We start from the raw sequence: 70,819 nt of genomic DNA, 5'->3' as shown, positions 1-70,819 counted from the left end.
GGAAGCAGACATGATGCAAAGAGAGCACAGCTCATCCTTAAAAGGAAGAGCAGGTGATGCTGCATTAGGAATGGGATGAACTTTGACCATGTTAGTATAGCTTAGAAAAACTAGAGAGAAACCAAAACCTACCAACTAAAACCCCTATTAAATATGAACTGATGATAACAGGTGTTACATTGTCAGTGGTATTCAGAAGACAAGCAGTTTATTGCTGCATAGAAACATCCAGTCATCAGTTTCCACATGGCATCCTTGAGCTCCTGGTTCCTCATGCTGTAGATGAGGGGGTTCACTGCTGGTGGAAACACTGTGTAAAGAAATGCCAATACCAGGTCCAAAGATAGGGAGGAGATGGAGGGGGGCTTCAGGTGGGCAAACACACCAGTGATAATAAACAGGGAGACCACCACCAGGTGAGGGAGGCAGGTGGAAAAGGCTTTGTGCCGTCCCTGCTCCGAGGGGATCCTCAGCACGGCCCTGAAGATCTGAACATAGGACACCACAATGAACACAAAACACCCAAAACCTAAACAGGAACTGAACACAAGGACTGCAGTTTCCCTGAGGTAGACATCTGAGCAGGAGAGCTTGAGGATCTGGGGGATTTCACAGAAGAACTGGTCAAGGGTATTGCCATGGCAGAGGGGCAGTGAAAATGTACTGGCTGTGTGCAGCACAGCATTGAGAAACCCACTGCCCCAGGCAGCTGCTGCCATGTGGACACAAGCTCTGCTGCCCAGGAGGGTCCCGTAGTGCAGGGGGTGGCAGATGGCAACGTAGCGGTCATAGGCCATGACAGTGAGAAGACAGAGCTCTGTAGAGATCAAAAATAAAAAGAAAAAGAGTTGAGCCAGACATCCTGTGTAGGAAATGGCCCTGGTGTCCCACAAGGAATTGGCCATGGATTTGGGAACAGTGGTGGAGATGTAGCTAAAGTCAAGTACAGAGAGATTGAGGAGGAAGAAGTACATGGGGGTGTGGAGGTGGTGGTCACAGGCTATGGTGATGATGATGAGGCCATTGCTCAGGAGAGCAGCCAGGTAGATGCCCAGGAAGAGGCAGAAGTGCAGGAGCTGCAGCTCCCGTGTGTCTGCAAAGGGCAGGAGGAGGAACTGGCTGATGGAGCTGCTGTTGGACATCTGCTGCTGTCAAGTGTGGAGACCTGTCCAAGGAGGAAAAGGCAAAGAGATATTAGGGAATCTTTCCTTGAGGAAAATCCCTTCCACTACTATGGACTGCCCTCAGGTTGACTCTCTGTATTCAGAGATTTGTCTGGTCCCTTTTGGGAGGTCTGCTTTGTGCTGGCTTGAGTCTACCACTGCTGGAAAGAGGGAAGTTCTACATATTGGGGTCCTGAAGTGAGGGTCATCTCAAGGTCAGCCCCACCAATGGACATGCCCAGAGCCCCAGGTAACCAGTGGACAAAGTCAGCAAGTACAGGAGAGGAAACAGGGAGAAATGCTCCAGCCCAGGCGGGAAGTACAGGGACAGACAGACAGGTACTTGGGGGTTTTTCCTCTCTGTGGGTTGGGCTGCCAAGGAGAAGGCTCAGCCTGAAACCATGGCACTCTGTGTGCAGAGTCTGTGCTGGGTGACAGAAACCAGGGGGTCGGTGAAGGAAGGGGTCTGCACTGTCGGGGATGTCAGGGAGGTACCAAATTGCCACTGCCAGGGCATTTATGGGAGCAGCTTCTTCTCCCTCCCTGACAATGTCTCTGCTGCCTGGAGATGACCCTGCAGCTGCTTCTCTTTGCCCATGTCACCTCCTGCTCTGTGCTCACAGACCTCATCCAAACTGCCCTATGCTCCGCTCTGCTCTGCAGACCCCTCCTGGCATCAGGGCACTGCCGCGGGGAACCTCTGTGTGTGCAGGGCTCAGGAGATGCTCTGACAAATCCTAATGACCAATGAGCTTGCACTGCCTTCTGCAAACTTATCAATAAATGCTCAGCTCCCACTTCCCATCCAGACACCAAGAGCAGAAAATTCAAAGCAAAGTCTCTTTACCTTTCTCCTCCAGTGAGCTCTCAGCTTCCATCAGCTCTCAGCTTCACAGGTCTCCCCTCGGTGCCTACAGGCAGTGTCCCCAGCCCTGTGTGCTTGGCAGAGGAGCTGCTCCTGGCCAGAGCTGTCTCTCTGCAGCGCTGCCAGGTTGCCATGAGCTCTTTCCATCCCAGGAGCCTGGCCCAGCTCAGCAGAAGACCAGTTCTTGTAGGCTCCCTCCTGGTGTCTCAGGCCTCATGGGGATCATTCTATGACCTCATCTCTGAGATCATTCTGCCTGGGAGCAGAATGATCAGGACAGGGAGAAATCATGCAGGGAGAAAGCACAGTGGGAGGTCATGCAGCTGTTACTCGCACTGGCAATACAGACTTGACACCAACAATAAAATCAATCTAATTCATTACCCAATCCAAAGAGAGCAGAGAAATGAGAACAAAACCTAAAGAAATGAAATTTTTAAACACCCACCTACGACCCTCCCTTCATATCCCAGGGTCCACTTCACTCTTTAACTCTCTACTCTCTACTCTCTCTGACTGAGAGGCACTGGGGGACAGGGAATGGGGGTTGGGGTCTGTTCATCGCACATCGTCTCAGCTGCTCCTTCCTTCTCAGGGGGAGGACTCCTCACAGTCTCCCCTTGCTCCAGCATTGGGTCCCACCCACAGGAGACAGTCCTCCATGAACCCCTCCAATGTGAGTCCTTCACACATGGCTTCAAAACAGCACCTACTGCTCCAGGGTGGGTCACTTAAATGGGGTTTCGTCCTTCAGCAACAGACTGCTCCAGCCTGGGTCCTCCACAGCCCTACCAGCAAACCTGCTCCAGCACAGGCTTCCTATGAGGTCACAGCCTCCTTCTGTGTCCTCACATGCTCAACCTTGGGGACCTCTATCGACTGCATGTAGAATCACTGTTCCACATCATCCAACATGGGCTGCAGTGTACAGCCCCATTCACCATGGGCTTCTCTACAGGCTGCAGGGGAATCTCTGCAATGAGGCTTGGAGGATGTTCTTCCCCTACTTCACCGATCTTGTTGTCTGCAATGTCCCTTACACTTTCTCACTCCTTTGTCTGGTGGCAAAAAGCAGCTGCTGACTTTTATTTCCCTTCTTAAAAACACTGTCACAGTGTTGTGATTCACAGTGCTCTGCTCCCCACAGCCAATACATTGTCACTGCCCCTCTGCAAGGGCAATGCCTGTGACCCGTTCTTCTGAGAAATCTCCCAGATCCTCAAGCTCTCTCACTCATGATCCTACCTCAGTGAAATTGTTATCAGAGCATGTCTAGCTTTTGGGTGTTTTGTGTTCATTGTGGTGTCCTATGTGCAGATCTTCAGGGCTGTGCTGAGGATCCCCTCGCAGCAGGGACGGCACAAAGCCTTTTCCACCTGCCTCCCTCACCTGGCCGCGGTCTCCGTGTTCCTCATCACTGCTGTGTTATCTTACCTGAAGCTTCTCTCCATCATTTGCACCTGGTAGTGACAATATTTAGTCAGTGGTTCCTCCAGAATTAAAATTTCCCATCTACAGCATGAGGAACCAGGAGCTCAATGATGCCGTTTGGAAAGTGATGACTGGATGTCTCGAAGCAGCAACAAACTGCTCACTCTGCGTATCACTGGCCATGTAACTCACGTTAGAACCAGTCTGTATTTAGTAGGGTTTTTAGCTGTTGGGTTTGGTTTTGTTTTCCCCCTCCCAGTTTGTCTAAGCTTTAATAACACGGACCACCTTCATCCCATTGCTAATGCAGTATCTCCTGGTCTTGTGTGACCCAGACACTGTGTAATGATGAGCTGTGCTCTCTTTCCATCCTGTCTGCCTGTAAAGGGGCACAACTTTTTATTCCTTTTTTTCCCCCCCGATATTTATAAAGTTTTACAAGCACGTTTCCCTACCCTCCTAGGTAGCCCACTAGCAGCTATATTAACCTTGGGGGTCAGGGCTTTTCTAACCACTGGAATGGTCTGAAGAGTCCCTGGTGTCATTTTTTGGCTCTACTATGTTATAAATGGCAGTGACAAATTTGTAAATTTCCAAACACAACTTATTTAAGCAAGATGTGAGCCGGCAAAACAGCGCTGGGCTTCCGGAGAGACCCTTGCTCCTGCAAACGGCAAGAGCAAGGGTCTTTTCACAGCTGTTTCTTAGTTTTCGGGAGAGGTAACTCAACTAAAGTTGAGTTCAAGCCCCATGTCCTCAGTCACGATTTAACCCCTTATCTCATTGTCAAGGATCATCTGTATCTTTTAGCAGAGCTATGTACTCAAATTGAACCCTAATTTGAGAACAGTATTCCCCCTTATTTTATGTGCTATCCTAAATTCCCTACACAGGATCTCTAATGAGGCAGCCTGAGTCCTTTAAGTCAGTAAAGAATACAACAACATTTTTTCATTTGCAAAAGCAAAATTTCTTAGCACTTTCCACAGCTCACAATCATCATACCTCACAATCCCTTTACCTCCTAATCCCGTTACCTCACAATCCCCTTAACTCACAATCCCCTTACCTCACACTCTGTCTGTCAATCAATTCTGTGAATTCATAATCCCCTTAACTCATAATCATCATACCTCACAATACCTTTACCTCACAATCCTCTTAACTCTCAATCCCCTTAACTCAAAATCCCTTTACCTCACAATGCCTTTACCTCACAATCCCCTTTACATGTCAATCCCTTTACCTCATAATCCCTTTACCTCATAATCCCTTTTCCTCATAATCCCTTTACCTCACAATACCCTTACCTCACAATCCCTTTACCTCACAATCCCATTACCTCAAAATCCCCTTACCTCACAATCCCTTTACCTCACAGTCTCCTTACCTCACAATCCCCTCACCTGAATATCCCTTTACCTCACAATGCCTTTACCTCACAATCCCCTTTACCTCTCAATCCCTTTACTTCACAATCCCCTTACCTCACAATCCCTATACCTCAATATCCATTTACCTCCCATTCCCTTTACCACACAATCCCCTTACCTCAGAATCACCTTACCTCAAAATCCCCTTACCTCACAATCCCATTACCTCATGATCCCTTTATCTCACAATCCCCATATCTCACAATCCCTTTACCTCACAGTCTCCTTACCTCACAATCCCCTCACCTGAATATCCCTTTACCTCACAATGCCTTTACCTCACAATCCCCTTTACCTCTCAATCCCTTTACTTCACAATCCCCTTACCTCAGAATCCCTATACCTCAATATCCATTTACCTCCCATTCCCTTTACCACACAATCCCCTTACCTCAGAATCACCTTACCTCAAAATCCCCTTACCTCACAATCCCATTACCTCATGATCCCTTTATCTCACAATCCCCATATCTCACAATCCCCTTACCTCACAATCCATTTACATCACAATCCCCTTACATCACAATCCCTTTACCTCAAAATCCCCTTACCTGAAAATCCCGTTACCTCACAATGCGTTTACCTCACAATCCCCTTACCTCACACTCTATCTGTCAATCAATTCTGTGATTCATAATTCCCTTAACTCACAATCATCATACCTCACAATCCCTTTACCTCACAATCCCCTAAACTCTCAATCCCCTCACCTCACAATCGCTTTACCTCACAATCCCCATACCTCAATATCCCCTTACTTCAAAATCCCTTTACCTCACAATCCCTTTACATCACAATCCCCTTCCCTCACAATCTCTCTGTAAATCAATTCTGTGACTTCATAATCCCCTGAAATCTCAATCATCATACCTCACAATCCCTTTACCTCACAATCCCCTTACCTCACACTCTATGTGTCAATCAATTCTGTGACTTCATAATCCCCTTTAATTTACAGTCATCATATCTCACAATCCTCTCACCTCACAATATCTTTACTTCACAACCCCCTTACCTCACAATCCCCTTGCCTCACAATCGCTTTACCTCACAATCCGTTTACCTCACAAACCCCTTACCTCATAATCTATCAGTCAATCTCATTACCTTTCATCTATCTGTCAGTCCATGTTCTTACCTTACAATCTATCATTGCCTTACCTCACAATATCCTTACCTCACAGTCCCCTTATGTCACAATCTCTCTATCAATATCCTTCCCTCACAATCTGTTTATCAGTCAATCCCCTTACCACACAATCTATCAGTCAATCTCATACCTCACATCTATCTATCAGTCCATGTTCTTACCTCACAATCTATAGATCTGTCTATCGTCTTACCTCACGATCTGTGTATCAACCAATCTCTTTACCTCACATCTATCTATCAGTCAGTCCCCTTAGCTCACCCTTCAATGTATCAGTCAATCCCCTTGCCTCACAATCTATCTACTAGTCACAGAGTCACAGAATTGTAGGGGTTGGAAGGGACCTCACGAGATCATCAGGTCCAACCCCCTGTCAAAATAGCTTCCCTAGGACAGGTGGCACAGGTCAGTGTCCAGAGGGGTCTTGAATATCTCCAGAGAGGGACACTTCACAGCCCCCCTGGGAAGCCTGTCCCGGGCTCTGTCACCCTCACTGTGAAAAAGTCTTTCCACATGTTGGTGTGGAACTTCCTGTGCTCCAACTTGCATCCATTGCCCCTTGTTCTGCCCCCACAGACCATTGATAAGAGTCTGGCCATTTCACCCTGTGTCCAACACTTCAGATACTTATAAACATTAATAGGATCATCTCTTAACCTTCTTTTCTCAAGGCTGAATAGTCCCAGCTCACTCAGCCTTTCCTCATAGGGGAGATGCTCCAGACCCTTAATCATCTTTGTAGCCCTTCTCTGGACTCTCTCCAGGAGATCCCTGGCTTTTTTGTCCTGGGGAGCCTAGAACTGGACACAATACTCCAGGTGGGGCCTGACCAGGGCAGAGTAGAGGGGGAGGATCACCTCACTTGACCTGCTGGCCACGCTCCTCTTGATGCCCCGCAGGATCCCATTGGCTCTCTTAGCCCCCAGGACACACTGCTGGCTCATGGCCAACCTGTCACCCACCAGGACCCCCAGGTCCTTCTCCACAGAGCTGTTCTCCAATGGGTCATCCCCCAGCTTGTACTGATTCCAGCGGTTATTCCTTCCCAGGTGATGATGTCAGGCAGTGTTACGAACGATCCCTTGGTAGGGACAAAAATGAATCCCAAGTGTACTGGGGCTGCTACTGGGCTACCTGGGATGGTTTCAGGACAGGAACATACTTCTGTCCACAGTCTTCTTGCTTGGGAGCTACTGCTGGACAGTTATCAGTTTGAAATATGGACACTGTTAACACACAGAATGACATAGGCATCGTTAGGACCATTCCCTTGCCAAGGAAAGACCTGAGCTCAGAGGTTACTGGGGCTGCTAGTGGCTTCCTTGGGAGGTTTCAGACCAGAAACATCGTTCAGCACTTAAACCTGTTGTTTTGGAGCTGTACCTGGGCATTTAGCAGTTTCTAAGGTGGACACAGGTAGAGCCTGAAAATGACATCAGGAGCTATTAGGATCATTCCATTGGGTAGGAATCACAGAATCAGAGAATCACAGAACGTTAGGAGTTGGCAGGGACCTCAAAAGATCATCTAGTCCAAACTCCCCTGCCAGAGCAGGATTACCCAGACTAAATCACACAGGAACATGTGAAGGACACTCCACAACCACTCTGGGCAGTCTGTCCCAGGGATCTATCAACTTTACAGGGAAATAGTTTCTTCTTATATTCACATGGAACTTCCTCTGCTCCATCTGGCACCCATTGTCCCTTGTCCTATCGCTGGCCATCACTGAGAAGAGCCTGGCTCCATTGTTGGTAGATAGGGCTTTGCGGTCGGAAGATATCGCGCTGTACGGAAAGGTAGGACCCCTCCCCTCCACAGGTAACCAATAGCAAGTAGCCGGTAAGGTGAAAGGATGGGAGTGGCATCACAGCCCTAGGGTATAAAGCCCCGCGCCCCTCGCTAATAAACGCCATTTGCCATCCACCACATTGGTGTCTGTGAGCTGATGGACTGTGCTGCCAGAGTGTGGCGCCGTTGCCGTTCCTGAACCAGGTCGCCGTGCCTAACAAAGGCAACAATTGGTGCCGGAAACCTGGGAAACTCACCTGGATTTGGGTGAACGGCGACCGGAGCGGCGGGACCAGCCTGGCTGAGGGGACGCCCTCGGACCCGCTAGGAGGATGGAAGCCCTTGTGAAGGTCGTATTGGGATTGTGTACGCAGTGGGGTATTGAGTGTAAGGCTAAAGATTTTACTCTCGTCGTTGCAAGACTTTTAGAAATAGGGGTCATTGACCAGCTGGTTGATATTCTCCATCCTAAGGTGTGGAGGAAGTGTACTAATGCTTTGGCTGAGGAAACTATATCCTCAGGTAGTGGGAAAAATCTGAAATCGTGCGGGAGAATCGTACAGGTCCTCCGGAAGGCTATACAAGAGCAGGACACTTGGAGGGCGGCTACACAAACTTTGCAGCCCCCAGACTTTGATAAGCCTGCTGAGCCCAAAGATCAAAAGGGCGATAAGCCTCCTCCATCCCCGAACCCCGATCCGCTTATGGAGGGGCAGGAGTGAGCAAAATCGCTTACGGAGGGACAGGAGCGAGCAAAATCTCTCTGGGGTGGGCTAGCCGAGGAGGCCAGGGCTGCCGCTAAAAGATCAGAATCTCAGGAAAAATGGCCGCCACCACGTGCTTCCCAAGAAGGCGCCAGCGGAGAAGAAGGGCGGGACAAAAATACTTTCAGCACGAAAAGGGAGGAAATTCCAGAGCTGGTGAGCTCCTGTGAAAAGGAAGGGGAGGAGAAGGGCAGTAGAAATAGGGAAGGAAGGGACAAGAGCGTGAGTGTCAGGCGAAGAGCCAAACAGAACCCGCCGAGGAGGAAGGGCGGGTCGAGGGGGTGGGAACAAAGACCCACCCACAAAGCTGGTGGGCAGGGTCAGAGCCCGACAAAAAGGAGGGGAAAACAGGAAGTGGCCGGTCAGTGGAGTTCTGGCTCTGAGTTGGATACTAGTCAGGGCGAGCGGCTCGTAACCGATTCCAGCTCAGAAGAGGAGGAGGAAATCAGAATAGGCAAAATCAAAAGCAAAAATATTCCCATCCAAATTAATAAAGAATCATTAGGGGAAAACATGCCTCTTACGGATTGCAAAAAGATACAAAATGCGTGTGCCGACTGGGCACCATCTGCCGCGTCAGCGTTCCCGGTCCGGGTGATGCCCGGGAGACAGAGGGCTCACTCGCCAATAAACCCAGCCATGATCTCCACTCTCATAGATGGGTTTTTGGAGGAGATGACCTACTTCCCTTTGACATAAAGCAAACTTGTAGACTGATTTTTGACTGGGCAGGAATGATCGTTTTTAAACAAGAATGGGAGGATAACTGTGCGAGGCTACTGGCCCAAGCAGTTGGGAACGATCATGCTCTGCGTAACTCTAGCCTGCAGCGGCTAACGGGTACAGATCCAGCAATGCTTACCACTCAGGCACAAGCACAGGGCCTACGGGCCCCTGAGGTCATGGCAACAACTCGCACGGCCAGAGAAGCTATTCGCGCAGTCTCTAGAACCATCGCTAAGCCATCACCATGGGCCACAATAAAGCAGAGTGAAAGCGAAAGCTTCACACAATTTGTGGATCGCCTCCAAGCAGCAGTAGACTCGTCAGCGCTGCCCCTGGAAGCAAAAGGCCCGGTCGTAGCAGAATGCTTACGTCAGCAGTGTAATTCGGCAACCAAAGAAATTCTCCGATCACTACCAGCAGGGTCAAATATTGCAGACATGATTAAGCATGTCTCAAGGGAAGAACATTTAGTTCCAACCCAGGCAGCTGTTCACGCCCTAGTAGCCAATGCAGTGGTGTGTTTTAAATGTGGTCAGACAGGCCACATTGGGAGAAATTGCCCTCAGTCTGGAAATCTGCCAATAGCGCTCCCCCCACGCCAAACTCGGCCCAAGGGACCGTGTTGGGCTTGTGGGAGGAGGGGACATTTTGCCAAGTATTGCGCAGGTAACAATCAGGGAAAATTCAAATGGAGGGGACTTTCGGGCCGCATCCAGTTCTCTCCCGAGTGGGATACGAGGCGGCCCAATTATATCAGCCACAAATGGGGCAAGGCGATTCCAAACTCATTGCCCCCTCAAGAAGCGACCAATTATATAGTCCAACCAACACTGCAGGCAGACCTACCTTTGCCTGAGGGACAGCAGGGACTACTCTCCGGGGACGGGACCCCAGGGTGGCCCTAGCTGTAAAATGTGATGACCCGCCAGTGGTGTGGAGAGTTTGCTCCCTTTACAATACTTTAAATGACCCCACCATCAGTGTTCCCTTTTTAATTGATACCGGAGCAGACATCACTGTCATCCCCGAAATGGAATGGCCCCCACATTGGAAACTGGAAAATGCCCCCATGGTGGGCGGGGTTGGGGGAGTAACCCAAGCCAGAAAGAGCGCTCAGTTGATAGCAATCACACTCCATACTGAAAAGGGACCAGAAAAAACCATCACCCTCTTTCCATATGTCAAATCAGGAGTCCCACCCTTGCTGGGAAGGGAGGCTTTAGCCCTATTGAAAGCCAGGGTAACAAATTTATTGTAAGGGCCACTGCAGTATACCCACTCCCACCAATTAAGCTAACATGGAAATCATCCGACCCTGTGTGGGTCGAGCAGTGGCCCCTGCCAAAGCCTCGAATGGATGCGCTTCTCGAGCTAGTCGACCGCGAGCTACAACGAGGTCACATAGAACCATCTACTAACTCCAGTTTTTTGGCGGAGAAATCGGGTACGCTGCAAAGCCCCCATGGACTCAGATGCTGACGGTTATCGACATCGACCTTCCACAAAAGGTCCTGGACCGACCCCAACAAGGACCAACAGTCTTTACAGATGCATCCTCAGCAACATCAACAGCGGCTGCAGTATGGCAAGCAGAAGAAAAATGGCACTGTGTTGAAATGACTGACTGTTGGCTTTCAGTGCAGCAGCTAGAAGCAATGGCCATCGTGCTGGTGTGTGAGCTGTTTCCAACAGAGCACCTCAACATAGTGACTGACTCAATGTTTGCAGCCAGGCCTTGCTTAGCCATGTCAGGGCCTGGTGTGTCAACATCTGCAATAGCCTTAATGCTAGAAGAAGCGCTTTCTTCTCGAAAGGGCACCGTATCAGTCATCCACATCAACAGCCACAGCCCGGTAAAAGGGTTTTTCCAAACAGGCAATGACAAAGCGAACACCGCTGCAAAAGGGTTGTGGACGCTAAGAGACGCTCAGCAGCTACATGAGTCTCTCCATATAGGAGCTAAAGCGCTAGCAAGGAGATGCGGGATCTCAGTCATGGATGCGAAACACGTAGTTGCCACGTGCCCTCACTGGCAGAAATCACCACTGTGGTGCAGTGGAGTCAGTCCCAGAGGCCTCAAGGCCTCCGAGGTGTGGCAGATAGATTTTACGCTCTGTCAGCTGCTGAAACCTCGAGCATGGCTAGCGGTAACTGTAGACACATATAGCAGAGTGATTGTAGCTATGCAACACCTTAAGGCAGACTCTAAAGCGACCATTCAGCACTGGTTGACTGCCATGGCATGGCTTGGCATCCCTAATCAGATTAAAACACACAATGGCTCAAACTTTGTCTCCAAAACAGTCAAGGCATTTGCTCAGAAATGGGCTAATACCTTAACATACAGCATCCCATATAATAGCACAGGGCAAGCGATAGTCGAGGGAGCGAATCAAAGAGTAAAATCTAAATTAGAAGTGTTAGCAAAGGCAGAGGGTTTCACCAATGCCATTCCTACAGGAGACCAAGCACGCCTGTTGGCAACTGCTCTGTTAGCACTGAATCAGTTCCCCAGAGGAAAGAAGGTAAACAGTCCTACCCAAAAACATTGGGCCACTCAGGCACTTGAAGAAGGCCCACCGGTTGCAGTCAGGAATGAGCTGGGAGAATGGGAACAGGGGTGGAGGTTGGTCCTTACGGGATGAGGGTATGCTGCTGTTAAAAAAGACAGCAGAATTAACTGGTGTCCACTTAAGTCCATTAAGCCAGACCTATGGAATAAAACTAGTGGAAAATGTGAGTTTTTATCCACAGGACCAGATCATCGGGCGCCCCCGTGACCGATACACCCAGGTGGCTGAGGAGGACGACAAGTCAGCAAGCATCCTGTCTGCATCCGAGACTCCCAAACTGGCAGAATCCAAACAACGGCAAAACAGCTCCCGTGGCAAAGGGCCACAATGTCTCTGTGTGATTTTACTTTTAGGGTTTGTTGTGCCGTCTACGGGTTTGTATGAACATTGACCGCGGGAATGGGTGTTAGGGAGATAGCAGGATCAGAAAATACTCCAAAGAATCGTCGTAAATATTGTTGTTAAATGCTACTTTCTGATTACTAGATCAATCCAACCAAAATCTTACTCGCACTGTAAGTAGTTTTAGTAGGCATAGGGAGGAGGGAAATGTCGGTAGATAGGGCTTTGCAGTCGGAAGATGTCGCACTGTACGGAAAGGTAGGACCCCTCCCCTCCACAGGTAACCAATAGCAAGTAGCCAGTAAGGTGAGAGGGTGGGAGTGGCATCACAGCCCTGGGGTATAAAGCCCCGTGCCCCTCGCTAATAAACGCCATTTTACATCCACCACATTGGTGTCTGTGAGCTGATGGACCGTGCTGCCAGAGTGTGGCGCCATTGCCGCTCCTGAACCAGGTCGCCGTGCCTAAACAAAAGGCAACAGGGGAAGACAGCAGGCCTGCTAGTGGCCTAGCGTTCTTCTCCCAAGACTTAGGCTCTGATAATATCCTCCTGTTCCCATGAAACAGGAAAAGTTGCTCATGCTGAGAGGAACTTAATAATTACAGTCTCAACACACAGTGGCCTTGATGACAGGGGTACAGACTGCCCTAAACCAAGAAGAAGTTATGGGAAGAACTTGGGAGTAACGGAACATGTTCAGAACCAGCCATAATAAGATGGTCAAAACAGCCGCTGTGCAGATGTTTTTAGGCACCAAAGGTAAACTAATGATATTCAGCTATAAGATATGTTTATCAGAACTCGTTATAATCTCTAACCAATCAGTAGGGGGTAAACAGGGTATGTAACCAATCAGCAGTTTTTCAGCTTCCCACGTTTGCAGCAACAAAAGTCTCCTATCTGTGTGATTTCACCCAATAAACGGCTTCACCTAAAATTCGTATCGAATTGCGTGTTGCTTACTGCCGGTCTCCACAGAGAAGAGTTTGGAGCACAAGTCCTTTGAGGATCAGCTGATGGAACTGGGGCTTTTTAGTCTGAAGAAAGGGAGGTTGAGTGGAGACCCTACTGCTCTCTACAACTTCCTGCAAGGAGGGTGTATGTTGGTGGGGGTTGGTTTTCACTCAGGTATCAAGTGATGAGAGGAGATGTTTCCAAACTGAACCAGGGGAAATTTATTTTTGATATCAGCAAGAACTTCTGTACTGAAATGGTAGTGAAGCGTTGGAACAGGCTGCCCAGGGAAGTGGTGGACTCACCATCCCTGGAGGTACTGAAATGTGTGATGATGTTTTTCTTGAGGTAATGGACTAGAAGTGGACTAGGCCGGGTTAGGTTGTAGTTGGACTCGATGACCTTAAAGGTCTTTTCCAACCCAAGTGATTGGATGATTCCATGGTACAGAGGGCACAGGAAATTCCTGTTCTGTCATGGTGGGAAAGCATTGCCATTTCAGACAATTAGTGGAGTGGGTCTGGTGATGACAATGTGTTTGTAAATTTTTATAAATGCCAGGAGAAACATAACTAAAGAAAAAAATGTGCACCTTTCAAGTGAAACATGATGCAAAGGAAGCACAGCTTGTCATTACACAGTGTCTGGGTCACAAGAGACACCTCGATACTGGATTAGGAATGGGATGAATGTGCACCATGTTATTAAATTTTAAACAAAATAGAAAGAAAAAAACACTACTAAATACAGTCTGATCCTAACGTGAGTTACATGGCCAGTGATATGCAGAAGAAAATGAGCAGTTCTTTACTGCTTAGATACATCCAGTGCTCAGTTTCCACATGGCATCCTTGAGCTCCTAGTTCCTCATGCTGTAGATGAGGGGGTTCACTACTGGTGGAAACACCGAGTAAAGAAATGACACTACCAGGTCCAGAAATAGGGAGGACATGGAGGGGGGCTTCAGGTTGGCAAACACAGCAGTGCTGAGAAACAGGGAGACCACGGCCAGGTGAGGGAGGCAGGTGAAAAAGGCTTTGTGCCGTCCCTGCTGAGAGGGGATCCTCAGCACAGCCCTGAATATTTGCACATAGGACACCACAATGAACACAAAACAGACAAAACCTGAACAAGCACCAACCAAAATGACTGCAATCTCCCTGAGGTAGGCATCTGAGCAGGAGAGCTTGAGGATCTGGGGGATTTCACAGAAGAACTGGTCAACAGCATTGCCCTTGCAGAGGGGGAAGGAAAATGTATTGGCTGTCTGCAGCAGAGCATGGAGAAACCCACTGGCCCAGGCAGCTGCTGCCATGTGGACACAAGCTCTGCTGCCCAGGAGGGTCCCGTAGTGCAGGGGGTGGCAGATGGCAACGTAGCGGTCATAGGCCATGACAGTGAGAATATAGTACTCTGTGAAGATCAAAAATAAAAAGAAAAAGATTTGAGCCACACATCCTGTGTAGGAGATGGCCCTGGTGTCCCACAGGAAATTGGCCATGGATTTGGGAACAGTGGTGGAGATGCAGCCAAGGTCAGTAACAGCGAGGTTGAGGAGGAAGAAGTACATAGGGGTGTGGAGGTGGTGGTCACAGGCTATGGTGATGATGATGAGGCCATTGCCCAGGAGGGCAGCCAGGTAGATGCCCAGGAAGAGGCAGAAGTGCAGGAGCTGCAGCTCCCGTGTGTCTGCAAAGGGCAGGAGGAGGAACTGGCTGATGGAGCTGCTGCTGTTGGACATCTGCTGCCATCAAGTGTGGAGACCTGTCCAAGGAGGAAAAAGTGCAGTGATAATTTACTGATCTCATCGTTTAGGATAGCCTCTTTCAATTCACACTTACTTTCTGTATTCAGGAGGATTTCTGACAGGTGCCTTTTGGGAGCTCTGCTTTCTGCTGGTTGGAGCGTGCCTCTGCTGGGAGGATGGTTGGCTGTGGTCTCTTGAGAACTCAGTCCTGCCTTGCAGCAGTGAGTCGATATAAGGATGGTGTGATCTCACAGTAAATCCCCTGTGGATAGGAATGAGCTTTTCAGCACTGTCACTCCAGTTTCACCTGACAGCAGAGCAGAGCTTTGGAGCTTTGGTTTTCTCCTGACTGATACTGAGCAGTGTTTCTTCTGTCAGAACTGCCTGACATTGCTGCTGCAGTGCCAGTGAAACCTTCCCCTGAGTGCAGAGTGGGGAGAACTGCTCTGTCCATCAGCCCTGCTCTCAGCTGCCCTGTGCTGCACGCTCTGTGATCACACCCTGCTGTTCCCCATAGAAGAAACTGGACCCCACAGAGAGCTGAGGAATCCAGTCTCACAGGAGAGAGCTGCAAAGCCCTCCTTCAGTCTCATCCCACCCAAGGAGGATCTCAGCTCCCCGCTCCCAGCCAGGGACACACAGGGCTCAGTGCAGCTGCCCACACACAGGTGATGAGTGGCATTGCCACAGCCTCTGTGCCGAGATGTCTCCTGCATGGGGCTCCTCTCTAGGGCACAAGAGTCCGTGGGAGAGTGGTGCCATTGTGGGAGGCAGCTGCAGCCCAGTAGAAGCCCCCAGGAAGTCCTCATTCCTACAGATGGGGGTCCTGAATTAAGGGTCAGCTGAGTGCAAGCCCTAAGGATGGATGGGCCCAGAGCCCCAGGGTGTGACAAAGGGAGCAATGTCATGAGGGGAAACAGCGAGGAATGTTCCAGCCAAGGCTGGAAGCACAGGGACAGGCAGAGGCACACGTATTTCTCCCCAATGGGCATCAGGCTAACAAAGAGAAGACTCAGCTTGAAACCCTGAAACTCTGGCTGACGAGTCTCTTCCGGGTGACAGAAACGAGGGGGTTGCTGTGGGAAAGTGTCTGCAGTGTGACGGATGTCAGGGAGGTCTCAAATCCCCACTGCCAGGGCATTACTGGGAGTAACTCCTTCTCCCTCCCTGACAGTGTCTCTGCTCCCTGGAGCTGTCCCTGCAGCTGCTTCTCTCTGCCTATCTCACCTCCCGCTCTGTGCTTACAGACCTCATCCAACCTGCCCTGTGCTCAGCTCTGCTCTGCAGACCCCTCCTGTCATCAGGGCACTGCCCTGGGAACCTCTGTGTGTGCAGACTCAGCCCAAGCTCCAACATCTTCATGAGAATCAAGGTTTCACTGCATATTCTCAAGGGGAGAAATAAGTTCTCATCTACCACACTCAGCACAGCCCAAAGGAGAGGAAAAGTCAAAGCAAAGACTCTGCCTTTGCAGAAATATTCCCTTTGGAATTTCTCAAGGATCAGCTCTGGCTGGGAGCAAAGCTGACCCATGCAGCACTTTCTTACAGCAGAAGGACCTTACGTTGCCCTTCCCTGGGTCACTGCTTTAACCCAGAGGTGCTGTCTATATCCCTGTGGAAAGCCCAGCAGGGAGGTTGAGTGCTGACCCTGGCAGCAGCAGAGTCCCTGCCCCAGCACACAGCCCCTGGGACACGAGGACCCTGCTCACAAGGACAGCCCTGGGCACATCTCAACCATGCCCAGGAGAAGACAGCTGTCCTGCCCTGTCCCTCTGATGGGGCAGGAGGGCATCCCTTCCAGGCAGCACTTTCTGGTCCTAGAGAGAACCTGTCCTCCTGACAGACCCCACACACTGTCCCATGTCCCAGCTTTAGGAGATCCCTCCAGGAACAGAACCTGCACCCACAAACATACCAGGCAGAGTGCTGTGGAGATTTCTCCTACAGTGAGCTCTCAGCATCCATCAGCTCTCTCAGCCTCACAGGTCTCCCCTCGGTGCCTACAGGCAGTGTCCCCAGCCCTGTGTGCTTGGCAGAGGAGCTGCTCCTGGGCAGAACTGTCTCTCTGCAGTGCTGCTGGGCTGCCATGAGCTCCCTCCATCCCAGGAGCACAGACCAGCTCAGCAGGAGAAGACCAGTTCTTCTAGGCTCCCTCCTGGTACCTCAGGCCTCATGGGGATCATTCTCTGTTCTCATCTTTGATGTTGCCTCCCTCAGCTGGGGAGAAATCCTTCTGTCCAGCAGAGTAATTTCTCCTGATGAAACCAGAGCTGGGCAGGAGAATCACTTTTCTGTGTCTCCCCATGAGACAAGACTCCCAGACCTGGAGCAGGCATGGAGCGATCTCTTTCCACCTGTGAAAGGAAGGGGTTTAGGTGAGCATTTGGGCATTTCTCAGGGTTTCCAGAGAACAATATCAGGGGAAAGAAATCCACAAAGCTCTGCTCTGCAGTTGGGGGAAGTGGAAACCACAATCCAGAAATGATCCTAGATATTAAAAATGATAGACCTGCTGCTGCAAGGACAAACTGGCATCTGGAGAGCTCACATCAGAGCCCCATGCTGCCAGTGAACAGTGTCCCAAGTTTTAACTGCCTTGTTCTCCTTCCACAGGGCTTCCTGCAAAGAGGTAGAGAATGTCCCATGGCAGCTTCATTCCCCACTTCCTCCTCCTGCCCTTGGCAGACACAGGGGAGCTGCAGTGGGTTTCTCCATGCTGTGTTGCTCACAACCAATACATTTTCCCTCCCCCTCTGCAAGGGCAATGCTGTTGACCAGTTCTTCTGTGAAATCCTCTAGATCCTCAGGCTTGCATGCTCAGATGCCTACCCCAGGGAGATTGGTATTTTTGTATTTAGTACTTGTTTAAATTTGTGATGTTTTGTGGAATAATGTGGGAGGTTTCAGGCCAGGAACCTCTTTAGACCCTTTCTCTTTTTGTTTGGGAGCTATTGCTGGACATTTAGCAGTATCTAAGTTTGACCCTTGTGAAGTCGGATTTAGATGTCAGTCAACTTTAGGACCATTCCTGTGGCTAGGAATGCCCTGATCCCAAGGGTAACCTGGTCTGCTGGTGGGCTACCCTGGGAGGGCTGGACATTTAGCAGTTTCAAAGTTTGACCGTGATGGAGTCGGAATTAGATGTCAGTCAACTTTAGGACCATTCCTGTGGCTAGGAATGCCCTGATCCAGAGGGTAACCTGGTCTGCTGGTGGGCTACCCTGGGAGGTTTCAGGCCAATAACATCTTTCAGCCCTTACACAGTTTGATTGGAACTCTTGTGGGAGGTTTATCATTTTTGAAGCTGGATGCTGATATAACCTGAAAGTGATGTCACTCAATGTTAGGACTGTTCCTGTGGAAAGGAAAAGCCTGAGCTTCAAGGTTACTGGTGCTGCTACTGTGCTACCTGCAGAGGTTTCAGGCCAGGAACTTCTTTCAGCCCTTTCACCTTTTTGTTTTGGAGCCATTTGTGCAGTTTAGCAACTTAAAAAGTGGAGGACTGCAGAACTGTGCAATGATGTCAGGCACCAGTAGGGTCGTTCCCTTGGCTAGGAATGTGCTGAGCCTTAATGTTACTCTTGCTGCTAGTGGGTGACCTATGGAGTTTTCAGACCAGGATCATCTTTGGCCCTTGCCCCTTTTCGTTTGGGAGCTAATGCTGGACATTTAGAAGTTTCAAACTTGGACACTTAGAGAGTCCGAAAATAACATCAAGCATTGTTTTGGCATTACCTTTGTAAGGAGAAATCTGAGCCCCAAGATTACTGGGGTTGCTAGAGTGCTAACAAGGGAGATTTCAAGCCAGGAACCTCTTTCAGCCCTCAATCCTTTTTTTAGGAACTATTGCTGGACATTTAGAAGGCTAAAATATGGACACTGGTGGAGCCTGGAAACAACATCAGGCACTGTTAGGACAATTTTCCCTGCTTGGAATGCCCTAATCCTAACGGTTGCTGGGGCTGCTAGTCGATACCTGGAGTAGGTTTCAGGGCAGTAACATCTTTAAGCTCTCGCACTGTTGTTTGGGAGCTGTTACTGGTTGATTCGAGGTTTCGAAGATGGACGCTGGTAGAGCCTGAAAATGACTGCAGGGACTGTTAAGATGATACCCTTGAACACGAAAGCCCTGAGCTGAAATGTTAACAGGGCTGCTAGTGTCCCATCTGGGTAGGTTTCAAGCCAGGAGTGTTTTCAGCCCTCACACATTTGGTTTAGAGTTATTACTGGACATTTACCAGTTTCAAATTTGGATGCTTTTAGATCGGGAATATTGTCTCTGATAGAGTTTGGACCAGTTCCTTGGAAGATATGCCCTGAGCCCAGGGGGCTGCTAGTGGGATACCTGTGGAGGTTTCAGGCCAGGAATATCTTCAAGCCCTCATTTCTTTTGTTTGAGACCTGTTGCAGGAGGTTTAGCAGTTTTAGAGGTTGTTACTGGCAGATTGAAAGCTGATGTCAGGCACTCTTAGGACCATTGCCTTGGCTAGGAATGCTCTGAGCCTCAAGGTTTGTTGCACTGTTATTCTACTACCTGGGGAGGTTTCAGGCCAGAAACATCTTTCAGCCCTCACACCTTTTGTTTGGGGCTCTTTCTTGACGTTTGGCATTTTTGAAGTTGGACACAGGCTGAGCCCGAAAATGACACCAGGCTCTCTGCAGACCATTCCCTCAGACACAGAAGCTCTGAGCCCCGAAGTTACTGAGGCTGATCCCCCTGTCAGAGGAAGTTTAGGGCTCCCCAGTTATTTCAGCTCTCAAACCTTTTGTTTGACAGCTATTACTGGATGCTTAACATTTTTTTGAATGTGGACACTGGTAGAGCCAGAAAATGATGTCTGGTGTTATAGGACCATTCCCTTGGCTAGGAATGCCCTTCCTCCCAAGGTTCCCGGGGCGGCTAGTGGGCTACCTGAAGAGTTTTCTGGACAGAAAGCTTTTTCAGCCCTTTCATGTTTTGTTTGCAACCTACAATGAAGTTGGGAGATTCTCCCTGGCCCTCCTTTTGTTATTAATGCATCTATAGAATACATTAATATTATATGGGACAGAGTGAATCTCCCACCTTTATTGGATCCAGGGGGGAACAACTGTGATGGATGATGAAGAAAAGGCTGATGTAATGAATGCCTTTTTTACCTCAATCTTTAGTGGTAAGAACAGTTGTCTCTCCATTCCCAGACCCCAGAGTGGAAAGATGGGGACAGGAAGTAGACTGAGGCCCCGATTAGGTCTGCAAAGGTCAATGTGTCTGGATGGGACACACCCGAAAGCACTGAGGGAGCTGGCAGAAGTGCTCCCCAAGCCACTTTCCCTTATTTACCAGCAGTCCTGGCTGATCAGGGTGGTTCTGCCTGACTGGAAACTGGCACATGTGACACCCATCTACAAGAAGGGCCAGAAGGAGGACCCAGGGAACTACAGGCCTGTCAGCCTGACCTCAGTGCTGGGGAAGGGGATGGAACTAATCATCTTGAGTACCATCATGCAGCACATGCAGCACACTCAGGTGATCAGGCCCAGTCAGCGTGGGATTAGAATGTGCTTGAGGAAGCTGATCTCCTTCTATGACAAGATGACCTGCTTAGTGGCTGTGGATGTGATCTACCTGGACTTCAGTAAATCCTTCATCTCTGCCTCCCACAGCATCCTGCTGGAGAAAATAGCATCTAATGGATTTGATGGGTATACTCTGTGCTGGGTTAGAAACTGGCTGAAGGCCGGGCCCAAAAAGTTGTGGTGAACAGAGTTGAGATGAGAGGAAATGGTTTCAAGTTGCTCCAGGGGAGATTTATTTCTCATATCAGGAAGAATTTCTTTCCTGAAGGGGTAGTCAAGTATTGGAACAGGCTGCCCAGGGAAGTGGTGGAGTCACCATCCCTGTTGGTATTTCAAAAGGCGTGGGCCTTGTTTGTTCTGGTTTGTCTAAGCTGTAATGACATGGGCCACAGTCATCCCATTCCTCATGCAGTATCTCCAGGCCTTGTGTGACCTTGACACTATGGAATGACGAGCTGTGCTCTCTTTGCATCACGTCTGTCTGCAAACAGCCAAAAGTTTTCCTTTATTTTTTTTTAAATTCATTTTTATAAACACTTTACAAGCATCTTCATCAGCTGAATCACTTGACTCCTTGAATCACTTCACGACTTGGGAATTTCCAGGAAGTGTCATACTCACCTTCCCCTGAACCTGCATTACCCCCAGTCTGTCTCTTCATCACCCTCATCACTGAGGTGTTTCCACCTCTCCTGGTGATACAGCCATGCCCAAGGACACCTTCTCCATACTACCCTGATGTGTGCACTTCACTTTGCTCAAAGGTTTCCCCCTCCACTCGCTCTTTGGTCATTCAGATGCTGATAAACTTTGAGCTTCAGAGAGTTGGAAAACATCTCATCTTCAAGAAGTCTAATGAACTGTTCTGTCAGAGGTTCAGTGTGTTGATAAGTGACCTTTCTATGTATCTGATTGAAACACTTCTGGGAGAGAATCTCCCCTGAAAGCTGACCCCCTTCACACGCTGCTTGGCCGTAGCAGCAGCTGAGGAGAGAGATTTCATGGGTATTGAACTGTGTCCTGTTGAACTGCTGTTTGTTGTCAGAGAAATCTGTCTCTGCCTGTGAACATAGATGATGCCAGGAAAAGTGTTGGGAGTCCCAGGAGGCCAGTGAGGGAGCTGCTGGTCTGGGATGAGCAAGGTTCTTCAGACAGGGTTGGATCTCAAGGGACTGCTTTCCCATCCTGTCCAGAACCCTCTACGAGATCTCTGGACAAACATCACTTGTAGAATGCTGTTAAGACATCTTCCATGGACTAAAAAATGACAGACACTTTTTTTTTTTTCTATGAAAAAATCCTCCATTGTGAAATTACTGTGATTGTTTCATCACCCAATTAAAACCTCTCCAATTATTTATACAAGTCTTAAATTTTGAAAGAAAATGACATGAAGAGCCATGCTTGTAAGGGCTTTCTGGATGTTAATGAGCCCCATTGTATCTCTGGTGAGTCCAGAGACCTCAGATACCAAGAGGACAGTGAAGAAACCTCTCAAGAAGTCCAAGTCAGGAGTAATGCCCAAAGTACCTTGAAGCACTAAAAGGCCCCACTGGGAGCCATTCCTGACAAAGCCTCCACATGGGCTCGTTAGAGCAGACAGCTGGAGGCCATGAGGACAAACACAGGCACAGCACAGGCAGCTCTGATGCTGAGGACACCCTGGCTTGGTCTGATGCAGCAGAAATGCCAAGTGCTGACCCCCAGCCTCTGGGCATGGACATCCTGAGAATGTCAGAGTTGAGATCACAGAATGATCCCCATGAGGCCTGAGGCACCAGGAGGGAGCCTACAAGAACTGGTCTTCTCCTGCTGAGCTTGGTCAGGCTCCTGGGATGGGGGGAGCTCATGGCAACCCAGCAGCACTGTAGAGAGACAGCTCTGCCCAGGAGCAGCTCCTCTGCCAAGCACACAGGGCTGGGGACACTGCCTGTAGGCACTGAGGGGAGACCTGTGAGGCTGAGAGAGCTGCCGGATGCTGAGAGCTCACTGGAGGAGAAATCTCCACAGCACTCTGCCTGGTATGTCTGTGGGTGACAGAGCAATGCAGGTTCTGTTCCTGGAGGGATCTCCTAAAGCTGGGACATGGGACAGTGTGTGGGGTCTGTCAGGAGGACAGGTTCTCTCTAGGACCAGAAAGTGCTGCCTGGAAGGGATGCCCTTCTGCCCAATCAGAGGGACAGGTCAGGACAGCTGTCTTCTCCTGGACATGGCTGCATTCGCACTGTGGAAATAAGCGGTGGATGTAAAGTGCGACACATGGAAATATGGTGCAGGGTCCTTGTCCCAGAGAGAAATAACCTCTAAGTGCCTGTCCTTCTAGCCGCATGGGGAATGTTTCTCGCTGTTTCTCCTCCTGTTTTTGTTTACCTTTCTCCCACCGTTTCTTGGGGCTCTGGGCAAATCCAGTGGAGGGCTGGCACTGATTGACCCAGACTTCAGAATCCCATCTGTAGGACTGAGGTTTCCAGGCACCTCCTGCTGGGCTGCAGCTGCCTCCCACAATGGCACCGCTCTCACAGGGACTCTTGTGCCCCAGAGAGGAGCCCCATGCAGGAGACATCTCGGCACAGAGGCTGTGGCAATGCCACTCATCACCTGTGTGTGGGCAGCTGCACTGAGCCCTGTGTGTCCCTGGCTGGGAGCGGGGACCTGAGATCCTCCTTGGATAGGATGAGACTGCAGGAGGGCTTTGGAGCTCTGCCCTGTGAGACTGGATTCCTCAGCTCTCAGTCAGGAGAAAACCAAAGCTCCAAAGCTCTGCTCTGCCCTCGGGTGAAATTGGAGAGACTGTGCTGAAAAGCTCATTCCTATCCACAGGGCATTTAGTCTGAGAACAGGCCATATTCTATTTCCTTACTGCTGCAAGGCAGGACTGAGTTCTCAAGAGCCCACAGCCAACCCTCCTCCCAGCAGTGGCACACTCAAGCCAGCACAAAGCAGACCTCCCAAAAGGGAGGTCCTCCTGAATACAGGGAGTTAATGTGAATTGGAAACTGTTACCCTCAAAGAAGAGTTCCATAACTTCTCCCGACCTTTTTATCCTTTGACAGGTCTCCACACTTGACAGCAGCAGATGTTCAACAGCAGCAGCTCCATCAGCCAGTTCCTCCTCCTGCCCTTTGCAGACACACGGGAGCTGCAGCTCCTGCACTTCTGCCTCTTCCTGGGCATCTACCTGGCTGCTCTCCTGGGCAATGGCCTCATCATCATCACCATAGCCTGTGACCACTGCCTCCACACCCCCATGTACTTCTTCCTCCTCAATCTCTCTGTACTTGACTTTGGCTGCATCTCCACCACTGTTCCCAAATCCATGGCCAATTCCTTGTGGGACAGCAGGGCCATTTCCTACACAGGATGTGTGGCACAAATATTTTTCTTTTTATTTTTGCTCTCAACAGAGTACTGTCTGCTCACTGTCATGGCCTATGACCGCTACGTTGCCATCTGCCACCCCCTGCACTACGGGACCCTCCTGGGCAGCAGAGCTTGTGTCCAGATGGCAGCAGCTGCCTGGGGCAGTGGGTTTCTCAATGCTGTGCTGCACACAGCTAATACATTTTCACTGCCCCTCTGCCATGGCAATGCTGTTGACCAGTTCTTCTGTGAAATCCCCCAGATCCTCAAACTCTCCTGCTCAGATGCCTACCTCAGGGAGATTGCAGTCACTGTGGTCAGTGCCTTTTTAGCTTTCGGGTGTTTTGTGTTCGTTGTGGTGTCCTATGTGCAGATCTTCAGGGCTGTGCTGAGGATCCCCTCGCAGCAGGGATGGCACAAAGCCTTTTCCACCTGCCTCCCTCACTTGGCTGTGATCTCCCTGTTTCTCAGCACTGGCATGGTCTCCTACCTGAAGCCCCCCTCCATCTCCTCCCTATTTTTGGACCTTGTAGTGTCATTTCTTTACTCGGTGGTTCCACCAGCAGTGAACCCCCTCATCTACAGCATGAGGAACCAGGAGCTCAAGGATGCCGTGTGGAAACTGAGCACTGGATGTATCTAAGCCTCAAAGAACTGCTCATTTTCTTATGAATATCTCTGGCCATGTAACTGACGTTAGGATCAGTCTCTATTTAGTAGGGTTTTTTTCCTTCTATGGTGTTTAAACTGTAATAACATGGTGCACATTCATCCCATTCCTAATCCAGTATCGAGGTGTCTCTTGTGACCCAGACACTGTGTAATGACAAGCTGTGCTTCCTTTGCATCATGTTTATCTTGAAAGGTGCACATTTTTTTCTTTATTTATATTTCTCCTGGCATTTATAAAATGTTTACAAGCACATTGTCATCAGCTAAGTCACTCCACTAATTGTCTGAAATGGCAATGCTTTCCCACCATGACAGAACAGGAATTTCCTGTGCCCTCTGTACCATCGAATCATCCAATCACTGGGGTTGGAAAAGACCTTTAGGGTCATCAAGTCCAACCACAGCCTAACCCGGCCTAGTCCACTTCTAGACCATGTCCTCAAGCACAACATCTACACACATTTCAATACCTCCAGGGATGGTGAGTCCACCACTTCCCTGGGCAGCCTGTTACAATGCTTCACTACCCTTTCAGTAAAGAAGTTCTTGCTGATATCAAAAATAAATTTCCCCTGGTTCAGTTTGGAAAGATTTCCTCTCATCACTTGATACCTGAGCGAAAACACCAACCCCCACCAACATACACCCTCCTTGCAGGAAGTTGTAGAGAGCAGTAAGGTCTCCACTCAACCTCCCTTTCTTCAGACTAAAAAGCCCCAGTTCCATCAGCTGATCCTCAAAGGACTTGTGCTCCAAACTCTTCTCTGTGGAGACTGGCACTGAGCAACACACAATTTGATATGAATTTTAGGTGAAGCCGTTTATTGGTTGAAATCACACAGATAGGAGACTTTTGTTGCTGCAAACGTGGCAACCTAAAAAACTGCTGATTGGTTACATACACTGTTTACACGCCACTGATTTGTTAGTGATTATAATGAGTTCTGATAAACAAATCTTATAGCTGAATATCATTAATTTACCTTTGGTGCCTAAAAACATCTGCACAGTGGCTGTTTTGACCATCTTATTATGGCTGGTTCTGAACATGTTCCGTTACTCCCAAGTTCTTCCCATAACAACCTCTTGGTTTAGGGCACCCTGTACCCCTGTCATCAAGGCCGCTGTGTGTTGAGACTGTGATTATTAAGTTCCTCTCAGCATGAGCAACTTTTCCTGTCTCATAGGAATAGGAGGATATTATCAGAACCTAAGTCTTGGGAGAAGAACACTAGGCCGCTAGCAGGCCTGCTGTCTTGGGAGAAGAACTCTAGGCCGCTAGCAGGCCTGCTGTCTTCCCCGACACTTCTCCAGGTTTGTTGCTCTTCTCTGGACACACTCCAGCATCTCGACATCCTTCTTGTAGTGAGGGGCCCATAACTGGACATGGTACTCAAGGTGGGCTTCACCAGAGCTGAGTACAACAGAACTGTCACTTCCCTAACTCCTGCCAGACACTCTATTCCTGACCCAGACCAGGATGCCATTGGCCTTCTTGTCCACCTGGGAACAATGCTGGCTCCTGTTCAGCTGGCTGACGACTAACACACCCAGATCCTTTTCTTCCAGGAAGCTCTCTGGCCACTCTGCCCCAGGCCTGTAGCTTTGCCTGGGGTTATTGTGACCAATGTGTAAGACCTGGCTCTTGGCCTTGTTGAACCCCGTAGACTTGGCTTCTGCCCATCAATCCAGCCTGTCCACGTCACTCTGAAGAGCTTTCCTGTCTTCCAGCAGATCAGCACTCCCACACAATTTGGTGTCTCATGCAAATTTACTGAGAGTGCACTCGATCCCCTCATCCAGATCATTAATAAAGATGTTAAAGAGGATGGGACCCAGCACAGATCCATGGGAAGCAGCACTTGTGACCTGCCATGAGCTGGATTTAACCACAACTGTTTGGGCCCATGTGTCCAGCCAGTTTCTAACCCAGCACAGAGTGTACCCATCTAACCCATAAGCAGTGAGTTTCTCCAGCAGGATGCTGTGGGAGACAGTGTTGAAGGCTTCACTGAAGTCCAGGTAGATCACATTCAGAGCTTTCCCCTCATCCAATATGCAGCAGGTCACCTGGTCATAGAAGAAGATAAGTTTGGTCAAGCACAGTCTGACTTTCCTAAACCCATGCTGACAGGCCCTGATGGCCAGAGTGTCCTGCATGTGCTGCATGATGGTACTCAAGGTGATTAGTTCCATCCCCTTCCCAGCACTGAGGTCAGGCTGACAGGCCTGTAGTTCCCTGGGTCCTCCTTCTGTCCCTTCTTGTGCCAGTTTCCAGTCAGGCAGAACCACCCCGGTCAGCCAAGACTGCTGGTAAATAAGGGAAAGTGGCTTGGTGAGCAAATCCACCATCCCCCTAAGTGCCTTTGGGTGTATCCCATCCAAGCCCATCAACTTCTACACATCTAAGCAGCTGAGCAGGTCAGGAACCAATTCTCCTAGGATTATGGGGGTTTCCATCTACCTCCCATCCCCATCTTTCCACTCAGGGGTCTGGGTATCAGGAGACAAGTGACCATGCTGCTAAGGAGTGAGGCAAAAAAGGCATTAAGTACATCAGCTCTTTCTTTATCCTCCATCACAGTGGTTCCCCTGAGATCCAATAGGTGTGGGAGATTCTATTTTTAATACTTTATAGGTTTAATAGATTCTATTTTTTTAATTCTTTAAGTACAATAACAAAAGGAGGGACAGAGAGAATCTCCCACCTTTACTGTAGGTAACAAACAGAAGTTACAAGGGCTGTAAAAGCATCGTTAACTGATATCCCCCCAGGTAGCCCACTAGCTGCCCAGTAACCTTGGGAGTCAGGGCTTTCCTAGTCAGGAGAATGGTCCTAAGAATGGCTCACATCATTTTTGGGTTCTACTAGGTTCCCCCTTAGATATTTCTAAATATACAGCAATAGCTCCCAAGTAAATCTGTGAAGGCTGAACAATGTTCCTATGCTGAAACCTCCCCAGGTAGCCACAATCAGCCCCGGGAACCTTGGGGGGAAGAGCATTCCTAGCCAAGGGAATGGTCATATAACACCAGACATCATGTTCTGGCTCTACCAGTGTCCACATTCAAGAAGTGCTAAATGTCCAGCAATAACTTCCAAACAAAAGGTTTGAGAGCTACAGTATCTTGTGAGCCTGAAAACCTTCCCTGATAGGTAGAGCAAAAGCAGCCCAAGTAAATTTGGAGCTCAGCGTTTTTGTAGCTGAGGGAATGGTCCTAAGAGTGTGTGATGTCATTTCCGGGCTCTGCCAGCGTCCAACTTCGAAAATGCCAAACGTCCAGTAAGAGCCCCAAACAAAAGGTGTGAGGGAGGAATGAAATTTCTTCCATGAAATGTCCCCAGGGAGCCTGCAGGCAGCACCAGTAACCTTGGGGCTCAGGGCTTTCCTAGCCAAGGGAGTGGTCCTAATATTGTTTAACTTCATTGTCAGGCTCTACAAGCATCCACCTGTGAAACTGATAAATATCCAGTAACAGCTCCCAAACAAATTGATGTGAGGTCTGGAAAAGGTTTGTGGCCTGAAACTCCCCAAGTAGTAGACTAGCAGTACAGGAAACCTTGAGGCTCAGGGCATTCCTAGCCAAGGCAACGGTCCTAAGAGTGCCTGACATCAGCTTTCAATCTACCAGCAACAACCTCTAAAACTGCTAAACCTCCAGCAACAGGTGTCAAAGAGAAGGAGCGAGGGCTTGAAGATATTCCTGGCCTGAAACCTCCACAGCTATCCCACTAAGTGTGCTGTAGTTTTCCAGTTCTACCAGAAAAAGTTTCAACCATGCTAAATATCAAGCAAGAGCACCGAAGCACAAGTTGCAAGAGATGAAGGACCTCCCTGGCCTGAAACCTCCCCAGGTTGTGCACTGGGAGCACCAGTAAAGCTGACCCCCTTCACACGCTGCTTGGCCGTAGCAGCAGCTGAGGAGAGAGATTTCATGGTTATTAAACTGAATCATGTTGAACTGCTGTTTGTTGTCAGAGAAATCTGTCTGTGCCTGTGAGCACAGATGATGCCAGGAAAAGTGTTGGGAGTCCCAGGAGGCAAGTGAGGGACCTGCTGGGCTTGGGGAAGAGCAAGGTTCTCCATGCAGGGTTGTATCTCAAGAGACTGCTTTTCCTGCCTGTCCAGATCTCCTTAGGAGACCTCTGGACCAGCCCCCATTGCAGCATGCTGCTGAACTTTCTTCCATGATCTGAGATATGACAGAAACTTTTTTTCCTATGAAAAAATCCTCCATTGTGAAACTGCTTTGAAATTTTCATCACTCAAACTCACCTCTCCAATTAGTCATACAAGTCTTAATTTTTTAAATTAAAATGTGTTGAAGAGCCATGCTTGTAAGGGATTTCTGGGTGTTAATGAGCCCCATGGTGTCTTTTCTTCAGAGTCCACAGACCTCAAGATACCAAAAGGAGACTCAAGAAACCTCTCAAGAAGTTCAAGTCAGGAGTAATGCCCAAAGTACCTTGAAGCACTAACAGGCCCCACTGGGAGCCATTCCTGACAAAGACTCCCCAGGGGCTCCTTAGAGAAGACAACTGGAGGCCTTGAGGACAAACACAGGCAAAGCACTGGCAGCTCTGATGCTGAGGACACCCTGTCTTGGTCTGATGAAGCAGAAATGCCAAGTGCTGACCCCCAGCCCCTGGGCAGGGAGATCCTGACCCTCACCTGTGTCTCAGGACTCTTCCTTGGGATGTGGGGAGTGTGACACCAAGGGAAGGACAGTGGTATAATACATTGTGTCCTCCCCTGGGTCGGGTGCAAGGAGGCAATGATGCTCCATGGCCATGAGGACAATGTGTCTCCTCTGAGGCTCTGTGGCAGGGACATCAACTGTAGCCAAGGGGGCAAAGACCTCGTTTCTATCAGGCCCTTTCAGCCTGTCCAGCACCCTCGGCCATCTGTACCACAGTCCATCCTACAGCTCCCCACACCTGTGCCTGTTTCCCTGCAGGCAACTTATCCCCTTCCCGACCATGTTCTCACCCCATGATGTCCCTGCCTGTGCTGCTGTGTCTCCATCCTTGCCAGCTGTTCCCACAAACACAAAGCCACCAGCTCATCCACTCTTCCTCAAAGTGACATTTCACACCACAGCACTACCCTCAGAATGACATTTCTTTAGCCTCACGTCCACTCTGACCTTCAAAGCTGCAGTTTCACGTGGACTTCCTTTCTTATGTTCTTTCCCTGTAGCACATGAGGGCTTCCCTCAGGCTGCACTTCCCCAGGCTAAAGAAGCCCGGGTCTCTCAGCCTCTCCACGCAAGACCCCTAACTGTATCTGGTCAGACTTTCTGTGACCACACAAGGGTTTCTCCACATTCCACCAGACCGGGGAGCCCCACACTGGGACTGACTGCTCCAGAGGTGGCCTCACCAGTGCTGAGTCCAAATGGACGAGAAGGGTCCTTGTCTGCGTGGCCACTCTCCTCCCAGTGCAGCCCAATGTGCTCATGGGTAGATTCCGGTTCAGCACCTCTGACTGCTATGGCAGCCCCTGGAATGACCAAATTCTTCTCCCCGCAGCCTGTTCTCCACCCGTCATGTCTGAGCCTGTCTTGATGTGTGGGTGTTGTGCTGGAACCTTTTGTCATCGTTTCGTTCCAGCCAAGAGCTGAACATCAAGAGGCCACGTTCTCTCTAGGAGGATGATGTGGGGTGGGAGGGATTGGAGACAGGGGGAGGGAAGGGAAATGAAAACAAAAAAAATAGTAAAACGTACAACACTGGTGATGCCCAGTGCAGTTTCTCACCAAACCACACAGCTCAGGCTGTAACAGCTCAGAACCCTGTACTCCTCCCCACCACCAGCCCCCTTTATGCTGAGCTTGATGGAATTGGCATGGAATACCCTCTTTGGCCAATTTTGGGTCACCAGTGCAAGTCTGTCGAGGTATTTTTGAAGTCAAGCCCTATCTTGTTAACAGTTCCTGTGTGCTTGAAAGTGTCTCTCCAACTTGTGGTGCCTCCAATGAAATGGCAGCAATAGGTGTTAGAGACCCTGGGACTCCATTGCTGGACGTTCAGCATGTTCAATGTGTGACTATGGAAGAGCCTGATAATGACCTCTGGCACTGTTAGGACTGTTCCCTTGGCTGGGAATTCATGACCCTCAAGGTTTATGAGCTGCTTGTGTACTTGTGGGGAGGTTTCAGGCCAGGAACATCTGCCATCCCTCACATCTTTTGCTTGGGATGTACTGCTGGACCTTTAACAGGTTGGAAGGTGGGCACTGGTATAGCTGGAACATATAGCACCATATTACTGACCTAAACCTGCCCTTTTACCCCCAAAATTATCTTATATCCACCCCCAGAACCTTTTTACAACATCCCCACACCCCTCCCGTCACCCATGGGTGCCCCCACAATTAACCCTCCCAGCACCCCTGGTGGCCCCCTGTCGTGGTTTTACCCCGGCTGAGAGCTGAGATCCATGCAGCTGCCTGCTCCTTAAAGGAAAAGAGCAGGGGAAAAGGGAAGGGGGGGGGGGGTGAGAGGCGAGGGAAGGGAAGAGGAAGGGGCAAATAACCCCAAAACCAAGAAACTAAGAGGCCCGTGGGTTGGGATAAGGATAGTTTACTAAGATAACAGAAAGATACAACATAACAATGCTAACAGGACTTTAGAGCAAAAATATATGAAGCTGTTGATACACAATGCAGTTTCTCACCAAACCACACAACTCAGGCTGTGCCACCCAGAGCCAGCCCGGAACCTGACCTTCCCCCAAGAACCGCGCGTCCCGGAGCCGCCCCTGCTCCTCTTCCCATCACCTCCCCCCCCCCCCCCCCTTTATACTGGGCAGGACGTAATTAGCATGGAATACTCTCTTTGGCCAGTTTGGGTCAACTGTCCTGTCTTCGACCCTCCTTTCTCATGAATCCTGACCAAAACTAGGACAACTTCCTTTCCTATGTTCTTTTCACGTAGCACATGAGGGCTTCCCCCAGCCTTCCCTTCCCCAGGCTAAAGAAGCCCAAGTCTCTCAGCCTCTCCACACAAGACCCCTATCTGTATCTTGGCAGACTTTGTCGGAGCAGATGACAGTTCGTCCCCATTCCTCCAGACCAGGGAGCCCCGCACTGGGACTGACTGCTCCACAGGTGGCATTGTCTGTGCTGAGTCCAGATGGACAAGAAGGGCCCTTGTCTGTGTGGCCACAGTCCTCCCAGTGCAGCACAATGTGCTCATGGCCAGATTCCAGTTCAGCACCTCTGACTGCTACGGCAGCCCCTGGAATGACCAAATTCTTCCCCTTGTGACCGCTTCCCCATCTAGTCATGTCTGAGCTGCCTTGATGTGCGGGTGTTGTGCTGGAACCTTTTGTCATGGTATCTCCCTTGAAGTTTTAAGAGAAGGTTTAAGAAGATTTGAGAGAGAGAGAGAGAGAGAGAAAATGCAGCAGGGGAAGGGGGTGTGGATTTCCAACCCCCAGCTAAGAAGGAAAACAATTCCAGAGGAACGGACTGAAACCACATTCCCCCAGACCCTGCCCCTCCCTGTGCCACTGTGGGGGGGATGATGGGAGAAAAATCATGACTAAAGGGAAGTCTGCTAAGAAGGGAGGGATGGGGGAAGGTGCTTTAAGACCTGGCCACTCTTCTCACTACCTGACTCTGGTGTCACTGGGTGTGTAGCTGTAGTGTCATAAATTAGTTTTCTTTCCTTTATTCTGTGTGGAGTCTGTTTTGCCCGTGACACTAATTGCAGGGTGATACCTCTCTGTCCTTATATGAAATCCTATGCCTCCCACTATCTATGTTCTCCCCTTTCTGGATGAAAAGGGGAGTGATAGGAGGATTTTGATGGGCATTTGGCCTGTAGACAGGGCCAAACCACTGCAGTTTTCAATAGACTGTGGAGGGGCATAAAGTCCCTGTATTACACATGAAAAACCTGTTGGGGAAGGCACTCTGGGTTGTTCCTTCTTCAGACAAAGGCAAAACCATTCATGGGATTGCTTTTGCGCAGGGAGTTGGGCGCACTTGGTGGGGGATGCAAAAGGATGGGGAAGTCCAGTGTGTACCCCAAGGGGGGTTAGTTCTAGGAAAGGATAGCCAAGAAATTTTTGGTGTATAAATAAATCTGTCCGTGGCAGATGTTCTACATAATAGATCAATGATGTTATGAATGTCCCCAATACTCTGAACATGTAAGATCTGGCCATGATGTAGATGGTGTAGAAAAAGGGGTGGATAATGTCCTGGTTCTGGCCAGGTGAGAGTTAACCTCCCCAAGCAGCCAGCACAGGTGATCTGAGTTCACCTGGGCTATTTTCCATACCACCTGACACCACTTCCATGTAAAAGAAGCTGTTTGGGGAAGGGTATGGGCTTGGTGCCTCCAGAAGAGTCAGTCTATCTGTCTGTCAGGTATGCTGTGTTAGCACTGGGAGTGGGTGTAACTGGCCATTATTGTTCTACATTCATGCTGAATTTTGTCAGTAAACTGTCCTTATCCTGTCCTGTCATGGTGGGAAAGCATTGCCATTACAGACAAGTACTCCAGTCGTTCAGCTGATGAAAAGGTTCTTGTAAAATTTTTATTAACAAAAGGGTGAAAAAAAGAGGAAAATTATGGCTCTGTGGAAGCAGACGTGAGGCAAAGAGAGCACAGCTCATCCTTACACGGAAGAGCAGGTGATACTGCATTAGGAATGGGATGAACTTTGACCATGTTAGTATAGCTTAGACAAACTAGAGAGAAACCAAAAACTACCAACTAAAACCCCTATTAAATATGAACTGATGATAACAGGTGTTACATTGTCAGTGGTATTCAGAAGACAAGCAGTTTATTGCTGCTTAGAAACATCCAGTCATCAGTTTCCACATGGCATCCTTGAGCTCCTGGTTCCTCATGCTGTAGATGAGGGGGTTCACTGCTGGTGGAACCACTGTGTAAAGAAATGCCAATACAAGGTCCAAAGATAGGGAGGAGATGGAGGGGGGCTTCAGGTGGTCAAACACACCAGTGATAATAAACAGGGAGACCACCACCAGGTGAGGGAGGCAGGTGGAAAAGGCTTTGTGCCGTCCCTGCTCCGAGGGGATCCTCAGCACGGCCCTGAAGATCTGCACATAGGACACCACAATGAACACAAAACACCCAAAACCTAAACAGGAACTGAACACAAGGACTCCAGTTTCCTTGAGGTAGGCATCTGAGCAGGAGAGCTTGAGGATCTGGGGGATTTCACAGAAGAACTGGTCAAGGGTATTGCCATGGCAGAGGGGCAGTGAAAATGTACTGGCTGTGTGTAGCACAGCATGGAGAAACCCACTGCCCCAGGCAGCTGCTGCCATCTGGACACAAGCTCTGCTGCCCAGGAGTGTCCGTAGTGCAGGGGGTGGCAGATGGCAACGTAGCGGTCATAGGCCATGACAGTGAGGAGACAGAGCTCTGTAGAGATCAAAAATAAAAAGAAAAAGAGTTGAGCCACACATCCTGTGTAGGAAATGGCCCTGGTATCCCATAAGGAATTGGTCATGGATTTGGGAACAGTAGTGGAGATGCAGCTAAAGTCAAGAACAGAGAGGTTGAGGAGGAAGAAGTACATGGGGGTGTGGATGTGGTGGTCACAGGCTATGGTGATGATGATGAGGCCATTGCCCAGGAGAGCAGCCAGGTAGATGCCCAGGAAGAGGCAGAAGTGCAGGAGCTGCAGCTCCCGTGTGTCTGCAAAGGGCAGGAGGAGGAACTGGCTGATGGAGCTGCTGTTGGACATCTGCTGCTGTCAAGTGTGGAGACCTGTCCAAGGAGGAAAAGGCAAAGAGAAATTAGGGAATCTTTCCTTGAGGAAAATCCCTTCCACTACTTATGGAATGCCCTCAAGTTGACTCTCTGTATTCAGGGAGAATTTTGTCAGGTCCCTTTTGGGAGGTCTGCTTTGTGCTGGCTTGATTCTACCACTGCTGGAAAGAGGGAAGTCCTACATATTGGGGTCCTGAAGTGAGGGTCATCTCAAGGTCAGCCCCACCAATGGACATGCCCAGAGCCCCAGGTAACCAGGAGACAAAGGCAGTAAGGACAGGAGAGGAAACAGGGAGAAATGCTCCAGCCCAGGCGGGAAGTACAGGGACAGACAGACAGGTACTCGGAGGTTTTTCTTCTCTGTGGGTTGGGCTTCCAAGGAGAAGGCTCAGCCTGAAACCCTGGCACTCTGTGTGCAGAGTCTGTGCTGGGTGACAGAAACCAGGGGGTTGGTGAGGGAAAGGGTCTGCATTGCAAGGAATGTCAGGGAGGTACCAAATCGCCACTGCCAGGGCATTTCTGGGAGCAGCTCCTTCTCCCTCCCTGACAATGTCTCTGCTGCCTGGAGATGACCCAGCAGTTGCTTCTCTTTGCCCATGTCACCTTCTGCTCTGTGCTCACAGACCTCATCCAAACTGCTCTGTGCTCAGCTCTGCTCTGCAGACCCCTCCTGGCATCAGGGCACTGCCCCAGAGAACCTCTGTGTGTGCAGGGCTCATGAGAAGCTCTCACAAGTCTTAATGACCAATGAGTTTGCACTGCCTGCTGGAAAGTTATCGAGAAAAGCTCAGCTCTCACTTCCCACCCAGTCACCAGGAGCAGAAAATTCCAAGCAAAGTCTCTTTACCTTTCTCCTGCAGTGAGCTCTCAGCTTCCATCAGCTCTCAGCTTCACAGGTCTCCCCTCAGTGCCTACAGGCAGTGTCCCCAGCCCTGTGTGCTTGGCAGAAGAGCTGCTCCTGGGCAGAGCTGTCTCTGCAGCACTGCTGGGTTGCCATGAGCTTTTCCCATCCCAGGAGCCTGGCCCAGCTCAGCAGAAGACCAGTTCCTGTAGGCTCCCTCCTGGTGTCTCAGGCCTCATGGGGATCATTCTATGACCTCATCTCTGAGATCATTCTGCCCGGGAGCAGAATGATCAGGACAGGGAGAAATCATGCAGGGAGAAAGCACAGGGGGAGGCCATGCAGCTGTTACTCGCACTGGCAATACAGACTTGACACCAACAATAAAATCAATCTAATTCATTCTTGAATCCAAAGAGAGCAGAGAAATGAGAACAAAACCTAAAGAAATGAAATTTTAAACACCCACCTATGACCCTCCCTTCTTATCCCAGGGTCCACTTCACTCTTGAACTCTCTTGTATCTCTGACTGAGAGGCACTGGGGGACAGGGAATGGGGGTTGGGGTCTGTTCATCACACATCGTCTCAGCTGCTCCTTCCTGCTCAGGGGGAGGACTCCTCACAGTCTCCCCTTGCTCCAGCATTGGGTCCCACCCACGGGAGACAGTCCTCCATGAACCCCTCCAACGTGAGTCCTTCCCACATGGCTTCAAATCAGCACCAACTGCTCCAGGGTGGGTCACTTGAACGAGGTGCCGTCCTTCAGCAACAGACTGCTCCAGCCTGGGTCCTCCACAGCCCTACCAGCAAACCTGCTCCAGCACAGGCTTCCTATGAGGTCACAGCCTCCTTCAGTGTCCTCACATGCTCAACCTTGGGGACCTCTATCGGCTGCATGTAGAATCACTGTTCCACATCATCCAACATGGGCTGTGGGGTACAGCCTCAGTCACCATGGTGTTCTCCACGGGCTGCAGGGGAATCTCTGCAATGAGGCTTGGCGGACCTTCTTCCCCTACTTCACCGATCTTGTTTTCTGCAACGTCCCTTACACTTTCTCACTCCTTTCTCTGGTGGTAAAAATCACCTGCTGGCTTTTATTTCCCTTCTTAAAAATACTGTCACAGTGTTGTGATTCACAGTGCTCTGATCCCCACAGCCAATACATTGTCACTGCCCCTCTGCAAGGGCAATGCCTGTGACCAGTTCCTCTGAGAAATCTCCCAGATCCTCAAGCTCTCTCACTCATGATCCTACCTCAGTGAAATTGTTATCAGAGCATGTCTAGCTTTTGGGTGTTTTGTGTTCATCGTGGTGTCCCATGCGCAGATCTTCAGGGCTGTGCTGAGGATCCCCTCTCAGCAGGGACGGCACAAAGCCTTTTCCACCTGCCTTCCTCACCTGGCAATGGTCTCCCTGTTCCTCATCACTGCTGTGTTCACCTACCTGAAGCTCCCCTCCATCATTTGCACCTGGTAGTGACAGTTTTTAGTCAGTGGTTCCTCCAGAATTAAAATTTCCCATCTACAGCATGAGGAACCAGGAGCTCAATGATGCCATTTGGAAAGTGATGACTGGATGTCTCGAAGCAGCAACAAACTGCTCACTCTGCGTATCACTGGCCATGTAACTCACGTTAGGAACAATCTGTATTTAGCAGGGTTTTTAGCTGTTGGGTTTGGTTTTGTTTTCCCCCTCCCAGTTTGTCTAAGCATTAACAACACAGACCACCTTCATCCCATTGCTAATGCAGTATCTCCTGGTCTTGTGTGATCCAGACACTGCGTAATGATGAGCTGGGCTCTCTTTCCATCCTGTCTGCCTGGAAAGGGGCACAACTTTTTATTCCTTTTTTTCCGCCCGATATTTATAAAAGTTTTACAAGCACATTTCCAACAGCAGAACCACTCAACTATGTTTCTGAAATGACAGTGCTTTCCCACCATGACAGAATAGGAATTTCCTGGAACTGTACCATAGAATCATAGAATCAGTTAGGTTGGAAGAGGCCTTTACGGTCATTGAGTCCAACCAAAGCCAACCCCTGCCTAGTCCAGCTCTAGGCCATGTCCTGAAGCACAACATCTATCGGAACCTTTTAAATCCCTCCAGGAATGGTGACTCCACCACTTTCCTGGGCAGCCTGTCCCAATACTTGACTAATGTTTCAGTAATGAAATTCTTCCTGATATCCAACCTAAATCTCAGTGGTGCAATTTGAAACCATTTCCTCTCATCTTATCACATGTTACCTGAGAGAAGACACTGGCTCTCAACTCTCTACATTCCTCCTTGCAGGTAGTTGTAGAGAGCGGCGAGGTCTCCCCCTCAGCCTCCTTTTCTCAAGGCTAAAATGCCCCAGTTGTCTCAGCTGCTCCTCAGAGGACTTGTGCTTCAAATCCTCCATCAGCTTTGTTGCCCTTCTCTGGACACGCTCCAGCATCTCAGGGTCCTTCTTGTAGTGAGGGGCCCAAAACCCGACACAGCGCTCCAGGTGCAGCTTCAGCAGAGCCGAGGATAATGGAACAATCACTTCCCTCCTCCTGCTGGTCACACTATTCCTGATCCAGGCCAGGATTCTGTTGGCCTTCTTGGCCACCTGGGCACAGTGCTGGCTCATGTCCAGCCAAGGTATCCACGGACACCCCCAGATCCTTTTCCTCCAGGGAGCTCTCCAACCACTCTGACCCAGGCCTGTAGCGTTGCCTGGGGTTATTCTGATCAAAATGCAGGACCTGGCACTTGGCCACAAGAACCCAAGAACCTCATACAATTGGCCTCTGCCCATCAATCCTGCCTGTCCAGATCACTCTTCAGAGCCTATGTGTCATCCAGACAATTAATGCTCCCACACAATTTGGTGTCATCTGCAAACTTACTGAGGGTGCACTCGATCCCCTCGTCCAGATCGTGAATAAAGATGTTAAAGTGGACAGGTCCCAGCACTGAGTCCTGGAGAATACACCTTTTGACCTGCTGCCAACTGGGCTTAACTCTGTTCACCACATCCCTTTGGGACTGGCTGCCCAGCCAGTTTCTAACCCAGCACAGATTGTACCCATCTAATCCATGAGCGGTTAGTTTCTGCAGAGGGGGAAATGCTTTGGGAGACAGTGATGAAGGCTTCACGGAAATCTAGGTAGACCACATCTACAGCCTTCCCCTCATCCACTGAGCAGCAGGTCACCTTGCCATAGAAGGAGATCGGGTTGGTCCATCACGATCTGCCTCTCCTAAACCCATGCTGACTGGGCCTGATCACCTGAGTGTCCTGCATATGCTGCATGATGGGACTCATGACGATTTGTTCTATCACCTTCCCCAGCACCGAGGTCAGGCTGACAGGCCTGCAGTTCCCTGGGACCTCCCTCTGGCCTCTCTTCAGGATGGGCATTGCAGCTGCTTGTGGTTTTCTCCTCTGTGTGATTCCCAGAGGCTCTGTGACCATCGCAGATTCGCTCGGCCCTGGTCAGCAGCACCTATGGCCTTGAATTGGCCGATGTTTACTCTTCAGGACCTGCAGAGAGCTCTCGCTGTTCCTTACACCAGACATTTTCTGCATCCCCAGTTCTCTCCCAGCACCCAGCTACACAAAACTGTGACAGTCACAAAATCCTTACCTCACAATCCCCTTAACTCACAATCTGTCAAATTCCTTACCTCACAAACTGTCTATCAGTCAATCTCCTGACCTCACAATCTTTCTCAGTCAATCTCTTTACCTGACAGTCTATCTATGAATCAATCTCCTTACCTCACAAACCCCTTACCTCACAATTGGTTACTCTCCTTACCACATAATCTATATCAGTCAATCCCCTTACCTCACAATCATCATACCTCACAATCCCCTTACCTCATAATCTATCAGTCAATCTCATTACCTCACATCTATCAGCCCATGTTCTTACCTCACAATGTGTTTATCTGTCTATTGGCTTACCTCACTATCTATGTGTCAGTCAATCTCTTTACCAGGTCGCACAGGTCAGCGTCCAGAGGTCTTGAATATCTCCAGAGGTGGAGACTCCACCACCTCCCTGGGCAGCCTGTCCCAGGGCTCTGCCACCCTCACTGTGAAAAAGTTCTTCCACATGTTGGTGCGGAACTTCCTATGCTCCAACTTGCAGCCATTGCCCCTTGTCTTATCCCCACAGACCACTGAAAAGGGGCTGGCTGATTCCCCCTGCATCCCCTGCTTCAGATAATTATAAACTTTAATTAGGTCCCCCCTTAGTCTTCTCTTCTCAAGGCTGAAGAGTCCCAACTTACTCAGCCTGTCCTCATAGGGGAGAATCTCCAGGCCCTTAATCATCTTCGTGGCCCTTCTTTAGACTCTCTCCAGGAGATCCTGTCCTTTTTAAACCAAGGAGCCCAGAACTGGACACAATACTCCAGGTGGGGCCTGACCAGGGCAGAGTAGAGGGGGAGGATCACCTTCTTTGACCTGCTGGCTATACTCCTCTGGATGAACCCCAGGATCCCATTGGCTCTCTTAGCCACCAGGGCACACTGCTGGCTCATGGCCAACCTGTCATCTACCAAGACCCCCAGGTCCTTCTCCACTGAGCTCTTCTCCAGCAGGTCATCCCCCAGCCTGTACTGATACAAACGGTTGTTCCTTCCCAGGTGCCAGACTCTACACTTGCTTTTGTTGAACTTCATCTGGTTTCTCCCTACCCAGCTCTCCAACGTGTCCAGGTCTCTCTGGATGGCAGCGCAGTGTTCCCGCATGTCAGCCACTCCGCCCAGCTTTGTATCATCGGGTACTTGGTGAGGGTGGATGCTGTTCCCTCATCAAGGTCGTCAATGAAGATATTAAACAGGGCTGGACCCAACACCGAGCCCTGGGGAACAGCGCTAGTCACAGGCCTCCAGTCAGATTCTGCTCCATGAATCGCAACCCTCTGGGCTCGGTTCGACACCCAGTTCTCAATCCACCTCACTATCCACTCATCTATCCCATGCTCTCTCAGCTTTGCTATCAGGATGTCATGGGAGACAGTATCAAAGGCCTTGCTGAAGTCAAGGTAGATGACATCCACTGCTCTCCCTCCATCTACCCAGCCAGTGATGAGATGGTAGAAGGCTATGAGATTGGTCAAGCACGATCTTCCCTTGATGAATCCATGCTGACTACTCCTCATGACCTTCTTCTCTTCCAGTTGCTTGGAGATAGCATCCAGGACAAGCTGTTCCATCACCTTTCTGGAGACAGAGGTGAGGCTGACTGGCCTATAGTTGCCCAGATCCTCCTTCTTGCCCTTTTTAAAGACTGGAGTGACATTGGCTATCCTCCAGTCATCAGGCACTTCTCCTTTTCTCCAAGACCTATCGAAGATGATAGAGAGCAGCTCAGCAATCACCTCCACCAGCTCCCTCAGCACACGTGGATATAACCCATCCGAGCCCATGGATTTGTGTGCATTAATCCCTTTGAGACACTCCTGGACCTCCCCTACCTCAACCAGATGGAAGCTCTTCATTTCCCAAACATTATTTCTTTCATCCAGTGTCTGTGGGTCCCGGGGGGCCTTTGAAGTGAGGACTGAATCAAAGAAGGCATTCAGTATCTCCACCTTCACATCATACCCCGTTACCAGGACACCCTTCTCGTTCAGCAAGGGACCCACATTATCCCTGGTCATCCTCTTACTATTCACATAGCTAAAGGAAGATCCCCAAGTACCAGTATAGGTTAGGGACTGGCCTGTTGGAGAGCAGTGTAGGTGAGAGGGGTCCTGGGGGACAGAGGGATGACCATGAACCAGCAATTTTCCTCCTGGTTAAGAAGGCCAATGGCATCCTAGTGTGTGTTAGAAGGGATGTGGTTAGCAGGTCAAAAGATGTCCTTTTCCCCCTCTCTTCTGCCATGGTGAGACCACACCTGGAGTGTTGTGTCCAGTTCTGGGCCCCTCAGTTCAAGAAGGACAGAGAACTCCTTGAAAGAGTCCAGGGCAGGGCCACCAAGATGATTCCTTATGAGGAAAGGCTGAGGGAGCTGGGCCTCTTGAGCTTGGAGAAGAGGAGACTGAGGGTTGACCTTCATCTTTATAAACATGTAAATGGTAAGAGTTGGGAGGATGGAGCCAGGCTTTTCTCAGTGATGGCCAGCAATAGGAGAAGACAACAAGTTCAAGCTGGAGGAGTAGGCAACAGGTACAAGCTGGAGCATGGGAAGTTCCATGTGAATGTAAGGAGAAACTTTTTCCCTGTGAGTTAGAGCACTGGGACAGCCTGCCCAGATAGGCTGTGGACTGTCCTTCTCTGGAGACATTCAAAACCTGCCTGGATGCATTTTTATGTAATTCAGTCTATGTCATCCCGCTCTAGATGATCTTTTGAAGTCCTTCCAACTCCTAATGTTCTGTGATTCTATGATTCTGTGATTCCTACCCAAGGGAACTATCCTAAAAGCTCCTCAAATCATTTTCAGGCTCTAACAGTGTCCACCTTAGAAACTGCTAAATGTCTCCAAAACAAAAGGTTTGAGTGACGACAGATGTTCCTGGGCTGAAACCTCCCCAAGTAGCCCACTAGCAGACACAGGAGCCTTGGGACTTGGGGCTTTCATAGATAACAGAATGGTCCTAACAATGTCTGATATAATTTTCGGGCTCTTCCAGGTTTCAAATTGCAAAACATCCAGCGGTAAATCCACCCCCAAAAAATCAAGGGCTGAAAGATGTTTCTGCCCTGAAACCTCCCCAGGTAGCCCACCAGCAGCTCCAGTATCTTTGGACTAATGTCTGTCCTTCGCAAGATAAGTAATTTTCAAGCTCCAGCTTCAATACTGCTAAACGTTCAGCAGTAAATCCCCCTCAAAAAAAGTATTTGAGGGCTGAAAGATGTTTTTGCCCTGAAAGCTCAGTACAAAGCTCACTAGCAGCCACAGTACCCTTGGGGATCAGGGCTTTCCTTTCCAAGGGAAAAGTCCTAACTGGGCCTGAGGTTATTTTCTCTATTAGAGTCTACACTCAAAAATGTTAAACAACTAGCTATAGCTGCCAATCAAAGGGTACAAGGGCCTAAAGATCTTCTTGGCTAGAAACCTCCCCAGGTAGCCCAAAGATGCATTGACAATGGAATGCTCATAACAATGCAAGGCATCTGGTTTTAGCTCTACCAGCTTCTATTTTTGAAACTTCTAAACGCCCATCACTAGCTCCCAAACAAAAGTGGTGAAGGCCTAGTAATCTTCCTGGCCTGAAACCTCCCAAGGTAGCCCACTAGCAGGCCTAGTTACCTTGGGGTTCAGGGTTGTCATAGACAGCAGAATCATCCTGACAGTGCCTGACATCATTTTCTGGCTCTACCAGGAACCACATTTGACCTTGCTAAACGTACAGCAGTACATCTCAAACAAAAGGTATAAGCAATGAAAGAAGTTCGTGGTCTAAAACCTCTACAGGTAGCCCAGTTACAGCCCCCCTAACTTGGGGGTCAGGGCTTTTGTAGCCATGGGAGTGGACATAAATCTGCCTGACTTCATTTTCTGACTTTAACATTGTCCAGCTTCGAAACTGCTAAATGTCCAGCAATATAACCCAAACAAAAGGTGTGAGGGCAGAAAAATGTCCCTGGCCTGAAACCTCTCCAGGAAGCAAACTATCAGACCCAGGAAAATTAGGGCTCAGGGCTTTCCTTGCCAAGGGTCAGTCCTAAGAGTATCTGACAACATTTTTGGACTCTACCAGCACCCAACTTCAAACATGCTAAACGTAGAGTAATGGCACACAAAGAAAAGTTGAGAAAGATGAAAGATGTTCCTGGCTGGAAACCTCGTGAGGCAGTGGACAAGAAGACCCCATAACCTTTGGGTCAGGACTGTCCTTTCCAAGAGAACAGTCCTAAAAGTGCCTGATGTAATTTTCTGGCTCTACCAGTATCCACCTTCGAACACTCTAAAAATCCAGCAATATCCCCCAAACAAAAGATGCAAGGGTGGAAAGATGTTCCTGGACTGAACCCCCCCCATGCAGAATAAAAACAAGACCACTAAGCCTGGGGTTTAGGTCTTCCCTTGCCAAGCGATTGGTCCTAACAGTGCCTGGCTTCATGTTAAGCCTCTACCAGCATCTGCCTTTGAATATCATAGAATCAGAGAAACACAGGGGTTGGAAGGGACCTGGAGAGATCATCGGGTCCAACCCCATATGCTAACCATCCAACAATTTTATTGAAACAAAAGATGCAAGGGATGAAAGATGTTACTGGCATGAAAACTCCTCAGGTATCGGATGAGAAGCACCAGAACCTTGGGGCTCAAAGCATTCCTTGTCAAGGGAATAGTCGTAACATTGCCTGATGTCATTTTTGGGCTCCACCAGTTTCCATCCAGGAAACTGTAAATGTGTAGCAGTAGCTCCCAAAAAAAGGTGCAAGGGCCAAAAGACAATCCTGACCTTAAACCTCCCCAGGTAGCCCACAAAACACCCCAAAACTAAACAGGCACTAAATAGAAGGATGCCAGTCTCCCAGGGGTAGGCATCTGAGCATGAGAGGCTGAGGATCTAGGGGACTGCAAAGAAGAACTGGCCAACAGCATTGCCCTTGCAAAGGGGTAGGGAACATGTATTGGCCGTGTGCAGCACAGCACTGAGAAACCCACTGCAGCTCCCGTGTGTCTGCAATGGCCAGGAGGAGGAAGTGGGGAGTGAAGCTGCTGTTGGACATTCTCTGGCTCTTTGCATGGAGCCCTGTGCAAGGAGAACAAGGCAGTGAGAACTTGGAGCACTCTTCCCTGTTCTCGTTGCAGACCCAAGGACTGCCTCTCTCTGTTCTAGTAGAGATTGGGAAGGTTTTTTGGGACGTGCATTTCCTGCTGTCTGAGGGTGCAAGTGGCTGTATGGGGCTCTGATGGGAGCTCTCCAGGTGTCAGTTTGTCCTTGCAGCAGAAGGTCTGTCTTTTTTGATCTATGTGAATTTTTCTGGATTGTGGTTTCCACTTCCCCCAACTGCAGAGCAGAGCTTTGTAGATTTGTTTTCCCTGATTTTATTCTTGTGAAACACCAAGAAATGCCCAAATGCTCACCTAAACCCCTTCCTTTCACTGGGGCAAAATGAGCTGTCCCTGTCCCCTCCAGGGGTTCCTATCCCATGGGGAGAAAGGGAAAGGTGATTGTCCTGCCCACCTCTAGTTTGATCAGGAGAAAGGACTCTGCTGGATAGAAGGATTTCTCCCCAACTGAGGGAGGGAACATGAGAGATGAGATCATAGAACAATCCCCATGAGGCCTGGGACACCTAGAAGAACTGGTCTTCTCCTGCTGAGCTGGGCTGGGCTCCTGGGAAGAAGGGAGCTCATGGCAACCCAGCAGCAATGCAGAGAGACAGCTCTGCCCAGGAGCAGCTCCTCTGCCAAGCACACAGGGCTGGGGACACTACCTGTAGGCACCAAGGGGAGACCTGTGAGGCTGAGAGAGCTGCCGGATGCTGAGAGCTCACTGGAGGAGAAATCTCCACAGCACTCTCCCTGGTATGTCTGTGGGTGCAGGACAATGCAGGTTCTGTTCCTGGAGGGATCTCCTAAAGCTGGGACATGGGACAGTGTGTGGGGTCTGTCAGGAGGACAGGTTCTCTCTAGGAGCAGAAAGTGCTGCCTGGAAGGGATGCCCTTCTGCCCCATCAGAGGGACAGGTCAGGACAGCTGTCTTCTCCTGGGCATGGCTGCAGAGGTGTGAAGCAGTGTGTGCACCCAGGGGTGCCCAGGGCTGTCCTTGTGAGCAGGGTACCTGCACCTTGTGGGCTGTGTGCTGGGGTAGGGACTCTGCTGCCACCAGGGTCAGCACTCAGCCTGGCTTGTGGGCTTTCCACAGGGATAGAGAAGGACCTGTGGGTTGAGCGAGTGACCCAGGGAAGAGCAGTCTAAGGTCCTTCTGGAGTAAGACAGTGCTGCATGGGTCAGCTTTGCTCCCAGCTCCAACTGATCCTTGAGAAATTCCAAAGGGAATTTGAAGAACAACATCAAGGAATAATTTTCCTGTAGGCAGAGTCTTTGCTTTGACTTCTCCTCTCTTGGAGGCTTTGCTGACTGTGGTATATTAGAACTAATGTCTCCCCTCAACAATATCCAAAGAAAACCTGATTCTCATGAAGATGTTTGAGCTTCCTCTGGTCCCAGCACACACAGAGGTTCCCTGGGGCAGTGCCCTGATGCCAGGAGGGGTCTGCAGAAAAGAGCTGAGTGCAGGGCAGGTTGGATGAGGTCTGTGAGCACAGAGCAGGAGGTGACATGGGCAAAGAGAAGCAGCTGCAGGGACAGCTCCTGGCAGCAGAAACAGCAAGAGCTGCTCCTAGAAAGGTCATTGGAGTGGGGATTTTTACTTCCCTGACATCCCCTGCAGTGCTGACCCTTTCCCAAAACAACCCCCTGTTTCTGACACGAAGCACAGACTCTGCATCCAAACTACAGGCTTTATGCCTAGTCTTGTCCTTGGCAGCCTGAGCCCAGTGAGGTGAAGCCCCTGAGTGAATCTCTCTCTGTCCCACTCCTTCCAGCCATGCGACCTCCCAGCTGACCGTCCTCCCAGCAGTGACGTGCTCCAACCAGCACAAACCACACTTCCCAAAAGGGACCTGACAAAAGTCCTCCTGAATCCCTCATCCAATTTACATTGAAATAGGTTTTCTTCAAAGAATAGTACCCTAACAACTCACTGCCTTTTCCTCCTTGGACAGGTCTCCACACTTGACCACAGCAGATGTCCAACAGCAGCTCCATCAGCCAGTTCCTCCTCCTGCCCTTTGCAGACACAAGGGAGATGCAGCTCCTGCACTTCTGGCTCTTCCTGGGCATCTACCTGGCTGCTCTCCTGGGCAATGGCCTCATCATCATCACCATAGCCTGTGACCACCACCTCCACACCCCCATGTACTTCTTCCTCCTCAACCTCTCTGTTACTGACCTTGGCTACATCTCAACCACTGTTCCCAAATCCATGGCCAATTCCTTGTGGGACAGCAGGGCCATTTCCTACACAGGATGTGTGGCTCAACTCTTTTTCTTTTCATTTTTGATCACAACAGAGCACTGTCTTCTCACTGTCATGGCCTATGACCGCTACGTTGCAATCTGTCACCCCCTGCATTATGGGACCCTCCTGGGCAGCAGAGCTTGTGTCCACATGGCAGCAGCTGCCTGGGCCAGTGGGTTTCTCTATTCTCTGCTGCACACAGCCAGTACATTTTCACTGCCCCTCTGCCATGGCAATGCTGTTGACCAGTTCTTTTGTGAAATCCCCCAGATCCTCAAGCTCTCCTGCTCAGATGCCTACCTCAGGGAAATTGGAGTCATCGTGGTTGGTGTCTGTTTAGCTTTTGGGTGTTTTGTGTTCATTGTGGTGTCCTATGTGCAGATCTTCAGGGTTGTGCTGAGGATCCCCTCGCAGCAGGGACGGCACAAAGCCTTTTCCACCTGCCTCCCTCACCTGGCCGTGGTCTCCCTGTTTTTCAGCACTGGTTTGTTTGCCCACCTTAAGCCCTCCTCCATCTCCTCTTTATTTTTGGACCTGGTAGCAGCATTCCTTTACTGCACTTTTCCACCAGCAGTGAACCCCCTCATCTACAGCATGAGGAACCAGGAGCTCAAGGATGCCGTGTGGAAACTGAAGACTGGTTGTTTCTAAGCAGCACCAAACTGCTCATGTATTTCTGTATATCACTGCCAATGTTACTCATGTTGGGACCAGTCTGTATTTAGTAGGGGTTTTAATTGTTAGATGTTTTTTCCTTCTATTTTGTCTAAGCTATAATGACATGGTCAATGTTCACCTCATTCCTAATGCAGTATCTCCTGTTCTTGTGTGACCCAGACACTTTGTAAGGATGAGCTGTGCTCTCTTTCCATCATGTCTCCCTTGAAAGGTGCACAAATTTTTCTTTCTCCTGTCATCTATAAAAAATTTACAAGAACATTCTCATCAGCTGAATTATTGTCACAGTTCTGCGTAGCTGAGTTCTGTTAGAGAAACGGGGGCTACAGACAACAGCGGCTGTAAGGAGCAGCCAGAAGCTCCCCGCTGGCCCTGAAGAGTAAACATCTGCTGATTCAAGGCCAGAGTTGCTGCTGACCAGGGCTGAGCCCATCAGCGCTGGTCACAGTGCCTCTGGGAATCACATTTAGGACGAAAAAACCACATGCAGTTGCATTTTGCCCCCAGAGAAGGGAGTGAGAAGGTGTAACAAGCTGTGCAGACACCAAGGCCAGGGAAGGGCGGGAGGAGGCGCCCCAGGTGCTAGAGAGAAAGATGCCCCTGCAGACCCTGTGGAGAGTCATGTTGGAATGTGTGTGTCCCCAGAGCCCATGGAAAAGGCCCAGAACCCACCTGCAGCCCGTGGAGAGGCCCCACGCTGGAACAGGGGGAGACACACAGGAGATGCTGTGACCCACATTGCATCAATCTCCTCCCAGCACTTGCAGCCCTTGGAGAGAGACAGAGACACAGAGATGAGCGAGGGAGAGATTCACTCAGGAACAGGTTTTCTGGGGTGAGGCTGGTGACCCCGTGGAGGACTGGGACTGAGAGACATTGATATTTACTACTGCCCACCATAGCAGTGACCCACGGTGGAGCAGCTGGGGAAGAGCTGAAGCCCTGTGGGAAAGGGCTCACGCTGGAGAAGTTCATGACGTAGTGTCTGTCATTGGTGGGACCCCACGGTGCAGCAGGGGGAGGGGGTGTGGATTGAATGGTGTCCCCCAGCCGAGAAGGAAACCAACTTGCAAGGGACTGCAAGAAGAAAACAGAAAGAAACAGAAAGAAGCCTCATTTCAAACAAACCTCCAACCAGAGGAGATCTTCTTCTCCTGCCCTTATTTTGGCTGGGGTGGAATTAATTTTCGTGTTGGCAGCCCCCATAGTTCTGTGGGTTGGATTTGTAAGCAAACAAGTCTAGCTAAATGTGTTTGTTCCTTGCTGAGCGGGACTTGCACAGCATCAAGGGCTTTTCTCTCATTCTTCTCCAGAAATGAGTCACTTGGGACTGCACAAGTACCTGGAAGGGGACAGAACAGGCCCAGCTGACCATAAGTGACGAGTGGGATTATCCATACTGTATGACTACAGGAATGAGCCCACCATTGTCTTGCCCTTGTTGTCTATAAAGGTGGCCTGGTTTCATCCAGGAGAGAGTTGATTTTCTTTCTATAAGCCAGTGAAATGCCGTGTTTGGGAGTTGGGATGAGAGCAGTGCTGGTAACACAGGGAAGGTTTAGAGTTGTTTCCAAGCAGTTAAGGACTTTTCAGTTGTTCATGCTGCCCTGCTAACGAGAACGCGGGGGGTACCGAGGGAGCTGGGCGGGGACACAACCAGGACAGGAGACCCAAACTGGCCACAGAGGCTATTACCGTGCAGCTTCATCACACTCAGCATAAAGGGGGGTTGGACGGGGAGGAGTGTTGCCTTTTGGTAAGGCATGGCGACCTGGTTCAGGAACGGCAATGGCGCCACACTCTGGCAGCACGGTCCATTCAGCTCACAGACACCAATGTGGTGGACGGCAAATGGCGTTTATTAGAGAGGGGCACGGGGCTTTATACCCCAGGGATCGGATGTCACTTCCGTCCGCTTACCTCACCGGCTACCTACTATTGGTTACCTAAAGAGAGGGGGGGGGTCCTACCTTTCCATACAGCCCGAAATCTTCTGACCGCCAGGCCCTATCTACCGACATTTCCCCCCTCCCTGTGCTCACTAAAACTACTTATAGTGCAAAGTGCAAAAGTGACACACAATACTGATATATAAAAAGGTGATATAGCTTATAACAGTGTTGGACTACAGTAGTGACAATATATAATAGTGATAATACATAATAGTGATAATAATAGTGATAATATGTTAGTAATAATATATAATAGTGGTAAGTTATAATATTGATAACTTATAATATTGATAGCTTATAATGTTAGTAGCGTAAGGCACATTGAGTGAATGATAAGTCAGAAGTAGCTTAGACAGTAGGTTATACTAGGGACAACTACAGAACAGTAGGGGTAGTGCTCAGTGGTTGCTTTCTTAAAGCATCTGTCTGTTTTCTACAAAGAGAATGTCAACCCTCTCTAGACGACTCTTGACGAATGCTGTGAGCTTGTTCAGTACGCAGGGTCCGAAAATCAGTGCTATTATGATCATTACAACTGGTCCCAACAAAGTAGATATTAAGGTGGTTAGCCATGGCGAGTAACTAAACCATGATCCCAACCATCCTTGTTGGGCCTCTCTTTCCTTTTTTCTCTGAGCTAACCTTTCTCTTAGTTGAGCCATCGAATCCCTGACTAATCCTGTGTGGTCAGCATAAAAGCAGCATTCCTCTTTCAAGGCGGCACAAAGGCCTCCTTGTTGCATGAACAGGAGGTCTAGTCCTCGTCTGTTCTGCAAGACAACCTCTGAGAGTGAAGAGACAGATTTTTCTAGATGGGTCATAGATTCCTCGAGTCTTTGCAGACCTTCGTCGATGGCAGTTTGTAGTCGAGCCAGGTCTTGGTGGTGGCTCAGCATAGCGGTCGCTCCCGTAGCTGTGCCAGCTATTCCCAGGCCGAGCAGTTTTGCTATTGTCAGTGCTGTCAGTATTTCTCTCTTTTGGATCCTGTTGTCTACATCTCCCCAGTAATGGCTCATTTCTTCATCCGAATGATATAGGACCCTGGGAATAATCAAAACTTGTACACAGAAGTCAGTTGATGAGTTAAAACGCTTAATGGACACACAGGGGGTTAGACCTGTCTGATGACAGATCCACATCCCTGACGCGGATGGAATTGCCCATTTATAGGTTCTATTGATCACAACCGTTTTTGCACAGACCGCGCTGTTCCAGCTCGCTAAGGTAGCATTACCAAAACATATGCCTTGGCCTTTAACCTGGTCCAAAGTGATTCCTCTCCGTGGTGTATCCCACTTGCACTGAGTCGGGTTATCTTTCGATGAGTAGCTAAAAGGAGTGTTGAGGGCAATACCCTCATAGTAAGGGGGATAAGCATCATAACATAGCCAACATGCATTAGTAAGATTAGGGTTGGATTGATTCAGTGATAGGAAAGTAGCATCTAACACACCTAAGAATGATTTGCCAGCTGAAAGGTGAGAGTCTGTGATCGAGTTGCCTAAGAGAACCTTTTGTTTAGCTGGTAGGGGACTGTTTGGGACAGAAGTAGAAATTGGCAAACTGTCCTCTCCTTGTTTGTTGTGATTTTGGAAATGCAAAACTGATCAGTTTTGGAATATGCAATGCAGTTAGTCTACAGTTTTCCCACCCCATCACCCATTACTTAGCAAATAAAGCTTTAAGTGTGTCTCCATGCCTGGTCAAAACCGGCTGGAGTCTTCTTTTTTGTCATGCGTCATCATAAATACTGGGTTCACTGGATTCACGCATGCGTGAGCTTCCTTTTCTAGTACTTTCTGTGGGGAGGTGGTGAGGGAAAACTGCGCATGCGCATTTTCCAAAAGCACACAGTTAGCTGAACACGCAGTTGAGCAGCAGAGCCGTACAAAATGGCCGGCGTTAGAGAAGACGAGACCTCAAATCCCTTGCCTGAATCGCAGGATGCGTCTACAACTCCACGAGTGGTAAATTTTCCTTTCTACAGCACTATAGCCAGGCAGTAGGGACAATGTCCTTGCTATGGCTCTAGTGGTATATTGTTCCTTTGCCCTTAGACTTTCAGGTTGTCGCCTTCGGAACGAGTGCGGCTTTACCCATTGGAGCAACCAGACAGGTGGGTATTACTGAGACTAAAAGGTCTCTTCAAGCTCAGATAATTTAGAAAGAATAAAGATTTTCTTTTTCTGTTAATTGTTTTAATTCTAGGCAGAGTACCCAGGCTTCTTGTGAAAATGATCGGGAGATGTGGGAGCGACGCTTTAAAATTGAATGTTATATATTGTCAGGCCTTATTATTATTTTGATTATTTTTCTTTTTGCGGCTGGTTTCTATTGTTGTTATAGTTGTGCACAGCAATAAAATTTAGTTTTTGTTCAGTTATACAGTTATGTGCACCAATAAAATTTAGCTTTGTTCAGTTAATCAAGAGTTTCTATCTGTGTCTCTATTAGACCTCAGGGGGAGAAAGTTGCTACACCACGTGGCTAATAACTTTATAGTAAGCATAGAAGGGATAGGGTTATATGATCTTAACAGTTACTTGTTTTGTTGGTTTTAGAAACCTGATGTTTTATTCTGTCACGGTAACTGCTTGCATGCGGTTCACCACGTGTTGGATCCATAGGATCAGACACAGTAGAAATATTTAATATGCCATATACTCTCTCGAGATTGTTGATTCAGGAGATCTGTAGCATTGGCAGTTTTGTTGGAAATTATTTCCAAAACTGCTTGCATGCGAATTATGCAGTTCAGGTTGTAAATTGGTTCCCATGCCCCTGTTATCAATTCATTAGGCTTCCATGTGGCCAGCCTGTAATGCTTTGTTCTTTTGGGAGGCCACTCATTTTTCCCTTAATTTTGTGTTCCACCTATTTCAATCTCGACAGATCTTTTACAACTGCCTTGTAACTCCAGCTGCTGAGTTGAGGCTCGTATTTCCTCTAATACCAATTCCTGTTATTTTCCATTTTCTTTGCTACGTAACCAGCCTTGCTCTCAGTTAGCTAATCCGTGAACGCTGCAAACCGACCCATCAGATAAGCGACATTGCAAGATGCGAGTTGCTACATTCCATTGGCTTCCCTCTACCCCCATAAATGAGGGCAGGGATAAACACAGTTGATAAGGCGATAAGGCAGGCATCCTCACTGTGACTTCTTTCTTCCCCCTGGAAAGAAAATAAACAAATTCGCTTCTCGGTGAGAAGAGGAAAAAACAGCAAAGGGGGAAAAGGGGCGAGGAACAGTGAGCCCTTAACGTTAAAGGCAGCAACAAGGCAATTTCTTATAAAACTATGCAGATAGCATCTTCTTTTCTAAGTGTGGAGATAAACTGTAGTGTCTACCAAAAATGTTACTAGTATTAACTTAGGTTCTACAAAACAAGTGATCAGTAAATCACGTCAGTGGTTTCCAGTGAGTTTTCCGATATATATATATATACACCCTTCGCCCCCCACTCACTTACAAGGGGATGAAGGAGCTAGCCTCCTGGCAGCTTGGGGAACACGGTTAAATGCAATAAAAGAGCACTAGGAACAGGATTTTCGACCTTGATTTGTGGATTTTTGGGTTGTCTTAGTACTAACTTTACCAATTTATCTGTTGGCACCCCATCATGAGTTCTCAGGGAATGCCTTTTCGCCATTCCGTGGTCCACAGACGATTATGTTTGTTTTCTATACCTTCCGTAATTATTTTCCCTTTTTCTTCTCTTTCTGATAACAAAATTCCATCTCCTACTGACAGGGACACTCTCAACACATAGTCTGACTCCTGTCCACACAAACAGCTTAAATTTGCCACTTGCTTTGTCTGTCTCCGGCTGCTCTCCTTGCGGAGACACAGAACCACCGATCAGAACTCACACTCGCTTCACAGTCAGACTGCATCTCAGTCAAACACTTAAATCATTCAAACAACACACGGTACCGGGCACAAAGATTTCTTGCATATGCAAAGCGTAACAATGGTTACGAAAAGGTTTTTCTCTCTCTCGCAGATACGCTGCAGCTCAGTCACTCACCACTCACACCAGAGTTAACTCATTTCACTCACACAAATAGTTCGTCAAATTTAAATCAATTTCCAAAACTCAGTTCCTTTTAGCAATGTCTGAAGTCAATACCAATAAATCAATGTCACCAGAAAAGGACTCCCTGTTGGGGAATGGAATCCCGGTCTCCTGTGTGACAGGCAGGAGTTCTCTTGCTTAGCAGCAACTGTTTGTTTACTTCTACCGACTGCCATAGGGGCAGCCATTCTATACAACTCAAAGGGGCAATACATCCTGAGAGGGTCCAACTTAAATATCAAATTTCCCGTTTACTCTCAGGACCTCACACCTTTCTGTTCTCCGAGAATCCTGCCGACTACACTATTAAAATGTCACGATCCACACCCAGATAAACGGCTTTGGCAGAGGTTAAACCCCCTTGCATTCCAACCGACCTCAGATTGCTCTGGGTGGCTGGGGGCGGCTGGGCTTAACCCCTGAGTGATGTCCAATTAGGTGCTTTATCATGAGGAGATCTTCACAATTCTCGGGAACAGAATTAAGACTCAAAACTGAGTCAAGGTTTAAGTTACTTTATTTAGCCTGCAACATGTGCACACTAACAATGATACTTATTCATTAGGTTACCTCATACCCCTGTTCATATTCCTAACTCATCCCGCTTCATATTAAAATGTGCCCCAAGAAGTGATTTCCATCAACTCCTCCCCATTGCGTCTGTGCACTGCTGTTTGGTGGTGGTCGTTGAGGGTCGTGGGGATGAAGTCGGATGGCTCCTCTTCATCACCGCAAGTAACCTTCTGTCTTGCGCAGACTCAGTTACCCCTTGACTCTGATCCAAACTACAAGTTTGGATTTAGCAGGTTTTGTATACCTTCAAGGACAAAGGGGAGCTTGAACTAGTTAAAGTGGAATGCTTTGCCTGCATTCGTGGCCAATTAGAGACAAGCAAGGAATTCATGAACAGATAAGGAGGAGGGGGTACTGGAACTCATCAAAGAAGTCATTTTATTTCCACAGAGCACATAGTCCTTGAGTGTGCAATTTACTTAAGATATGGTGTTAGACCCAAACTTACGTCCCTTTTGATGTTTCTTCTTTATCAGTGAGGCAGAGGCCTTCAAGCGAGGCATTGTTTATGAGAGGTTACAGCTAGGGCACTTCAAGCTATCCTGTTAAGTCTTCCTTAACCCTTTACAACCATCTTAATGCAATATTTCAGCAATGATGAGACATAAGTCCTCTGGTACAGGCATTTGTTGAGGGATACAGTATGTCACACCACCCCGTGGCTCAACATTGCCATCTTATTGATGGTACTCTGTGATAGAGGGTAGAGATAAAGTAAGGAGGAAGGAAAAGTGTGTGCACAATAGCTCAATACCTACAATCAAAACATTAAAACAATTAACAATTTTCAAATTGCATTTGCAATAGTCAGTAAGAACTGTTAACATTAGATAGACATTAATTAACAATTTGAATTTGTCCAACTGCAAAAATCCAAATCACGTCATATTGCTGTCCCTTGTAGTTCAGGGGCTGGAGGAAAACAAAACAATGATACTTTACATGAACTTTTACAAGGAATATCACCCTCTCAATCTTTGGGCTCGGCAGGCTTATCACCGTCGGGGGGCTGCAAAGTTTCTGTGGCCGCCCCGATTCCCAATTTTTGGGATGACCGACAAACATTCTTTCACCTCCCTCCAAGTGTCCTGCTCTTGTATTGCTTTTCGGAGTGCCTGCACGACTCTCCCCCACGATTTCAGATTTTTCCCACTGCCGGAGGACATAGTTTCCTCAGCTAAAACTTTAGTACATTTATCCCACACCTTAGGATGGAGAATATCAACCGGCTGGTCAATGACCCCGATTTTCAAAAGTCTCGCAACGGCGAGAGTAAAATCTTTAACCTTACACTCAATACCCCACTGCACACTCAATACCAATACGACCTTCACAAGGGCTTCCATCCTCCTTGCGGGTCCGAGGGCGTCCCCTCCGCTGGGCTGGTCCTGCCGCCCGGCCGCCGTTCACCTGACGCAGGCGAGTCTCCCGGGTTTCGGCACCATTTGTTGCCTTTTGGTAAGGCATGGCGACCTGGTTCAGGAACGGCAACGGCGCCACACTCTGGCAGCACGGTCCATTCAGCTCACAGACACCAATGTGGTGGACGGCAAATGGCGTTTATTAGAGAGGGGCGCAGGGCTTTATACCCCAGGGATCGGATGTCACTTCCGTCTGTTTACCTCACCGGCTTCCTACTATTGGTTACCTAAAGAGGGGGGGGGTCCTACCTTTCCGTACAGCCCGAAATCTTCCGACCGCCAGGCCCTATCTACCGACAGAGGAGCATTGAGGTCAATCAAACGCAGTTTTTGGGATGATCTGGTTTCGGGATGGCTCTGAGCTCTACAGCCTGAGCTGTTCAGTGAGCTCAACAGCCTGAGCTGTGCAGTTCAGTGAGACACTGCATTGTGCACCACCAGCTTCATATATTTTGCTAAAAAGTCCTATTGTTGTTGTTTCTCTCTGTCTGCTGTCCCTGTAAACTGACCTTATCCCAACCCATGAGGTTTGGGGGGGTGGTTCTTTGCCTTTTCCCTTCCTTCATGCTGACTCCTATCCCCCCACATACACTCTTAGAGAGAGTGAGTGGATGGTGCTCGGGACGAAACCATGACAAAAGGTCCCAGCACAACACCCGCTCATCAAGGCAGCTCAGACATGATGGGTGGAGAACTGTCCACAAAGAGAAGAATTTGGGCATTCTGGGTGCTGCCATAGCAGTCAGAGGTGCTGAACAGGAATCTGCCTATGAGCACATTGGGCTGCTCTGGGAGGAGCATGGCCACACAGACAAGAGCCCTTATTGTTTATGTGTACTCAGCACTGGTGAAGCCATCTCTGGAGCAGTCAATCCCAATGTGGGGCTCCCTGGTCTGGTAGAAGAGTGAAGAAAACTCATGTGGACAAAGAAACTCTGCCAAGATAAAGTTAGGGGTCTTGTGTGGAGATGCTGAGAGACCCAGGCTTCTTTATCCTGGGGAAGGAGAGACTGAGGGAAGCCCTCTTTGTGCTACAGGGTAAGAACATAAGAAAGGAAGTCCTCTGTAACTGCAGCTTTGAAGGTCAGAGTGAGGATAAAGAAATGTCATTCTGAGGGCAGTGCAGTGGTGCAAGAAGTCACTAAGAGGAAGAGTAGATGAGCTGGTGGCTTTGTGTTTATGGGAACAGCTGGTGAAAAGGGAGAGACAGCAGTACAGGCAGGGACACCATGGGGTGACAGTGAGATAGGAAAGGGGTTGGTTGTCTGCAGCCTTCAGGGAAACAAGCACAGGCGTGGGGCAGTGTGGGATGGGCTGTCCTGCAGATGGTCAAGGGTGGCGGCCAGGCTGAAAGGTGCCGTGTTGGAGAGACGGGACACAGCTTGATGCAAGCACAAGTCGATCTATTGTATAAATCATTCCTTTCAATATGCTCAGAAAACAGCATGCTTGAAACAGATTGGTCCTTTGTACATACACTGCCCATGGGCTGTATCTGGTTGGTCAGCGGTCTACTGTCACACTAGCAACCCTAACTTATCTTGAGGAAGCAACTCCTGAGGCCTCCCCAGACAGCAGGCATACCTTATTAGCTTGAGGACAGGCTCCTTCTGGCGCCTGTCCCAGCAGGGGGTCTGGAACTTTGTTCATCTCAGTATTGCCACCTGTGTTTAGTTTCCCCATGGTTTATGGCCTCCAAGTTCCAGCATGTCCCACAGTCCTAGGAGTGGCTGTTGTAATTTTCAGACTCTACCAGTGTCCAAATTCTAAACTGCTAAACATCCAGCAATAGCTCCCAAACAAAAAGTGAGAGAGCTGAAAAATGTTCCTTGGAATGAAACCTCCCCAGGTAGCCAGCTAGCAGCCCTAGGAACCTTGGGGTCAGGGATTTGCTTGGTAGAATGGTAGTAAGAGTGCCTGATGAGAAAAGGAGGGTGAGGGGGAGACCTTACCGCTCTCTACAACTACCTGCAAGGAGGAATGTAGAGAGGCAAGAACCGGTGTCTTCTCTCAGGTAACATGTGACAAGATGAGAGGGAATGGTCTCAAATTGCACCAGGGGAGATTTAGGTTGGATATCAGGAAGAATTTCATTACTGAAACATTAGTCAAGTTTTGGAACAGGCTGCCCAGGAAAGTGTTGGAGTCATCATCCCTGGAGGGATTTAAAAGGTTCCGATAGATGTTGTGCTTCAGGACATGGCCTAGAGGTGGACTAGGCAGGGGTAGGCTTTGGTTGGATTCAATGATTGTAAAGGCTTCTTCCAACCTACGTGATTCTATGATTCTGTGGTACAGTTCCAGGAAATTCCTGTTCTTTCATAGTGGGAAAGCTTTGTCATTCAGAAACAAAGTTGAGTGGTTCTGCTGTTGGAAATGTGCTTGTAAAACATCGATAAATGTCAGGGGGATAAAAAGGAAGAAAAAGTTGTGCCCCTTTCCAGGCAGACATGATGGAAAGAGAGCCCAGCTCATCATTACTGTCCTGGTTTTGCTCAAGATGGAGTTGACTTCATTTGTAGCAGCGGATGGGATGCTGTGTTTGATATTTAAAATGGGAGTAGTGCTGATAACACCCTGATGTTTTTAGTTGCTGTCAGGCAGTCAAGGACTTTCTCAGCTCTTCATGAGACAGGAGGGGTGAAGCCAGGACAGGTGACCCAACTGACCAAAGAGAGTATTCCATGCCAATTACGTCCTGCCCAGGATATAGGGGGCTGACAGGAGGAAGAGCAGGGGTGGCTCCGGGACGCGCGGTTCTTGTGGGACGGTCGGGTTCTGGGACAGGTCTGGGTGGCACGGCCTGAGTTGTGTGATTTGGTGAGAAATCGCATTGTGTATCAACAGCTTCATATATTTTTGCTCTAAAGTCCTGTTAGCATTGTTATATTGTATCTTTCTGTTATCTTAATAAACTATCCTTATCCCAACACACGGGCCTCTTAGTTTCTTGGTTTTGGGGTTATTTTCCCCTTCCTTTACACTTGCCTTATTTCTGTTCCCCTCCCCCCCCCACCCCGACTTCCCTTTTCCCTGCTCTTTTCCTTTAAGGAGCAGGCAGCTGCGTGGATCTTGGCTCTCAGCCGGGGTGAAACCACAACAACCCCACAAAACAAACAAAAGCTCAAAATAAAAACCTAGTAAAGAGGGAGTGGTCATAATGTGAGTTACATTGTTGGTGATATGAGCAGTTTATTGCTGCTTAGAAAAATCCAGTCATCAGTTTCCACACGGCATCCTTGAGCTCCTGGTTCCTCAAGCTGTAGATGAGGGGGTTCAGTGCTGGTGGAATCACCGAGTAAAGAAATGACACTGCCAGACCCAGAAATAGGGAGGAGATCGAGGGGGATTTCAGGTGGGCAAACACACCAGTGCTGATAAACAAGGAGACCACAACCAGGTGAGGGAGGCAGGTGGAAAAGGCTTTGTGACGTCCCTTCTCTGAGGGGATCCTCAGCACAACCCTGAAGATCTGCACATAGGACACCACAATGAACACAAAACACCCAAAACATAAACAGACACTGACCACAATGACAGAAATTTCCCTGGGGTAGGCATGTGAGCAGGAAAGCTTGAGGATCTGGGGGATTTCACAGAAGAACTGGTCAACAGCATTGCCATGGCACAGGGGCAGTGAAAATGAATTGGCTGTGTGCAGCACAGCATTGAGAAACCCACTGCCCCAGGCAGCTGCTACCATGTGGGCACAAGCTCTGCTGCCCAGCAGGGTCCCGTAGTGCAGGGATTGGCAGATGGCAACGTAGCGGTCATAGGCCATGACAGTGAGAAGACAGAGCTCTGTTGTCATCAAAAACACAAAGAAAAAGAGTTGAGCCACACATCCTGTGTAGGAAATGGCCCTGGTGTCCCACAAGGAATTGGCCATGGATTTTGGGATTGTGGAAGAGATGCAGCCAAGGTCAGTAAAAGAGAGGTTGAGGAGGAAGAAGTACATGGGGGTGTGGAGGTGGTGGTCACAGGATATGGTGATGATGATGAGGCCATTGCCCAGGAGAGCAGCCAGGTAGATGCCCAGGAAGAGGCAGAAGTGCAGGAGCTGCAGCTCCCGTGTGTCTGCAAAGGGCAGGAGGAGGAACTGGCTGATGGAGCTGCTGTTGGACATCTGCTGTGGTCAAGTGTGGAGACCTGTCCAAGGAGGGAAAGGCAGTGAGAAGTTAGGGATCTCTTCTTTGAGGGAAACCTCTTCCAATTCACATTGACTGTCTGGATCCAGGAAGATTTTGTCAGGTCCCTTTTGGGAGGTCTGCTTTGTGCTGGCTTGAGCGTTCCACTGCTGGGAGGAGGGTCAGCTGTGGGTTCTCAAGAAGTCAGTCCTGCCTGGCAGCAGTCAGTAAATAGAAGGATGGTGTGATCTCAGACTAAATCCCCTGTGGATACGAATGAGCTTTTCAGAACTGTCACTGCAGTTTCACCCGAGTGCAGAGCAGAGCTTTGGAGCTTTGGTTTTCTCTGCCGGTACCTGAGGAATGTTTCTTCTGTCAGATCTGCCTGACATTGCTGCTGCAGTGCCAGTGAAACCTTCCCCTGATTGCAGAGTGGGGACAGCTGCTCTGTCCATCAGCCCTGGTCTCAGATGTCCTGTGCTGAGCACTCTGTGATCACACCTGGTAGTTCCCTGTAGAACATCAGTTTTGGCACTACAGGGGATATCAGAGAGGTGCCAAATCCTCACTTCCATGGCATTTCTGGGGGCAGCTACCTCTCCTTCCCTGACAATGACTTTGCTGTCTGGAGCTGTCCCTGGAACTGCTTCTCTCTGTCCATGTCACCTCCTGCTCTGTGCTCACAGATCTCATTCGACCTGCCCGGTGCTCAGTTCTGCTCTGGAGACCCCTCCTGGCATCAGGGCACTTCTCCAGGGAACCTCTGTGTCTGCTCAGGAGATGCTCTGACAAGTCCTAATGACCAATGAGTTTGCACTGCCTGCTGCACAGTTATCAAGAAAAGCTCAGATCCCACTTCCCACCCAGTCCAGGGTGGAAAAATGCATCCTTGGTGTTCTTGAAAAGTGTCTGGGAAGTTGCCAGTGATCGGCTGGAGCTGGGAGCAATCCTGTCCTACACAGCACACTGACAGCAGAAGGACTCTACTCTGTCCTTCCATGGGTCACACTTTCCACCCAGAGCTTCTTTGTGCACCAACAGGGATGGAAGCCCACCAGGCAGGCTGACTGCTGACCCTGGTAGGAGCAAAGTCCCTACCCAGGCACACAGCCCTCGTGGCACAGAGAAAGCCCTGGACACCCCTGGGTGCACATGCTGCTTCACACCTCTGCAACCATGCCCAGGAGAAGACAGCTGTCCTGCCCTCTCCCTCTGATGGGGCAGAAGGACATCCCTTCCAGGCAGCACTTTCTGCTCCTAGAGAGAACCTGTCCTCCTGACAGACCCCACACACTGCCCCATGTCCCAGCTTTAGGAGATCTCTCCAGGAACAGAACCTGCATTGTCCTGCACCCACAGACATACCAGGCAGAGTGCTGTGGAGATTTCTCGCCCAGTGAGCTCTCAGCATCCATCAGCTCTCTCAGCCTCACAGGTCTCCCCTCGGTGCCTACAGGCAGTGTCCCCAGCCCTGTGTGCTTGGCAAAGGAGCTGCTCCTGGGCAGAGCTGTCTCTTGTCAGGGCAGCTGGGTTGCCATGAGCTCCCTCCATCCCAGGAGCCCAGCCCAGCTCACAGCAGAGGAGCAAGCAAATACGTCACATATTCCATTCCCCAGAGTGTCCTGTGAGGTGTCCCTTGAGCTCCAAGTAACTAACTTTGAAAGACACTAAGTCTTTACTGCCTTTCCCTCCCTTGGAAAGGGAGAAATCCTTCTGTCCAGCAGAGTTGTTTCTCCTGACCAAACCAGAGCTGGGCAGGAGAATCACCCTCACTCTGTCACTCTCAGTGTGAAAATTTCTTCTGCATTTTGGTGTTGAACCTCCTATTCTCCAACTTGAAGCCGTTGCCCCTTGTCCAGTCTCCACAGATCACTTAACCTTGTAGAGGAATTTCTTTAATTAGCGGTTCCACCAGCAGTGAACCCCCTCATCTACAGCACGAGGAACCAGGACCTCAAGGATGCCATGTGGAAACTAATGAGTGGATATTTCTAAAATATAATAAACTGCTCATATCAATTTCTAAGCATCAACCAACTTATCATCTTCTTCATTATATTGCTGGCCCTGTTGATTCTATGAAATGTAATCATGGTGAATAGATTGATGGAGATGTCGCATAAAGACAATTAATATAACTTTAATATAAGAATTTTCATGTTTTTAAGAATATATTTGTTTTGGATTTTAGTAGATGTGGTATTGCCCCAGCTGAGAGCTGAGCACCACACAGTCACTTCTTCCTTAAAAGGGAGTGTGGGGTGGGCAAGTTGTAGGGGAGAGAAAGGGAAGGGAAAGGGAAAAAAAAACAAAACTGAAGAAACAAAACCCCGTAGATTGAGGTAAGGATAGTTTACTAGAATAGCAGAAAGAGAGATATAACAACGATAACAGGACTTTGTAGCTATATATATGAAACTGGTGATACACAATGCAGTTTCTCACTGAACCACACAACTCAGGCCGTGCAGCCCAGAGCCGTCCAAGAACCCAACCGTCCCCCAAAAACTGCACGTCCTGGAGCTGCCTCCTCCTCCTCCCACCAGCACCCCCTTTTGTGCTGAGCATTATGTGATTGATATGGAATAGCCCCTTTGGCCAGTTTGGGTCACCTGTCCTGGCTGTGCCCCCTTCCTTCTCCTTAGTAGGGAAATAGGAACATCTGAAAAGTCCTTGATTGCTTGGCAACAACCAGAAACATCAGGGTGTTATCAGCACTGCTCTCATCCCAACTCCCAAACACAGCATTCCATCCACTATTAGAAAAGAAATTAACTCCATCCCAGCCAACATCAGCACTCTGACATAATTTCCCTGTCGAAGGGGCTGGTTGAGGAGGTGTGGTCATGGCAAGTTCCAGCACTCTGTTATTGTTGTGTTTGTAAGGTACTCTCTATGCTATCACTGGGTGTGAGTGCAACTGAGGCTGTTATTGTTCCCCTTTTATGGTGCTTTTGTCAGAAAACTGTCCTTATCCCAGCCCACAGAGGCTCTGTCTGTTTCTCCTCATGGAGTGAGGGAGCAGCATGTGGTGCTCAGCCATTGCTTGGGGCTGAACTACCACAGTTTCCAAGCCACAAGCACTGAGCCTCTCTAAGAGAAAGTTCTGGGGAACTGTATCAAAGGCCTTGCTAAATTCAAGGTAGACAACATCCAGAGCCCTTCCCTTGTCCAAGAAGCAGGTCACCCTGTCAAAGCGGGAGATCCAGTGGGTCAAACAGGACCTGCCCTTATGAACCCAAGGTGACTGGGCCTGATCACCTGGGGGTTCTTCATTAACTGGATAATGCTGCTCAGGATGATCTGCTCCATCAGCTTCTCTGGGACTGAAGTCAAACTATAAGGCCTGTAATTTCCCAGATCATCCTTCTGCCCCTTCTTATATAGGGGGTTACGTTGACTGATCCAGTCATCAAGGACTGATGGAAACTGGCTTGGTGAACCCCCCTTGCCAGCTCTTTCTCTGCACATCTCTGGTGCAGCAGGACCATCTCCTCCTGGATTGAGGTTGGGTCATTCTGCTCCCTGTCCCTGTTTCCTAGCTCAGGGAATTGGATTCTCTCTGTACAACTGCTCCTATTACTAAAGAGAATGGCAAAGATTTCATTAAGCACCTCAGTCTTGTCCTCATCTTTCAACAATGTTTCCTCCTGATAGGGAATGGAGGGTCTCCTTGGTCTTTCTTTTATTTAAATGGAGGCCAGATGAATTTCTCGCTGAGCTTTGGAACAACAATGAGGAGAAACTCTCATCCTGATGTTCTTCCCTCAGCATTACACAACCCACACTGCCCCAGGAAGAGTCTGAGCAATGCATGAGGGACAGGACCTGTCTTCCCTTGGCTGGGGGTCAGGGCTTGGCCTTTCTGCTTCATCAAACCAACCCAGTGCTTGCTCAGCATTTCAGCTGCTTGTACATTGCCTTTGCCTACCAGCCAACATGGCCTCCAATTACCTGTTCTAACGAGTCCCTGGGGAGGCTCAGCCAGCAGTGGCTCTCAGTGGGACTCATTAATACTTCAGGGTAATTTGGCTTCTGCTTTTGACATGGACTTCTTGTGTAATTTCCTCTCAGTACCTGAGCTTCAAGGACTCAGCACCAAATGCACCCCACGGCTCATTAAAAGTAAAAAGCAAGCCCTAACGATCTATGTCTCTTCAATTAATTACCTTCAAGTCTTCAAGAGATGTACAGATCATTGAAGCTGTTTCAAAGGGAGCTCAGAGTATAATTGATTTATTTTTAAGGGTGTAGGTTATTATTTTCACTGTAGAGGAGAGGTGACAACCTCTGACTGAGATTGATCCAGGGTGCCTCCTAAGGACCTCTGGACTGGTCTGAAAAAGGGTCCCTTGAGGCAGTGGGGACAACCTTGCTGCACATCTCCACAAGCCCACCATGACTCTCACCAGCCAACTGGGACTTGCATCCCTTGTCCTTACATCAGGTCTCTCTGCTGCACTCCACAGTGGGGCATTACAGCCCCTCTGTACCAGCTCCCCTGCTTTCCTTAGAGAACTGGCTGCACACAGGCAGCACACAGGGAGTTATTTTCCCACCAACAGAAGAAACCTGACAAGATTCACCATTAAATTCAACACTCCTCACTCTATGCCAAGTGCAATCTGCCACCAGTGAGGTTCACCTTCCACAAAGCTTAACCCTGTGAGAGATGTTCTAGTGAGGAAGGAGACTATGAAATCACTGCAACTCAAGATCTGGCTAAAGACAGAATGAGTCATACAACTGCCAGAAAGGCAAGGGTTTAACTCCCTGAAACTCAGAGCAGCAGCTGGATGGTTGAGAGGTGTCTGAATGGTCCAAGGGGAAGGTGAAGGGAAATCTAGAGAGCAACCAGAAGCACTGCTGTGCAGATCCACTGTTGGAACAATGATTTCAGACATGGTCAATTGACTTTGGAAGTGTAGAAATATGTGACAGACAGGGGAGATTAAATGCACAGCTGTCCTGTTTCTGGCCAGGCAAGAGTTCACCTCCCCAAGCAGCCAGCAGAGGTGAGTTAAATTAGCAGAGGTGACCTGAGTTAGAAACAGCTGAGCTGAGTTAGTCCAGGCTGTTTTCCACACCACCTGACATCTCTCCCCCATAAAAGGGGCTGGTTGGAGAGGGACTCTCATGGTTTCCTTAATGGCAGTCTGAGTGTGGCTGTGGCATTTGGTTGGTCCTTGCATTGTGCTGTTCCTTGTGATCCTTTGGTCAATAAAGTACTCTGTGTTATCACTGGATGTGAGTGTAGTTTGCAGTGTGATGTTATCATTTTTTCACAGTGATTTTGTCAGTAAACTGTCCTCCTCCCAGCCCACGGAGGGTCTGTCTGTTTCTCCTCCAGGAGTGAGCATTATAACCTGACCCATGTACATGAGTGAGCTGGGAGAAATGAGAAAATATTTCTACTGCCTTCCAGGGGAGCACATCATCACCTGGCTACTCTGATGCTGGCACAATGGGGCACGTAGCCTGGAATTAGAAGGCAGGGAGGCCAAGCAGCTGGGATCCCTTTTCAGAAAAGGAGCCTTTGACAAGGTGATTGGAAAAAGTCTCAAGCCCTCAGGGTCTGGAGGCCACTTCTGTCAAGTGTGGGGGAAAGGTACCCGTTCAGTGAAGATGTCATGTGTTGGCCAGGCAAGTGCATGACCACAGAGCAGAGTTTGCAGTATTTGAGGGGATTAGCCATGTGAGAGATGAATTACTATGATCCTGATGATCTGCAGCTACCCACCAATCCTGATGAAGTCCAATGTTCTTCACCTATGTGGTGTAAGTCTGTGTGGATTGCACCAGCATCATATGCCAACTGACTGGCAATAATGGATTGGGGAAAGGAAGAAGCACCAACAGTGACTGAGGAGCCTGGCCAACTCCATCTATTTAAAGAAATCTTTGTTCCTCCCTTGTCTCAGCTGTGGATAAGTTGTCTTGAGAGGTCTGGTAACTCAAAGAGGATATGTCCTACTGACCACCTGGGCAGACAACGATTTCACCCATCTGAAGCAGGCCTTCCCCTTTCCAGAAAGAATCCCACACTACGAGGCATCCTGTGTTTCTCTCTGCATGACCATGGCAAAGACACGAGGAGGTGATCATGGGAAACCCACCTGTTGCAGTTTTGTGAGGCTGTGCTGCTGAGATGATTTCTTTAAGCAGCAGTTAGTTTTCTGCCAGCCTGAACTATAAACAACGAGCAATTCAAGGACCAAGTCGTGGCCGAGAGATACTCGAGCGCCTCTGAGAATCACATAGAGGAGAAAACAACCCGTAAGCAGCTGCATTTTGCCACCAGAGGAGGAAGGGAGAAGATGTAACAAGCTGTGCAGACACAGGGCAGGAGAGGAGGTGCCCCAGGTTACAGAGAGAAAGATGCCCCTTCAGCCCCTGGAGAAACCCGTGAAAAAGGCTGAGACCCCACCTGCAGCCCGTGGAGGGGCTCCACGCTGGATGGAGCAGGTGGAGACATACAGGAGATGCTGTGACCCTATGTTCGAAGAAGCCCCTGCCAGCACTCGCAGCCATGAGGAGAATCAGAGAGACAGAGATGAGTGAGAGAGAGATTTGCACTGGAACAGGTTTGCTGGGGGAGGCTTGGAACCCTGTGGAGGGACTGAGATACACTGTGATTTATGACTGCACCCGTAGCAGTGACCCACGTCAGGGCAGCTGGTGAATAAAGCCCTGTGGGAAAGGACTCACATTGGAGAAGTTCGTGGAGGACTGTCTCCTGTGGGTGAGACCCCACGGTGCAGCAGGGGGAGGGTGTGGAATGAATGCTCCCCCCGCACACCCAGGCCAAGAAGGAAACCAACTTGCAAGGGACTGACTGAAGCCCCATCTCCCAGTCCCTGCCCCCCTGTGCTTCGATCGGAGGGAAGAAGGGAGTCAAATCATGACTAGAGTGAAGTCTGCTAAGAAGGAAGCTGGGGGGGGAGGTTAGAGGTGTTTTAAGTTCTGAGAGAGGAAAACAGCTCATGAAGAAGTAACCGAGAACCCCATTTTCCCCAGTCCCTGCCCCCCTACACTGCCAATGGGGTGAAGACGGGAGCAAAATTCTGACTAATGTCTGCTAAGAAGGGAGAGGTGGGGAGAAAGTGTTTTAAGATTTGGTTGTGTTTCCGACTCCAGTTTCACTCTTTTTGTCATGTAGACTAAGAAATTAGACAGTTTTCCTTCTTCACTCTCTGTTGAGTCTGTTTTTCCCATGTCGTTGATGACAGGAGAATCTCTCCCTGTCCTTACATTGATTCCTAAGCCTCTCAATATATATTTTCTCCCCTGTCCAATTACAAAGGGCAGTGACACACCGCCTTTGGTAGGCATCTGGCCTGCAGCCAGGTCTAAACCACCACAATGGACCAAAAGATGTTCCTGTTCCAGAGAATCTCCTCTGAAAGCTGACCCCCTTCACACACTACTTGGCCGTAGCAGCAGCTGAGGAGAGAGATTTCACGGTTATTAAACTGTGTCATGTTTAACTGCTGTTTGTTGTCAGAGATGTGAGCACAGATGATGTGAGGAAAAGTTTTGGGAGTCCCAGGAAGAGCAAGGTTCTCCATGCAGGGTTGGATCTACAGAGACTGCTTTTCCTGACTATCCAGATGTCCTTAGGAGACCTCTGGACCAGCACCCATTGCAGCATGCTGCTGAACTGTCTTCCATGATCTGAAATATGACAGAAACATTTTTTCCTATGAAAAAACCCTCCATTGTGAAACTCCTTTGAAATTTTCATCTCCAACTAGTTTTAAATGTCTTATTTTTTTAAAGAAAATGACTTTAAGAGACATGCTTGTAAGGGCTTTCTGTATGATTACTGAGTCCCAAGGTACACTTCTGAGTCCAAGGACTTCAAGATACCAAGAGGAGAGTGAAGAAACCTCTCCTGAAGTTAAGTCAGGAGTAATGCCCAAAGCACCCTGAAGCATTAACAGGCCCCACTGGCAGCCATTACTGACAAAGCCTCCCCATGGGCTCGTTAGAGCAGACAACTGGAGGCCATGAGGACAAACACAGGAAAAGCACAGGCAGCTCTGATGCTGAGGACACCCTGGCTTGGTCTGATGAAGCAGAAATTCTAAGCGCTGACCCCCAGCCCCTGGGCAGGGAGATCCTGACCCTCACCTGTGTCTCAGGACTCCTCCTTGGGATGTGGAGAGTATGACACTAAAGGAAGGACAGGGGTCCGACAGATGGTGGCCTACTCGTGGGTGGGTTCAAGAATGCACCGATGCTCCACGGCTGTGAAGACAATGTGTCTTCTCTGTGGCAGGGACATCAGCCACAGCCAAGGGGGAAAAGACCTCCTTTCTATCAGGCCCGTTCAGCCTGGACAGCACCCTTGGCCATCTGCACCACAGCCCATCCTGCACTGCTCCACGCCTGTGCCTTTTTCCCTGCATGCTGCAGGCACCCAAAACCCTTCCCCACTTTGATCTCAACCCATGATATCCCTGCCTGTACTGCTGTCTCTCCCTCCTCATAGCTGTTCCCACAAACACAAAGCCACCAGCTCACCCACTCTTCCTCTGAGTGACTTCAAGCACCACAGCACTGCCCTCAGAGTGACATTTCTTTATCCTCACGTCCACTCTGACCTTCAAAGCTGCAGTTTCACATGGACTTCCTTTCTTATCTTCTTTTCACGTAGCACAAGCGTGCTTCCCTTAGCCTCCCCTTCCGCAGGCTAAAGAAGCCCAAGTCACTCAGCCTCTCCACACAAGACCCCTAACTGTATCTTGGCAGACTTTGTGAGACCACGTTACAGTTCCTCCCCATTCCTCTAGACCGGGGAGCCCCGCAATGGGACTGACTGCTCCAGAGGTAGCCTCATTGGTGCTGGTTGGGGAAGAGTATGGGCTTGGTTCCTTCAGAAGAGTCAGTCTGTTAGTCTTTCAGTCTGTCTGTCTTTCCTTTCAGGCATTACTCTATAATTGTCAGGTAAATGAGGTACCCTGTGTTAGCACTGGGTGTGGGTGTAACTGGCCATTATTATTCTACATTCATGCTGAATTTTGTCAGTAAACTGTCCTTATCCCGTCCTGTCACGGTGGGAAAGCATTGCCATTACAGACAAGTACTCGAATTGTTCAGCTGATGAAAATGTTGTTGTAAAATTTTTATAATAAAAGAGTGAAAAAAAGAGGAAAATTATGGCTCTGTGGAAGCAAAAGGGATGCAAAGAGAGCACAGCTCATCATTACATGGAAGAGCAGGAGATACTGCATTAGGAATGAGATGAACGTTGACCATGTTACTACAGCTTAGACAAACTAGAGGGACACCAAAAACTACCAACTAAACCTCATATTAAGTATGAACTGATGATAACAGGAGTTACGTTGTCAGTGGTATTCAGAAGACAAGCAGTTTATTGCTGCATAGAAACATCCAGTCATCAGTTTCCACATGGCATCCTTGAGCTCCTGGTTCCTCATGCTGTAGATGATGGGGTTCACTGCCGGTGGAACCACTGTGTAAAGAAATGCCAATACCAGGTCCAAAGATAGGGAGGAGATGGAGGGGGGCTTCAGGTAGGCAAAAACACCAGTGATAATAAACAGGGAGACCACCAACAGATGAGGGAGGCAGGTGGAAAAGGCTTTGTGCTGTCCCTGCTCCGAGGGGATCCTCAGCACAGCCCTGAAGATCTGCACATAGGACACCACAATGAACACAAAACACCCAAAACCTAAACAGGCGCTGACCATAACGAACCCTATTTCCCTGAGGAAGGCATCTGAGCAGGAGAGCTTGAGGATCTGGGGGATTTCACAGAAGAACTGGTCAACAGCATTGCCATGGCAGAGGGGAAGGGAAAATGTACTGGATGTGTGCAGAATGGAATAGAGAATCCCAGTGGCCCAGGCCGCTGCTGCCATGTGGACACAAGCTCTGCTTCCCAGGAGGGTCCCATAGTGCAGGGGGTGGCAGATGGCAACGTAGCGGTCATAGGCCATGACAGTGAGCAGACAGAACTCTGTGGACATCAAAAATACAAAGAAAAAGAGTTGAGCCACACATCCTGTGTAGGAAATGACCCTGGTGTCCCACAAGGAATTGGCCATGGATTTGGGAACAGTGGTGGAGATGCAGCCAAGGTCAGTAACAGAGAGATTGAGAAGGAAGAAGTAAATGGGGGTGTGGAGGTGGTGGTCACAGGCTATGGTGATGATGATGAGGCCATTGCCCAGGAGAGCAGCCAGGTAGATGCCCAGGAAGAGGCAGAAGTGCAGGAGCTGCAGCTCCCGTGTGTCTGCAAAGGGCAGGAGGAGGAATTGGCTGGTGGAGCTGCTGTTGGACATCTGCTGCTGTCAAGTGTGGAGACCTGTCCAAGGAGGAAAAGGCAAAGAGAAATTACAGAATCTTTCTTTGAGGAAAATCCCTTCCACTGCTTATGGAATGCCCTCAGGTTGACTCTGTATTCAGGGAGAATTTTGTCAGGTCCCTTTTGGGACGTCTGCTTTTTGCTGGCTTGAGTCTACCACTGCTGGAAAGAGGGAAGTCCTACAGATTGGGGTCCTGAAGTGAGGGTCATCTCAAGGTCAGCCCCACCAATGGACGTGCCCAGAGCCCCAGCTAACCAGGAGACAAAGGCAGCAAGGACAGGAGAGGAAACAGGGAGAAATGCTCCAGCCCAGGTGGGAAGTACAGGGACAGACAGTCAGGCTCTCAGTGGTTTTTCCTCTCTGTGGGTTGGGCTGCCAAGGAGAAGACTCCGCCTGAAACCCTGGCAGTCTGTGTGCAGAGTCTGTGCTGGTGACAGAAACCAGGGGGTCGGCAAGGGAAGGGGTCTACACTGTCGGGGATGTCAGGGAGGTACCAAATCCTCACTGCCAGGGCATTTCTGGGAGCAGCTCCTTCTCCCTCCCTGACAATGTCTCTGTTGCCTGGAGATGACCCTGCAGCTGCTTCTCTTTGCCTGTGTCACCTCCTGCTCTGTGCTCACAGACCTCATCCAAACTGCTCTGTGCTCAGCTCTGCTCTGCAGACCCCTCCTGGTGTCAGGACAGTGCCCTGGGAACCTCTGTGTGTGCAGGGCTCAGGAGACGCTCTGACAAGTCCTAATGACCAATGAGTTTGCACTGCTTTCCGCAAAGTTATCAGGAAAAGCTCAGTTCCCACTTCCCATCCAGCAATTAGGAGCCAAAAATTCAAAGCAAAATCTCTTTACCTGGAATGGAAAATGCATCCTTGGTGTTCTTGTAAAGTCCCTGGGAAGTTCCCAGGGATCAGGTGGAGCTGGGAGCAAACCCTGCCTTCACAGCACACTTTGACAGCAGAAGGACCCTACACTGTCCTTCCATGGGTCTCACTTGCCACCCACAGCTTCTTTCTGCAGCGATGCTGATGGAAGCCCAGCAGGCAGGCTGAGTGCTGTCCCTGGCAGCAGCAGTCCCTGCCCCAGCACACAGACCCCGGGGTGTAGGGACCCTGCTCACAAGGACAGCCCTGGGCACCCCTGGGTGTACTCATTGCTTCACACCTCTCAACCATGCCCAGGAGAAGACAGCTGTCCTGACCTGTCCCTCTCATGGGGCAGAAGGGCATCCCTTCCAGGCAGCACCTTCTGGTCCTAGATAGAACCTGTCCTCCTGACAGACCCCACACACTGCCCCATGTCCCAGCTTTAGGAGATCCCTCCAGGAACAGAACCTGCATTGCCCTGCACCCACAGACATACCAGGGAGACTGCTGTTGGAGATTTCTCCTCCAGTGAGCTCTCAGCACCCATCAGCTCTCTCAGCCTCACAGGTCTCCCCTCGGTGCCTACAGGCAGTGTCCCCAGCCCTGTGTGCTTGGCAGAGGAGCTGCTCCTGGCCAGAGCTGTCTCTCTGCAGTGCTGCCGGGTTGCCATTAGCTTCCCT

At 49.3% G+C, this 70,819-nt stretch overlaps 5 protein-coding genes and 1 pseudogene across 6 annotated transcripts; 2 read left to right on the top strand and 4 right to left on the bottom strand.

Annotated features, from left to right (window-relative positions):
• Positions 1-182: 182 nt before the first annotated feature.
• LOC311199235 (olfactory receptor 14I1-like) lies at positions 183-1,142 on the bottom strand (the record flags this gene model as incomplete). Its single annotated transcript, XM_084273298.1, has 1 exon — positions 183-1,142. The coding sequence occupies one exon, from the start codon at positions 1,140-1,142 to the stop codon at positions 183-185; it is 960 nt and encodes a 319-aa protein (XP_084129424.1).
• A 22,435-nt stretch (positions 1,143-23,577) lies between these two features.
• Positions 23,578-24,504, top strand: LOC311198858 (olfactory receptor 14A16-like; the record flags this gene model as incomplete). Its single annotated transcript, XM_084272877.1, has 1 exon — positions 23,578-24,504. One exon carries the CDS (start codon positions 23,578-23,580, stop codon positions 24,502-24,504), a length of 927 nt encoding a protein of 308 aa, XP_084129003.1.
• An 8,842-nt stretch (positions 24,505-33,346) lies between these two features.
• On the bottom strand, positions 33,347-34,269 carry LOC311199234 (olfactory receptor 14I1-like; annotated as a pseudogene). The gene has a single exon. The product of its transcript is annotated as an olfactory receptor 14I1-like (transcript).
• Positions 34,270-45,841: 11,572 nt separating this feature from the next.
• Positions 45,842-46,765, top strand: LOC311199233 (olfactory receptor 14A16-like; the record flags this gene model as incomplete). Its single annotated transcript, XM_084273297.1, has 1 exon — positions 45,842-46,765. The coding sequence occupies one exon, from the start codon at positions 45,842-45,844 to the stop codon at positions 46,763-46,765; it is 924 nt and encodes a 307-aa protein (XP_084129423.1).
• Positions 46,766-58,018: 11,253 nt separating this feature from the next.
• On the bottom strand, positions 58,019-58,942 carry LOC311199232 (olfactory receptor 14J1-like; the record flags this gene model as incomplete). Its single annotated transcript, XM_084273296.1, has 1 exon — positions 58,019-58,942. The coding sequence occupies one exon, from the start codon at positions 58,940-58,942 to the stop codon at positions 58,019-58,021; it is 924 nt and encodes a 307-aa protein (XP_084129422.1).
• Positions 58,943-68,296: 9,354 nt separating this feature from the next.
• Positions 68,297-69,256, bottom strand: LOC311199231 (olfactory receptor 14A16-like; the record flags this gene model as incomplete). The annotated part of the gene is made up of 1 exon (XM_084273295.1): positions 68,297-69,256. One exon carries the CDS (start codon positions 69,254-69,256, stop codon positions 68,297-68,299), a length of 960 nt encoding a protein of 319 aa, XP_084129421.1.
• Between the last annotated feature and the right edge of the window lie 1,563 nt (positions 69,257-70,819).

The sequence above is a fragment of the Gallinula chloropus genome (assembly GCF_964237585.1).
Source record: "Gallinula chloropus genome assembly, chromosome: 19".
Lineage (NCBI taxonomy): Eukaryota > Metazoa > Chordata > Aves > Gruiformes > Rallidae > Gallinula > Gallinula chloropus.
The sequence above is the reverse complement of the archived record's forward strand: the minus strand, read 5'-3'. Positions and strand labels throughout refer to the sequence as shown.